The sequence below is a fragment of the Argentina anserina genome, chromosome 3, assembly GCF_933775445.1.
Source record: "Argentina anserina chromosome 3, drPotAnse1.1, whole genome shotgun sequence".
Taxonomy (NCBI): Eukaryota; Viridiplantae; Streptophyta; class Magnoliopsida; order Rosales; family Rosaceae; genus Argentina; species Argentina anserina.
The window spans coordinates 13,416,888-13,477,835 of NC_065874.1; the positions used below are offsets into that span (position 1 = coordinate 13,416,888).

Below are 60,948 nucleotides of genomic sequence, written 5' to 3' on the forward strand. Positions count from 1 at the left end.
TGGGTTAGGTGATCAAAATCGGGAGTACGTGCAACTCTATTTTAGTTGCCGAAACCTACCAGGAATTTAATTGCAGCGTACTCAGTAATCGAAGGAGAAAACCCTAAGGACGTGGCAAAATGAATATGTTGCGGCTTTGGTTTGATTTTGCTCTACTCTTTCTTCTGCAAATTGGGAGAGTATGTGGTGAGTACTGGTATAGCCATCACCTCTAAACACCTCCCACGTTGTCCCGTATCTCGTTTCAGTTTAGATATTGTCTTGCCAGTTTTTCAATCGACATGAGCGTGACTATCTTCTCCATCAAAACGTTGTCGCGGGCAGTCTTTTCTGCCCTTCACAAATGAAATTTCTAATAATAAATAGTTAATAAATAATGGGCGTTTTCGGTACTTCAAAAATTTATCACATATCTTTTCCTTTTGGTTTTATTAATATAAGATAAGATAAGATATATGATTATATTAAGAACTTGAATTGGTAAATAAAAATTACAACCTTTCAAAATTAATTCCTTAAAAATTACCCATTCAAAAAAAAAAGTCCTTAAAATTACCACTTTCCATAATAATAAGTAATTGGCTACAACTTTGAGGACAATATAACTAATTTTATAATTTTAGGATAAAGTTGATGCATCAAATGCATTAATTTATACTAAAATTTCCCAAATATTAGAGTATTTCTAATAGTAGCATCTATAACATTGCTATCATTAACTGAAATTTTGACTTAATATTTTTTTCTCCAGCAAAAGTTGCTAAAATATAAAATTGTAATTTTTGACACTTGGGAAGTGAATATTTAACTATTTTTTAGCAATATATGAGTGATTGAAAATTTAACAATTTGATTTAATAAATATCAAATTTAGCAATCCTATAATAATTTTATTGGAGCTCTAATTTACCAAATAATTTGATAAATTGTTAGATTATATCAAATTAGCAATATTGTTGGAGATGCTTGTAGAAGACGAAAAGAAGATGCATGTACCGAGGCCGACAAATAGCTGCACGCATTCCTTATCTCGCAAAATGTCAATTTTGGACTCGGAAACAACTAAGAACTAACGCATACACAACATGTCAATCAATGCATAGAAACAGTTCATACTTATCAATTATCATATCTTTCTAATTCCTGCACAAAGTTGTGTCATGTAATTAGATGATCGACTATATTTGAGTATTATTGCATGTTTACATAAAATAATAGAAATCTCTGTTAATGCTAAATATATATATATATATATATGGAAGCAAATATATGATCTTGTTTTAAAGTGGCCAAGCCCAAAAGAACAGAGAAAAAAGAAAAGATAAGGCCTTCTCCAACGTCCCAAAGGGCTATCTATAGATCATGTGCTATATAGTTAGAAAATACTAATATTCATGATTATTTATATTTTCTATAATTATATAGAAAAAAGACTATGAAAATTAAAATAATTAAAATTAAATTTATCTTATAATGAACGATTACTTTTTATCTTATTTCATAAAATTAAAATGTAATTTTAAATTTAACTTAATAGTTAAAAAATACTAGTACTCATAATTTTCAGTGTATTAGTCGATATATCCGAATAATAGTCATTTACATTTATTTTTAATTATACTTATTTCTAGAAGCAAAGTTGAAAATTATTCATTCTATTTTAAATTATTATTATTCGAGTTTAGTGTTGAATTATATTATTTCAAAAAGAAAAAGACAGTTTTTTTTCAAATAATGAAATATATATTTATTAAACAATGTTGATATGTATTTATGAAATTATTCACCAAAATAATAATAAAAAATAGTTTTGAGGCGAGGTCGACGTGTGCCTTCGGGCTACTTCTAATATTTTTTTTTTGGCTACTAGCACATTATCTCATGAATTAGAGACGGAGTGTGTCATAATGTGAGAATTGTGGCACAATAGTTCATAAGTTAGAGAAAGCCTAAATTTGCACTGCCCCACGTACCTATTCCAGAGAGAAAATGACTTTCAGAGTTGCAACCCGAACAGTACGTGAACAATTAACATGGAATAGTCGTCGGTAAGCAAGGTAGCGATCATTTCTTACGTCAAGATCGGTGTAACTATGAGTAGAATCCCTAGCTAGTCTTCGGAACATTAGTCGCATGCATTTTTTTTAAGAATGCCCGGTCGAGTCGTATAGACCTTTCCCAGTGAAGACAGTGCTGTCGGCATGCCCTAGTCAATTTTGATGATGAACTAGGGCATCCGTTTTCTACATTAGCCAGCTGCTGAGACTATTCCGCAGTAAAATCAAAGCCACGATTCCAATATCATAGTACATCCTTTTCTCTCTTTGGATACACGTGCATTGGCACCACATATGTCATATGTGTATGTGAGTACTCGTCCCAGGTTGCTACCTTTTGATTAGTCTTAAGGAACTTGGACTATTAGTGCATTGTGTACGTACCCTTTCTGTGCTTAATCACTATATATATACATCCATGCAGAAGCAATATTGCACACCCAAAATCTACAAACACTTGAAGCTTAAGTGACCTAGCTCTACATATACATCTCTTAACTCCAATGTCATCCCAATCTGCTCTTGCTCCTCCATCACAAACTACCATGTCTGAAACTGCTGGTCTAACAGTAACCAGCTGCTTCCAACCAGGCATTTGTGGAGATGGGTTCAATAAATTTGAATCTCTAGACAATGTAATTTCGTTCAATTTCTTTACAAGTAGTGTTATTTTTGCTTGTGATCGTTCATTCTGAAAAAAAAAAATTTGTGGTTATTGTTGTTATTTTATTTTTTATAATGAGTATTATTTATCAGATAAGGGAGTACAAAGACTAATCTGTATATAAAATGTCCAATTCAGATAAGGGAGTACAGAGACTAATCTGCATATATGTCCAATTCATGTGTCACAATAGTAATGAAAATCAAGTCTAATTAAACATTGATTGGTATAGCTAGATTGATCTTTTGCTCTAGCAGCACACTTCTAGTAATATAAACTAGCATTTTACCCGTGTATCTGTATGGATTCAACTTCCCACTACCCACTAAAATAGAACTAACCATAACGTTTTACTTTTTTTTCTCTTTTCTTTTTACCTCTTGTAATTTTTTATTTTACATTTTCTTTTACTATTTTACCATTCTGTATATTATTATTTATTATTTTAACTTATCATTCTCTATAGCATGGTAGCATATCCATTTTTTGGTGAAGCTTTTGACACCAAAGGAGGGCTTCTTATAGTTATAATAGTGGAGATTAAATTGATGAAAGAATTGTTGAAGCTATAGATGAATGGAGCATGCGTATGAGTATTGGATCCATGAGTATTTAGCTTTTCGTGATTTTTACTCTCTTAAGGCATTCTGCTGGAGTAGAACAACTCTAATTAAAGTCAAAATCTTAAATATTTTTAATCCATTTTGATGATAACTAGTTTAGAGAGATTTTAAATACACACCTCAAATCTCTTAATACACACCCATACTTAATACACCACCTATTTCAATTCTCATCCCAATATTTTTACTAAATACACCACATAAAAAACCTAAAATACCCTTAAATTAAAAAATCACAACATACGTCATTATTTGGATTTTCAAGACTATTTTTTACCGTGATTAGTATATTAATATATATATATATATATATATTAACATCTTATAGATGTTCATATCGATTATTGTTTGTTCTTATGAATCATTATAGATTGCAATTGTTTTTTTTTTCAAATTCTTTAACCATAAAAATGATAAACAACATGAAGAATATATATATATATATATATATATATATAAGAGAAAGGGATGAATTGATTGTTTGAAGAAGATGAACATTTTTTGTTAAGAATGTATGAAGATGAAATATAATGAAGGATGAAAAATTATAATTCATTTTCATGAATTATCTTGTTTGAGACTCTAAAAATAGAAATGATATTTTTCGGTGAAAATTAATGAAATGAATTGATTGTTTGAATCTCTCGCTTAATTTTCCATCAAAATATCTACTAATTTAAATTTTCCTGTAAATTTTCTTATTTTAATTGCTTCTAAAAATAAAAGTTCTTAGTTTTGATAATTTAATTTGTTTTTAATTTTCTGAATTATTACATGTACATATTTTGGTCATTCAACATAAATGCAAAATGTTATTTGAATTATTAAATAATATGGGTGTGTATCAAGAGTTTATGGGTGTGTATTTAAATCTTCTCACTAGTTTATTATACAATAGGTCTCTACACTTGAGTATACACCTCGATCAATAGGTCTCCACGGTTACAGTAATTAACCAATTGATTATTTTAGGATATGCTTTTGTGTTTTTGCTTGATTGATTATGGTTCCATAAATAATATAGTCATGCATTTTCGATAATGTTAGCATTACAAATTGCACAAGCAATGATGTTAGCATTTTGTAACGAGAATGTGCTTTTCTAAACCAATTCGGCCTTATTTTTCGTGCAGATAACTCGTGCCCACGTCGAAGAGCAAATCGACCAATTAAAAGTAATGGTGAGGGGACTATTGACGTTGACTGCATCTGGTTTATCCCATCAGCTGAAATTAATTGATGACATCCAGCGTTTAGGAGTGCCATACCATTTTGAAACAGAAATAGGAAAAGCACTGGAAAATATTCACGCTCAATTAATTGGGCATGATAGTGATCTGGACCTATACTATGAGTCTCTTCGTTTTCGTCTGTTAAGACAACATGGATATAACATTTCATCTGGTACGTACACTATATTATGTTTCATCATGTTGAACCTCTACCATATCGATCTCTCAAACTGTGAGTAATTACTTCTGCAATATTGAAGGATATATATTCAGCAAATTCAAAGATGCACATGGTTTCTTCAAGGAGAGCTTAAGTACCGATGTTCTGGGGTTGCTAAGCTTGTACGAAGCAACACATTTTAGGGTACATGGAGAAGAAATACTTGAAGAGGCTCTTGTTTTCACCACCAAGAACCTTGAATTGGCCATTAGCCAGGTGAGCTACCCACTAACAGCACAAATATCTGAAGCCCTAGAAAGACCTCTGCGGAAATGTCCAGAAAGAATATCTGCCAGGAAGTACATGCCAATCTACCAAGCCACGACTACGCATAATGAAGCATTACTGAAATTGGCAAAGTTAGACTTCAATCTGGTTCAATATTTACACAAAGAGGAGCTTAGTGAGGTTACCAGGTATGGTGACTATTTTTCTAATGGATTTCATGATTTTAATTTTTCATCCGTATATAATTGGCCATATATAAGTATGAGTTCCCAACTAATTGATTGCAACTGTTGGATGATTAGGTGGTGGAAGGAGCAAGAGTTTGAAAAGAAATTCCCTCTTGCAAGGCACAGGATTGTGGAGTGTTACTTTTGGATGGTGGGTATGTATTATGAACCTCAATACTCGTTTGGGAGAAAAACTGGAGCAAAATTGTGTGCTTTAGCTACAATGTTGGATGATGCCTTCGATTCATATGGTGCCACATATGAAGAACTCAAGATATTTCGTGAAGCATTTGACAGGTCAGAAATGTTGAAATTAAACTAGTCTTTTATTTAAAAAAAACATATTATGTATGTTTTTGTTGTTAATCTCTAGAAGGAACTTGGAAGACATTAATTAAACTCATCTCGGTGTCACTTATATTGAAATAGGAAGCCAGATGTATTCTTGGGTAAAATGGGTTATTAAATAGTTAACTTGACTAGATCATATTTAAACTAGTTAAAAAAAACATCAACATAAAATAATTTCATATTTAAAGTGACTAATATATCATAAGAGAACACTCAGCTACTTGTTTTATTTTTCAATTTAGACTTTGTATGTACAATAAAAATTAAAAATATTGAATATATATATATTTAATATTATTGAATATGTAATAGTTATATTAAATAATATAATACCTAATAAATTTTAGCATAAGGGTATTTTGGGTACTTTGGAGTTTGAATTAAATAACATATTAAAATAAAAAAATTTACTTGGTGTTGTATTAAGCAAGATGTGTGTATAAAGAGGTCAGTGAAGTGCATATAAACTATCATAAACCTTACTTAAACATGGATGCATTTATACTAAGTGAATACATATATATATAGTATCATTTAATCTAGTGAAATAGTTTATTTGTTGTAAACGAGAGATTAAATGTCAGCTCATTAAAAATAGTTATATTCGGTAGAATAATATATATAATATATATATCATAACTTTTAAATTTAATTATTTCAGATGGGACATCAACTTTTGCATGGATGGCTTACCAACAAACATGAAAATATATTATCATGCACTTTTGAGTACAATGAAAGAAATTGAAGAGGACCTGGAGAAACAAGGACTAGCATACCAAGCTCACTATGGAAAACAAGTTGTACGTTTTTTTTTAAAGGATAAAATGTTGTTCATCTTGTGTTAAAGAAGAAAAAATCGGTTGTTTGTTGTTGGAGTAGAAATTAGAAGATTAAAAAAGCAATGAAAGTAGGAAGTTAACTGATGTAGTGATGTTAATCAATGAGACCTTGACATATCTAATTGAATCACTTTGGTGGCCAGTTGAAGAATCAGGCCAGAGACTACCTCATCGAAGCCAAATGGGTCAGCGAAGGACGAACTCTAACCATGGAGGAATACATGCCTGTTAGAGCACGTTCTTCTGGTGCTTGTATGACTGTAGTGTTCGCTGCATTTGGAATGAGCGGTAATGTTACCAAGGAATCATTCGACTGGATTTTGCAGTGGCCTAAAAGTGTTTGGGCTACCGCTGTCCATTTCAGGCTCATGGATGACATTGGGGGGAGCAACGTATGATATCTCTCTCTCTCTCTCTCGCTCTCTCTCTTAAATTTCGAACAGGAAAATGTTCAATTAAGGACCTTATAATTTGGAACATATTCTTGACTTGCTAATCGAAAGATATATAAACTTGAACTGTAAGACTCGAGCGCAACAACCATATACCTTGTAATTGAAACCTTGATGGACTTTGCAGGTTGAGAAAGAACCGGGGGATTCTGCTTCTTGTATTGATATATATATGAAGCAATACGGGGTCTCATTGGAGGAGGCAATCGATGTGTTTAACAAGCAAATTGCGGATTGCTGGAAGGATATAAATGAGGATTTTATAAGACCAATTCCTGCGCCAGTGCCTGTGCTCATGCTCCCTCTTAATTTCTCAAGAAATGCTGATCTGATATACAAAGAAAACGACGGATTCAAACATGTCGGGAAAGTAGTAAAACATGGTATCGATGCACTTTTCGGTGATCCAGTGCCACTCGAGTAAGATTATGTGCTTCGAAAGAATCAGTATTATGCTTACCAATAATAAGTTGATCATTCATATACGTATTGTGTTGTTGTTCCTGCTATTAAGAAGCTGTGCTCTCGATCGACACCCTTTTCCTTAACTCAAGCCTCTGTGTTGTGTTGTATGCCTTGTACTGGTACTGTGGCAACCTGTTTACCTTATTATTAATAAAAATAACAAGATGTTTTTTGTGTTGATTTTTTGTATTGGTACTAGCCTCGTGACACATACTCCATGTATGTTAGTGTTACCCCAAAAATTTTCTCAAGTGTTAAATTAAAAAATTGAAGTTATGAAAAATTCTAAAACAATCTCAATAAATCGAAATCATCGTATTGTCACAGCGTATCGTAACTGAGTTCATAGTACATCTCAGTCGATTTGATTATTACAAAACCAATTTATAATTCAAGCATTATATCAAATGAAAATATAAAATTCTCTCAATCCTCACCACAAAATAGAAATAAAGAAACTTCGAAATCTTCAGAGTAGCCCTCCAATTCTTCTAATCCACACCTGCAGAACTATACATCGAATGAGTGCACTGGGATTGTAAACACAAACTCGGTAAGATTTGCAGCTCGTATGAGTAAAACAATAGTATAACACACATAGTAATACAAGAGAAAAATACTGACAACATTTAATTATAAATGCACTCATGAGTCACATGACGGCCTATCTAGATGTCTAATAATATCTGAAATATAAGTGCTCATGAGAAATTAGGTAACCCATCTGTTTACCCCAATACATCTATAATACGGGTACTCATCTGTTAGCCCTCATGCAGTACACCATCGAACATTGGGAAACCCATTGGTTACCCAATATCCCAAAAATATAGGTACTCATAAGCAGGTAACTCATATGTTACCCCTCATGCAGTACACCGGCAGACAGACTAGAGCTCTAACTGAATCGTAACTGTCATCCGGTCAAGGCTAGTTTCCTATATGCCATCACGTTCGAAGACAGGTCCGAAGACTATAAAATGTTTTAACATAACTGTAATAACCCTCGTTTTCAAACATTATTTGAATTTAATTAAATTCTATTAAGTTGTGAAGTTTGATTTAAACCGAACATGATTGCTTGCAAATGTTACGAAACGGGAACGGAAACGTTCCGAGAACGTTTAATAAGAAAACGTTACGTTTCCGAATGAATTTATCGACTTTTATTTCGTCGCTCGGTTGTGAAAACTTTCTTCACGGAAGTTGTAGAGCTCGTCGATACGAGTTCGTGGATATGTGACGCGTTCGAATCGGACGTTGGATGTAAAAGTTATTAACGTCGGAAGTTAGTTTCCGATTTGGAAACTAGTATAAATAGGTAATTATAGGATTAGGGTTTCCTTAATCAGAAACCCTCATCTCACTTCTCTCTCTCTCAACCCGCCGCACTCTCTTCTCTCTCACCCTCGAATCGCTCTCTCTCTCCCGAAACCCCATCTTCCTCTCCTTCGCAACCCGAGCTCTCTCCCATCTTCCTCTCCTTCACGATCGAACACTCTCACCTCTTCCCGAGCTCTCTCTCCCTCACCCTCGGATCGCTCTCTCCCCGAAACACTCCCACCCTCACCTCGAAGAATTGCCCGGCGATCTCCCACACAGGGCTGCCGTGACGTGCACCGCTCGGCTCAACCACGTCGCGAGGACCACAGCTGCCACCCTTCAGCTCGCCTGCTCGAGACTCGCCGCCGTGAGGACGCCCGACGTTGCCAAGCTTCTGCAAGTTTCGGCAACGATCTTCATCGCCACCATCGAGCTCCAAACGAGCTTTCCATCATCAAATTGAGGTGAGATACGTGCTAGGATGGATTGTGTGTTTGTTGTGTGATGTTTTTGGTTGATTTGGGAGGTTGTTGGTGGAGATCGGAGGGAGAGATAGAAGGGGAGGTTACCGCCGCTTTAGGCGGCGCGTGAGGTTAGTAGGAGGGGGTACGAGGCGGCGTTAGGCCGCGGGGAGGAGGAGGAAGAAGAAAAGGAGAAGAATGGGGCGGCGGTGGCATCACACGCGCCTTGGTTGGCGTCGGCGCGTGGGCCCCACGCGCGGCCGGCCGGAGGTGGCGCGTGTGCCACACGCGCCGCCGGGTGAGGCGGTGTAATTAGTTTTGACTGAAAGGGTATTTTGGTAATTTACTGTGTAACGGTAAATGTAAATGTAAATTTTATTTACTACGGTAAATGTAATTAATTTTTACCTTCAGTAAAATGTAATTATAAATTACTTTCAGTAAATGTAAAAAGTAATTTGTAAAAGGGTAATTTAGTAAATTTTATTTACTGAGTTGTATTTACATTTAAATCGTACGTATACGTACAGAAATACGTATTAATATTTATACGTACAGAAATACGTATTAATATTTATACGTACAGAAATACGTATTAATTTTTATACGTACAGAATTACGTATATGCTATTTATACGTACAGAAATACGTATAAATCATATATTTGTACAGTAACCGTGAATAGTAACAGTGAACAGTAATTTCGTAAAACCGAAAATTTCTGAACAGTAACCGATTATTACTGTTTTGGCATTTAAAGGTTTACGAAACGATTCTAAATGCTTGTCTTATCTTTTTAAGGTGATCGCTAAATCGAGGAAATGGATTATTATCGGAAATTGAGGAATTACGCTCAAGTCAACAAGGTGAGTAAAATCTCACTGAATTACGAATCTACCCTCGTGGTGATTCAACATTTTTGCAAGTGTGTTTATTTAATGAATTACAACATGTATATAACTTAGTGGACTACGTATATATAGTATAATGGTAATAAATACATATATATATATATATAGTTCATTAAATTACATACTGTTATTAATTCATTAAAAATAGTCATTTCGGTGACAGAAAAATTGTGCATGTGTGATTTTAATGGTACGATATGATGTGAGATTATCGTACGTAATTTTTCAGGGTTTATGAAATATGACATGTATATGATATAGTGGACTATGTATATATTGTATAAATGGTAAATAAATACGAATATATATAGTTTGCTATATAATATACTGTTATGATTTTTATTATGGATATATTGTGAAAGTTTTAAAACGTACAATATGATGAGTGATTATTGTACATGATTTTATCACGGAAAATGTGAAATATTGTGATTTGTCTTCGGACGTGATGTGTGGTACAATATGATGTGAGATTATTGTACATGTGAGGCAAGTCGGAACCTAGCCTTTGGCCGGGCGAAAGTTACGATACAGTTAGAGCTCTAGTCTGTCTGCCATAGTACTGCATGGGAGGTAACGGGTGGTTATCTGCTCATGGGTACTCAGCTTATTTTGGATGTTGGGTGGCGGGTGGTTACCCAACATCAGCGGTATACTAAGTGAGGGGTAACAGATGTGTACCAGCGCTCATTAGTTACCATTTTGTGAAAGTATTAGAGTAACCAGATGGGTTGCTCGTTTTCTCATGATTTTCATTATACTGTGTTGATGTGGAGTTGTGTCTTTTATGAGACGAGAGTTATTTTAATATTTTACTCATACGAGCTGTAAAGCTTACCGGGTTTGTGTTGCAATCCCGGTGCACCAATTTCAATGGTGTAGGGGATACTTCCGCAGGTGCTGAGTAGTGGTGATTGAGTGACGACTCCGAAGACTCGAAGTCGATCGCATCCAGTCGTGGTGAGGTTCCAGCGTGGATTGTGTGTGAGATTTGGTGTGATTTTATTTGTGAGGTTGTTGTGAGGATTATACAATTCCATTTGTTATATGTTCAATTATCTTTTGGGTTTGTAATAATCGGCTTGACTGAGTTATATTTTAAACTCAGATGTGATCCGCTGCGACATTAAAATGATTTCGATTTCATTGAGATTATTTTGTGTTTAACGTTTTTAAGATTTTGAGTTTTTAAGCTCGAAATTTTAGGGTCGTTACAGTTGGTATCAGAGCCTAAGTGCGTATTTGGCGATTATCAATACCATCCGGGAGCGATGATCCGACTGCAGGCGGGCTCCCATCACATGCTCCTCGGTATTGATATGTCGTTGGGTACGCGAGAGTGTTTTAGGAGCCATACCTAATGGTTTGGTCCTCCGAGAAGTATCGTGATGATACTTCGATGATTCATCTTATCCGGAAATTTCATGTTGATACCTATTGAATCTGTTTTAGTTGAATTCGAGATTTCACAAGTATTGACTAAGTGTTTCGTTGTTTGAAGGTGATGAACGCTGATAAGGGCCGAGGACAGGGCCGAGGACGGGCGAGAGGACGTGGTCGAGGTAGGACCGCGGGCCGAGTCCGCAACGTGGAGAACCTTTATGAGGAGGCTGCTCCACAGGTAGAGCAGGTAGGCCGAGGTCGAGGTAGGGCCACAGGTCGAGTCCGCAACGTGGAGAACCTCTATGAGGAGGCTGCTCCGCAGGAGGAGCAGGATGAGCCAGCTCCTGCGGTTAGAGATGACGGTCGAGTGTTGAAGCTGATCAAGGATATTAGTGCACTGTCAGCTCCGACATTTCATGGGGGACTAGATCACATGGTAGCTGACCATTGGATCGAGGGTATGGAGACTTATTTTGAGATGATGGAGTGCACAGAGATTGAGAAGAGAAAGATAGCTACATTCTTTCTCAAGGGTGATGCTCTAGATTGGTGGAAGAGCATGAGACAGACTGTGGATGTGTCTACATTCACATGGGGAGATTTCACCACCATATTCCAAGAGAAGTATTTTCCAGCCTCAGTACAGGAGGACTTAGAGTTGGAGTTTCTGGCATTGGTACAGGGAGACATGACCATTAGAGAGTATGATGCTCGATTCTCGCAACTGTATCGGTATGTCAGGCCTATGGGTGCGACTGCTTTAGCTCAGAAGTATCTACGTGGGCTGAAACAAGAGTACAAGACCATGATATCAGTCCTTTGCCTGACTTCACGGGAGCAGATATTGAGAGTGCTATGAGTTTGGAGCAAGCAGAGAAGACTCGAGCAGGTGATGTGGGGAACAGAGATGCGAAGGGGAAAGGCAAGGCGGTCTATACAGGCAGCGAGCACTCAGGGCCGAAGGATAGGTCATGGAAGAGGCCAAGACCCCACTATCAGGCCCCGACAAGGGTGCCACCCTTAGCCATCAGAGCAGCACCAGTCAGACCATTAGCAGCAGTGAGGTGTTATAGCTGCAATGAGATGGGACATTACGCCTCAGCATGTCCGAAACCGAAGAGAGCAGGCTGCCACCGGTGCGGGCAAGTGGGACACATAGCTCGAGATTGTACCCGACCATTTCCGGGTAGACAGGAACGGCCGCAGAGACAGCTACCAGCGGGCCAAGCTAGAGTGTTCGCAGTGGGTCAGCGAGACACAGGGGTGGAAGGTACATTATCACTTTTTGACTACCTTGCTAGAGTGTTGTTTGATACGGGAGCATCACATTCATTCATTGCTAGTTCAGTAGTGGAGATGCTAGGATTGATTCCTATACCTCTCGGGGACGCCTTATGTGTCACTTCACCCCTTGGAGTGTCACTTGAGTTAGAGACAATCTGCAAAGCTTGTCCTATATTGATTGGGAGTAGAGAGTTCTCTGCTTCGTTGATTGTGATTCCGGACCACACTTATGATGTGATCTTGGGGATTGATTGGTTGAGACCACAGCATGCTGTGATTGATTGTTTTGACATGGTAGTGTCCTTTCATAGACCCGGAGAGCCAGTGTTTCGTTATCGTTGCCTTAAGTCTGATAACGCCATGAGATCAGGAGTTTTGGCACATGTGGAGTCAGTGGATCAGAAAGTATCTATCGCAGACATTGTGGTAGTATCTGAGTTTGGTGAAGTATTCCAAGAGATACCGGGGCTACCACCTCGAAGAGTGGTAGATTTCTGCATTGATGTAGTACCCGGTACAGCACCTGTGTCAAAGGCACCATATAGAATGGGGCAGAATGAACTTAAGGAGTTGAAGGTGCAGATTGATGAGCTATTAGACCAAGGGTTCATTAGACCTAGTGTTTCACCTTGGGGAGCACCTGTCTTGTTCGTAAAGAAGAAAGATGGTTCTCTGCGGTTATGTGTGGACTACAGAGAGCTGAACAAGGTGACCATCAAGAATAGGTATCCCTTACCTAGGATTGACGACTTGTTCGATCAGCTCAAAGGTGCTACTGTGTTCTCTAAGATTGATTTGAGATCCGGTTATCATCAACTCAGAGTGAAGGAAGAAGATATATCGAAGACAGCCTTCAGGACCCGGTATGGACATTATGAGTTTGTCGTCATGCCATTTGGTCTAACGAATGCACCAGCTGTCTTTATGAGTTTGATGAACCAAGTATTTAGCCCGTACTTGGATGAGTTTGTTGTGGTGTTTGTGGATGACATTCTGATATACTCCAAGACACAAGAAGAACATGTGGTGCATCTGAGAACAGTGTTGCAGACCTTGAAGGAGGCGAGACTGTATGCCAAGCTAGAGAAGTGTGAGTTCTGGAAAGAAGAGGTCAAATTCCTTGGTCATGTTGTCTCAAAAGATGGAGTACTAGTGGACCCAGCAAAGGTAGAGGCAGTGAAGAATTGGAGTCGTCCAAAGAACCCTACAGAGATACGTAGTTTCCTCGGGTTGGCAGGTTACTACAGGAGGTTTATCGAGGGGTTTCTAGTATCGCATCTTCATTGACCAAGTTGACCAAGAAAGATACTCCGTTTGTGTGGACGGATGCATGTGAGGAAGCATTCAACAAACTAAAGACTAGACTGACCACAGCTCCAGTGTTGACGATTCCCTCTAGTGGTGGTGGCTATGTCATTTACAGTGATGCTTCACTCCAGGGTTTGGGTTGTGTGTTGATGCAGCATGGAGGAGTAGTTGCATATGGCTCGAGACAGTTGAAGATTCATGAGAAGAATTATCCGACACACGACCTAGAGCTTGCGGCAGTTGTTTTTGCCCTGAAGATTTGGAGACATTACTTGTATGGTGAAAAATTTCAACTCTTTTCAGATCATAAGAGTTTGAAGTACTTATTCTCACAGAAGGAGCTGAATATGAGGCAGAGGAGGTGGATGGAACTCCTCAAGGACTATGACTTCACATTAGAGTACCACCCGGGGAAGGCAAATGTGGTGGCCGATGCCTTGAGCAGAAAACCGAGAGGCGTAGTAGCTTCACTTATGGTCCAGGAATGGTTCATGCTAGAAGCTGCATCAGAGTTTGATTTGGTACCATCGGGAGGAGAACCAAGGGTCTTTCTTGGTAGTGTCACAGTGCAACCCACATTGATCACGAGGATCATACAGGGTCAGGCGCAGGATAAACACTCACGAGCTAAGTTGGCGGATCTTGTAGTTGATACGCTTGATGAGTGTCCTTCTGAGTGGAGAGTTGGACCCGATGGAGGGTTGAGGTTTGGGGCAAGATTGTGTGTCCCAGATTGTGATGATCTTCGGGAGGAGGTTCTCCGTACGGCACATCGTTCACGCTATACCGTCCATCCAGGGAACACCAAGATGTACAAGGACCTATGCAGACAATTCTGGTGGAACGGTATGAAGAAGGACGTAGCAGAGTTTGTATCGAAGTGCCTTACATGTCAGCAAGTGAAAGCAGAACATCAACGACCAGCTGGCATGTTGAAACCACTGACTATTCCTCTTTGGAAGTGGGAGCAGATATCTATGGATTTTGTGACCGGGTTGCCTAGATCGAATAAGGGTCACGATGCCATATGGGTGATTGTCGATCGATTGACGAAGTCGGCTCATTTTCTCCCAGTGTCGATGAAGTACTCAGTGGACGTGCTTGGGAAACTATATGTGGATGAGGTAGTGAGACTTCATGGTGCTCCAGTTTCTATTGTTTCCGATAGAGATGCACGTTTCACTTCGAAGTTCTGGGGTGGGTTGCAGAAGGCGATGGGCACCACCTTGGATATGAGTACAGCTTTTCACCCTCAGACCGATGGACAGACGGAAAGGGTGAATCAGGTGATGGAAGACATGTTGAGAGCATGTGTGCTGGATTTCAAGGGTAGCTGGGAAGATCATTTGAGATTGATTGAGTTTGCCTACAACAACAGCTACCATTCTAGCATTGGTATGGCACCGTATGAGGCACTTTATGGTAGACCATGTCGATCTCCTATCTGTTGGGCCGAAGTTGGTGATGAGGCACTGATGGGTCCAGAGGTGGCTCAGGAAACCACGGAGAAGATCTCGATCATTCGAGATAGAATCCGGACCGCTCAGAGTAGGCAGAAGAGCTATGCAGACTTGAAGAGGAGACATGTGGAATTTGAGGTCGGTGATCATGTGTTCTTGAAAGTTTCACCTATGAGAGGTGTAGTGAGATTCGGCAAGAAAGGAAAGTTGGCACCGAGGTATGTTGGGCCCTTTGAGATACTTGAGAAGGTGGGCGAACTAGCTTTTCGACTAGCCTTGCCTACTAGTATGTCGGGTGTTCACAATGTCTTCCACATTTCCATGTTGAGGAAGTATGTACCAGATGAGTCACATGTAATTGATCACAGCACCATTGAGGTGAAGGAAAATGCTACATTTGTGGTCGAACCGGTTCGTATCCTGGATAGATCCACAAAGAAGCTTCGGAGGAGAGAAGTTGGGCTAGTCAAAGTGTTGTGGAGTCACCATGATGAGGGTGATGCATCTTGGGAGCTAGAGTCAGACATGATGACCAGATATCCACAGTTGTTTGTTGAGTGGGCTTGAATTTCGGGACGAAATTCCTTTAAGGGGGGTAGATTGTAATAACCCTCGTTTTCAAACATTATTTGAATTTAATTAAATTCTATTAAGTTGTGAAGTTTGATTTAAACCGAACATGATTGCTTGCAAATGTTACGAAACGGGAACGGAAACGTTCCGAGAACGTTTAATAAGAAAACGTTACGTTTCCGAATGAATTTATCAACTTTTATTTCGTCGCTCGGTTGTGAAAACTTTCTTCACGGAAGTTGTAGAGCTCGTCGATACGAGTTCGTGGATATGTGACGCGTTCGAATCGGACGTTGGAGGTAAAAGTTATTAACGTCGGAAGTTAGTTTCTGATTTGGAAACTAGTATAAATAGGTAATTATAGGATTAGGGTTTCCTTAATCAGAAACCCTCATCTCACTTCTCTCTCTCTGAACCCGCCGCACTCTCTTCTCTCTCACCCTCGGATCGCTCTCTCTCTCCCGAAACCCCATCTTCCTCTCCTTCGCAACCCGAGCTCTCTCCCATCTTCCTCTCCTTCACGATCGAACACTCTCACCTCTTCCCGAGCTCTCTCTCCCTCACCCTCGGATCGCTCTCTCCCCGAAACACTCCCACCCTCACCTCGAAGAATTGCCCGGCGATCTCCCACACAGGGCTGCCGTGACGTGCACCGCTCGGCTCAACCACGTCGCGAGGACCACAGCTGCCACCCTTCAGCTCGCCTGCTCCAGACTCGCCGCCGTGAGGACGCCCGACGTTGCCAAGCTTCTGCAAGTTTCGGCAACGATCTTCATCGCCACCATCGAGCTCCAAACGAGCTTTCCATCATCAAATTGAGGTGAGATACGTGCTAGGATGGATTGTGTGTTTGTTGTGTGATGTTTTTGGTTGATTTGGGAGGTTGTTGGTGGAGATCGGAGGGAGAGATAGAAGGGGAGGTTACCGCCGCTTTAGGCGGCGCGTGAGGTTAGTAGGAGGGGGTACGAGGCGGCGTTAGGCCGCGGGGAGGAGGAGGAAGAAGAAAAGGAGAAGAATGGGGCGGCGGTGGCATCACACGCGCCTTGGTTGGCGTCGGCGCGTGGGCCCCACGCGCGGCCGGCCGGAGGTGGCGCGTGTGCCACACGCGCCGCCGGGTGAGGCGGTGTAATTAGTTTTGACTGAAAGGGTATTTTGGTAATTTACTGTGTAATGGTAAATGTAAATGTAAATTTTATTTACTACGGTAAATGTAATTAATTTTTACCTTCAGTAAAATGTAATTATAAATTACTTTCAGTAAATGTAAAAAGTAATTTGTAAAAGGGTAATTTAGTAAATTTTATTTACTGAGTTGTATTTACATTTAAATCGTACGTATACGTACAGAAATACGTATTAATATTTATACGTACAGAAATACGTATTAATATTTATACGTGCAAAAATACGTATTAATATTTATACGTACAGAAATACGTATTAATATTTATACGTACAGCAATACGTATTAATTTTTATACGTACAAAATTACGTATATGCTATTTATACGTACAGAAATACGTATAAATCATATATTTGTACAGTAACCGTGAATAGTAACAGTGAACAGTAATTTCGTAAAACCGAAAATTTCTGAACAGTAACCGATTATTACTGTTTTGGCATTTAAAGGTTTACGAAACGATTCTAAATGCTTGTCTTATCTTTTTAAGGTGATCGCTAAATCGAGGAAAGGGATTATTATCGGAAATTGAGGAATTACGCTCAAGTCAACAAGGTGAGTAAAATCTCACTGAATTACGAATCTACCCTCGTGGTGATTCAACATTTTTGCAAGTGTGTTTATTTAATGAATTACAACATGTATATAACTTAGTGGACTACGTATATATAGTATAATGGTAATAAATACATATATATATATAGTTCATTAAATTACATACTGTTATTAATTCATTAAAAATAGTCATTTCGGTGACAGAAAAATTGTGCATGTGTGATTTTAATGGTACGATATGATGTGAGATTATCGTACGTAATATTTCAGGTTTTATGAAATATGACATGTATATGATATAGTGGACTATGTATATATTGTATAAATGGTAAATAAATACGAATATATATAGTTTGCTATATAATATACTGTTATGATTTTTATTATGGATATATTGTGAAAGTTTTAAAACGTACAATATGATGAGTGATTATTGTACATGATTTTATCACGGAAAATGTGAAATATTGTGATTTGTCTTCGGACGTGATGTGTGGTACAATATGATGTGAGATTATTGTACATGTGAGGCAAGTCGGAACCTAGCCTTTGGCCGGGCGAAAGTTACGATACAGTTAGAGCTCTAGTCTGTCTGCCATAGTACTGCATGGGAGGTAACGGGTGGTTATCTGCTCATGGGTACTCAGCTTATTTTGGATGTTGGGTGGCGGGTGGTTACCCAACATCAGCGGTATACTAAGTGAGGGGTAACAGATGTGTACCAGCGCTCATTAGTTACTATTTTGTGAAAGTATTAGAGTAACCAGATGGGTTGCTCGTTTTCTCATGATTTTCATTATACTGTGTTGATGTGGAGTTGTGTCTTTTATGAGACGAGAGTTATTTTAATATTTTACTCATACGAGCTGTAAAGCTTACCGGGTTTGTGTTGCAATCCCGGTGCACCAATTTCAATGGTGTAGGGGATACTTCCGCAGGTGCTGAGTAGTGGTGATTGAGTGACGACTCCGAAGACTCGAAGTCGATCGCATCCAGTCGTGGTGAGGTTCCAGCGTGGATTGTGTGTGAGATTTGGTGTGATTTTATTTGTGAGGTTGTTGTGAGGATTATACAATTCCATTTGTTATATGTTCAATTATCTTTTGGGTTTGTAATAATCGGCTTGACTGAGTTATATTTTAAACTCAGATGTGATCCGCTGCGACATTAAAATGATTTCGATTTCATTGAGATTATTTTGTGTTTAACGTTTTTAAGATTTTGAGTTTTTAAGCTCGAAATTTTAGGGTCGTTACAATAACTCAAGTTAAAACCACGTACAATACAATCCTCACATGTTATTGTACAAAAACCAAGCGACTCATTCTCAAATAAAATAAATATTAGTGTTGTAAATAAAATCATTGGAAATAAGAATATGACAGTATATAATATAGCAACCCATATATATGTATTGTTTTTACTATTTATACACATACACAACCCACTATATCATATACACATCATTGTTCTGTCAATTAAAATATAGCGTAATTATGAATCACCGCCAATGGTAGACTCGTCATAGTGAGATTTTACTCATCTTATTTTCCTAAGCGCAATTTCTACAATACCGAAAGCAAATCCTTCACTTGTTTTTTCGATCATCTAGTTGTATAAAAAGTGGTTAGAAATGTTACGTAAAACCTCAAATACCGAATCAGTACTACTATTTACTGTTCAACAATTTACGGTTTTTACGTAAATACTGTTCATGTATTATTGTTCACGTATTATTGTTCATGTACGTACTATTTACGTATTAATGTACACCAAGGTACTGTTTCATTATATTTACTGTTCCAGTAAATACTAATCACCGATTTACTATTTCAGAAAATTACTTTTACAATTACTGTATGTAATTTACTTTTACATTTACTGCTCAGAAATCACTTTTATAATTTACCGTACAGAAATTACTACTACATTTTACTGTACAGAAATTACTTTTTTACATTTACTGTACATAAATTATTTTTTACAAAATTTAATGTTCATAAATCACTGTTCACGCACTGCCGCACGTGGCGGCGCGTGGGGTTCACGCGACACCTCCGGCAGCCGCGCGTGGCGCTTACGCGCCACCCACAGTTGCAGCGCGTTGAGCTCACGCGCCCAAAACTCTTTCTTTTCTTCCCCTCCTCCCTTCCACGGCTTAACGCCGTCTCCCTGCACCCCCACAACCACCCACGCGCCACTTCAATAACTCCGCCCAAAACTCCATAAAATCACAAACATTCAACATGAAAGAAGAAGAACAACCAAAGGTGATCACAACCATAGCTTCGTTATAACCCAGATCGCCGGGGTTTGACTGGAAAGTCGCCGGGAAGTTTCGGAAATCCCAAGTTCTTCTCCGATGTTCAAACCTTCGATTTGAGATCCAATTTCATGCTATACACAACCCAAGCTTCGATTAGCGATGATCTATGGCTCCATTCACCGGCGGTGAAGCTTGGATCGGCGGCGAGGTTGTTGCAGAAATCGCCGCTTGTCAGTGCGGCTTCATGGCAGCGAGGGAGGACGCGTCTAGCCCGGGGGAGGGAGAGGTCGAGCTTGCGAAAGCCTAGAGACCAGTGGTGAGAGCCACGCCACCCGGAGGCGCGAGATCGGCGGAGGAAATTTTTGAGAGGGACGTCGGGTCAAGAGGGAGGCGACTGAGGGGAGAGAGAGAGAGAGAGAGAAATTTCTATTTTTGGAAACTAGGGTTTCCAAATATCTTATTTTATACAATTTCCAAAATCGAAAACCAACTTCCGTCGTAGATAACTTTCACATACGACGTCTGATTAATGTGTGTGACATGTCCACGAAATTGTATCAACGAGCTCTTCAACCTCTGTGAAGGAAGTTTTCGGAAATTACCGACGGAGTAAAAGTAGACTCCCGTGTTGCGGAAAGTAATGTTTTTAACTTTTAAACTTCGGTTTCGTTTCGTTTGACATCGTCGATTAAAGCGAAAAAAATGCGATTTAATCAATTTCCAAGTTTAATAATTTCCAAGAATTCATAAAATTTGAAACCGAAAATTCGGGTTATTACAATTGTCTTTTTTTCTTTTATTAGAATTTGTAAGAAAATAAAATAAAAAAATTAATAAAAAATAAACTAATATTAAGTAGTTTACTTAGCTATCTTTATAATTATCCGTAGAAATCATCATTCTATTTTTTCTTTTCACCTTTATAATCTGTAGATTACAATCATACTCTTTACATCATTTTTAGATAGAATTTAGAGATTAATAAGTATATATTTTCAGTATTTCAAAAATTTAATCATGAGACTTCTCTTTTGATTTTATTAATAGAAAAAGATATGCATGCAGATGCCTGTAATGTTCAATGAGTTTGATAAAAAAATGGCGAAAATATATAATAAATGTGATTAAAAAAAACTAGTTGCACAACTTTTTATACAAGTCATGTACAAACAGATAGGTGAAAGACTAATCATAGCATGTGCCATCAGCAATCATCTAATAACTAGCGGAAGGACAAATACCCTTTACTTTTAATTGCCGACGATGTGTGAGAAATGAGGTTTAAGAACATAAACTACATTATTGTGATTGCCGACGGTCAAATAAGGTTGAAAACGGATGAAATTTGTATATGGTCTCTAAATATATATATCAATCACATTTATCGGTGTCGATCGATAATATTTCGAAACTAGAATTTATTTGTAACTTTAAGGATATTGATAATGTGAATGAGAAGATTTAAGGTTTCATGATCACCCACTTCCTTCTACCTCATTTGAGCATCACATACTTCCTTTCATGATCACCCACTTCCTTCTACTTCATTCAATGATCACCAACTTCCTTTCGTGATCACTCATTTCTTTCTTTATCATCCACGTATTCCATAACCAACCACTTCACTCACTACACCATTATCTCTCATTTTTCTATACTTTTTCCACCACCATTCTCCTCTATAAAAATCTCTATCACCACCATCTCCATACACACCATTTTTTCACAACCAACTAAGAGAAAGAGAGAGAGGGAAAGAAAAAATAGAGAGAAGAAGAGAATATAAATGGGAGAAGACGGACATGAAGAGCCGAAGCGAAGTCACCTTCAATCTCCTCAAGCTACAACTCACATCTCCTCAAGGTGCTAAAATCTCATCAAGGCTCCACAAGAAAAAGAAAGTTCGGTCTCTTCTCCTTTAATTCATCTCTCATTTATTCTTTGATGCTTTTATTCAAGATTATGTGTAACTAAATTCCTTGATAGTTAGGGGCTAATCAAAGCTCTAGATATGTCTTCGATTTCAAACTCCAATTGATTTATATAATTTTAGATGAGAATTTCTTCACTGATTGTTCATTGATAATTATATTGCATGTCTCATTGGGTCTATAATTTAGTGCATGTTTTAGGGTTTTATTATCTTGAATATGTATATTACCGACATATCGTTGCATATTCTGTGAGAGATAATAAGTTCTTTGCATGTACTTGTGTGAAGTGATTCCTTAGTAATCTAAGGCTACCGACATTGACCTTAGATTCTTTGTTGTTACTCAAACGTTCTTAGAGCTTCATGATTTTAATTATTTTGGTCTAGATACCGACATTTCATAGATCAATTAATTGAGAATATAGTTAAGTTGATACCGACATTTCGCTTAACTTGACAAGTAAGAGAATGTAATACGGTTAATGACCTTACGACATTGGCTTAACTGTGAGTGCATTCATATGTAATTATTGACATTATTTTGGGGTAATTGAAGCATATCTAGTGTGGAGAGAAGTTCCTAACTATTGTTTTTCTCATATTTACATCTATATTTACTTTTTAATATTCTATTTTTAGCAGTACTTCTGTTTTATTTATTTTTGTTCACCAATCAAACCAATTCCGAATACTTTCAAAATTTGTGTGGTAGTCCGTCACTGTGTCTAGTTAGCGTCTATTGAAATTCTAAATTATTGTTGAGTCTATATTAGCTAATTAATTAGGTTTCAGCTCTTAGGTCGAGTCTGCTAGATTTCTGGTTTACGCGTCTCTTTGTGTTTTAAAATCTTAGTTTCATCAATCTTCTACGTAATGACTCATATTTGTCATTTACTACATTAATATAATTGATTTGATAATAAGGTATCTTTATAGGTGCTTTTGCGCCTATCATTCTCTCACATAACAAAGAGACTGAACCCTAGAGTTGCTCAAGAGATTCAAGACACATATACTTTTAAGTCGCCTCAAGTACTCCTCGTATAGTGTCGTTGCAACCTGCTTGAAATCGTACAGAAGCTTCTTAAAGAAGTTGACTATTAAGACCTTTACCCCTCATCCGAATATCCTTGGAAAAAAATTGAAAATTAGTCGACTGAGGGACTACTACTCTTCTTTATGATATTCTTTGAGGCGATTACTTATTCAATTACTCATTTCCTAAACATCCTCGAGATGAATCTTTTTTAAATGGAGATTTAACAGATACTTCTCCAATATCGAAGATATATTGGAAATATTGTAAATATCATAGATATTTTACATTATCGAATAAACATCGCAGATACTAAAGAAATAAGATATTCACCCTTAAAATATATCAGTAATTTGAAGAATTAAAATATCGGAGGATATTAGGGATATTTTAAACCTTGGTGTGGGCACTACTAACCTTTCTCGTATTGGGAAGTTGGTGGGTTTAAATTATTAAATAAATTAAATTAGGTGTTTGGTAAACAAAATTATAACTAATTATAATTGAATCTCCCTCTATAAGATAGCTTTTTTGTGCTTTTTGATTATAGAAGATGAGATTATTTTTTATTTTTGCCTTATTACTCTCATCTTATCTTATTTATCACCCTCATACTATTTTATTTCATGTCCTCTTTAGTTTTTATCTAAACCACATTTTATGTCAATATTCACCAAATATTTTCAACACTGCTTTTGTACTCACAATTGATTATTCTCACAATACAGCTAAATTTAATTATAAAGAACTCACTTCGGGGCCAAAAGCTCTCGGCCGTTCAAGACTTCACAGAATTCTTCCTTGCACCTCATATATTTCTTGGAGTTCGAATGGCACAGTTAGCTCACGTTGTTGCAACTGAATAGAGACAATAGCCGAGTAGAGAGACGTACGTCATGTTTGGTTTGGGATTGAGCTCGAATGGCTTTAAAATGTCATCTTAGTTGATAGCCTCGTAACTTGTCCTAGTAGTATGCTGCATGCAAGTGTGTGGAGCAATTTACCCTCTACCACTTAATATCCTCATTTTATGTAAAATTTTCTTTCTTGCGAATTAACTTCGAAAAGCACTTAATTACTCATGCACTCATCGATGAACTTGCAAAAAGGCTGGATCGCATATATTGTCAACTCATGAGTGTCACTATGTTTCTAGTCTTCTAGATGTTCTTTGACTATTGAAGGGAAAAATAAAACCAAAGTAAGATAATATAACCACCCATCACATTGATCACAATCCACTAATGGAAGTAATTATTTAACCATCAAAATCATCTAGCGCATATACCTTGAAAACTGCAAATCTTTGATCGATGTTGGCATGGGCGCTTGGCACATGGCTTTGGATGTCAGGATGTGCCGATGAAGTTGGTAATATATAGGCACGTATTCATAATGTCAGAGTTTTTGTTTTATTTTGAAAGAACTTAAATATTAGAACGAGGTGGTTATATTTGTGTGGTCCGTTCCAGTGACAGCATTCCTACTTTGATTAACACTTCCGGTACTGGCAGGGGCAATTACCATGTTATTAACCGATCAAAACTTTAATACAACTTTTTCTGATCCTGCTGGAGGGGGGGGGGGGGGGGGGTGGACCCCATATTATACCAACATCCCTTTCGGTTTTTCGGTCATCCAGAGTCGAAGTCATAATTTCTGACGTATATATATGTGATATTTGTGCCGCTAGACTAAATAATATTTACTCATATTGTTAGAGGTTTTAGTCATAGTTTTTTTTTAACTCAAAACTTTGTAGTTATAACCCTCAAAATCTTTTTACTACAATATTTCTCAAGTATTAATGAAAGGAGTGAGAGTAAATAGAAAAAAAATCCTCTATAATTAAATAAAAAGAGGAAAAAGATTCACGAGTTGAACTAGGATTCACGAGTTGCATTCATAGTTTTGTAGGAAACATCGGATTTCAACGGTCAAACACAAAATCTTCAAATGCAAAATGTGGGATTTATATTCTCAACACGCCCCCGCACGTGTGGCGAATTTTTAAACCATACACGTGGACAACATTTTGGGTGACGTGGAGTCCGTGTGGCCATTTGGGCTTCACACGTGGACGTGAGTAATCCGCTCTGATACCATGATAAAGTGATCTGGGGTTCACATCCAAAACCAATTGGCAATGGATGGAGTGGCTCAAACTCTTATAAACCCACAGGCTAGGTTTCATTCCCAATGTGAGATTTATATTCTCAACACCGAAAAGTCACCTAATCAGCTATACTGGTTTTCAGCAAGGACCAACTGATGTCAATAGATCCACCCAAGTCAACTGCGTGTAGTTCATATACTTCATAAGTCTTTGTTTTATCATAAAGACACCCACCTATAGCTTTCGATCACTAAAATTGAGCTACTAAGCTCCACACACCCAGGAAGCTAGAATTCCATGTGAGAAGATGAACTGCATCCTCTGCTTCCTGCTTCTCTGCATCTGTTTCTGCAAACTTTCAACTGCAGCTGATACCCTTTCTTCATCTCAGAACATCACTGATGGCAAGTCCTTGGTTTCCCCAGGTGGAGTGTTTGAACTGGGTTTTTTCACCCCAGGCAATTCCAAATCCCGCTACTTGGGAATTTGGTACAAGAACATCCCAGTCCGAACCGTCGTTTGGGTTGCGAATCGTGGCTCCCCGATCAACGATTCCTCAGGACATTTGATGATCAACACCACCACCGGGACTCTGGTTCTTCTCAACAAGAACAAGACAGTTCTTTGGTCATCAAATTCGACGAAACAGACCCAGAATGTTAGTCCTGTGGTTCAGTTATTAGACGATGGCAATCTCATTCTCAGAGACGAGAAAGAAGGAGCCAACTCCGCAAACTATCTGTGGCAGAGCTTTGACTATCCGTCCGATACTATACTACCGGGGATGAAGCTGGGATGGGACTTGAGAACCGGGCTTAACCGGAAACTAACAGCGTGGAAGAGTCCAGATGACCCATCTCCGGGAGACTTCACATGGGTGATGCTGCTGCATAAGTATCCTGAGCCAGCTATGTTCAAAGCGGGTAAAGAGTTTTTGAGGAGCGGTCCATGGAATGGTGTTTTATTCAGTGGAAAACCGAAACAGGCGCTCCCAGCTATAAACTTTAGCTTCTTCATGGATGAGAATGAGATATACACGACACTTAGAATGGTGAATAAGTCAGCATTGGGAAGGATGATGCTGAATTTGACTGCAGATTACTACCGCCAGTTTTGGATTTGGTCCCAAGCAGACCAAAATTGGACACTCTATGCATCATTTCCTAGGGACCCTTGTGACAGTTATGCCAAGTGTGGAGGAAATGGAAACTGTGTGCTTAGTGCATCCCCGATGTGTCAATGTTTAGACAGGTTCAAGCCTAGATCAGTGGATGACTGGAGCTTAAATGATTTTTCGTTAGGATGTGAGCGAAAGACGCCGTTGAGGTGCAAGAATGATGGATTTGTGGCATATCCGGGGCTGAAGTTGCCAGATACAACGCGTACTTGGATCGACAAAACTATGAATCTCAAGGACTGCAGGGCCAAATGCTTGTCTAATTGTTCGTGTTCGGCGTACACAAACTTGGATGTCAGAGGAGGAGGTAGTGGTTGTGCAATCTGGTTCGATGATCTTGTAGACTTGAAGCAGATGCCGGGTGGTGACCAGGATATTTATATCAAGATCTCAGCTGCCGAACTAGGTATGAACTTAACAATACCTAGTGATACTTTATTTTTAAATTTCTTGGGTGCACAAGTCCATTTTCTATTTGCAAGTTTTTATTAGTCCTGTTTACTCTTGTAGACATTAGCTTATGCAGGTTTTAATTTTTAACTCTGTTTGTTAACATGAAGGGGGGAAAGATGAGAAGTGGAAGATAGGAGTAATAGTTGTATCTGCGGTTGCCGTAATTCTTGCGATTCTCTTATTTGGCTATTGTTACATTCTCAGACTTAGACACAGGAAAAGCTTTAAAGGTAAAGTCACCTATCTAGATCTGTCAATATTCGTTTTGCTTCATGTGATGGAGCCATGGAGGTCAACTAATATAAAGAAAAGCTTGCTGATTGACTTTTAGTGCTTGGTAACCATATTAAGGTACTCAAAACATCATTGAAGAGCAGAAGGAAGAAGACCTGGAACTACCATTGTTTGACTTCTCAACAATAGAGACTGCTACCAACGGATTTTCAATCAATAATAAACTTGGAGAAGGTGGTTTTGGACATGTGTACAAGGTAATATAATCTGCTACAGAAGAACCATACCTGTACTATGAAATTGGCAACTAATCTTCATGCAAATTTTGAATAATCTTCAGGGTACGCTAATAGATGGAAAAGAAATTGCAGTGAAGAGGCTTTCAAGAAGTTCTGGACAAGGAATGAAAGAGTTCAAAAATGAAGTAATATTGATTGCAAAACTCCAGCACCGGAATCTTGTAAAGCTTCTTGGTTGTTGCATTCAGGGAATTGAGAAACTGCTGATCTATGAATACATGCTAAACAAAAGTTTGGACTCCTTTATTTTCGGTATGATCACTTAAGAGTTAAAACTCTGAATATTCTAGCTGATTTATTTCTTCCCTTTATTGGTAATCTTAATGTCACTAGGCAGTAGGCACTGCATCATTTTCTTCTGACAATTCAATTATCAAAATATCTCAGATGAAGTACGAAAGAAATTGTTAAACTGGTCTAAGCGCTTCCACATCATCTGTGGAATTGCTAGGGGGCTTCTCTATCTTCATCAAGACTCAAGATTGAGGATTATACACAGAGATCTAAAAGCAAGCAATGTGTTGCTTGATCGTGAGATGAACCCCAAAATCTCAGATTTTGGTCTTGCTAGAACTTTCGGTGGTGACCAAACTGAAGGAAACACAAACAGAGTAGTTGGAACATAGTAAGTGCATCTTTCTTTTTACGTTGGCATGCTATCATATCTATTTGAATTCTTACATGCTTAATTTTTTCCCTTGACATTCCATAGTGGTTACATGGCTCCTGAATATGCTATTGAAGGGCAGTTCTCAGTAAAATCCGATGTCTTTAGCTTCGGTGTATTACTGCTGGAGATTATCAGTGGAAAGAAAAGTAAAGGGTTCTATCACTTGAATCACAACCTTAATCTCATCGGAAATGTAAGTTTGAGCGCAAGCTTCCTTTCCTAGTATTGCAATGCATAGATAGACAACGATTGACAACTATATATATATGCTCAAAAATGTTTTAGGCATGGAGGTTATGGAACGCAGGGCGGCCATTAGAACTGATAGATGAAGGGTTCGGGGAGTCCTGCAACTTATCGGAGGTGTTGCGATGCATCCATGTCAGTCTCTTGTGTGTGCAACAACAGCCTGAGGACAGACCTACAATGGCAGTAGTAGTTCAGATGTTATGTGGTGAAAGTGTCTTGCCTCAGCCTAAAGAACCAGGGTTCTTCTCGGAGAAAGATTTGGCTGAAGGAGGTTTTCCCTTTCTTAACAGCGAAATGTCTTCTAATGGACTAACCGTTACCCTACTCGAGGCTCGTTAAGGATCATTCTATTGTATCATAGATTTTATGCAGAAGTTTACTACAAACTGCGTAGTTAGCCATAGGCCATAGCATTAGGCCGGTAGTGGTGCACTGTGCTGCAAACGCAATATGTAAACTTAAAAGTCATGACCACTCATGCATGGGCGGTTTATTAGCAGTAAAAATAGCAAAAAACAGTATTAAAAGTTGTCAAGGGAATATTAAATAGTAAAATAGTCTTTGTCCCATAGTAAAAATCTTTTCATTTATTTACTCTTTTCTCTTATTAAGTAGAACTCTAGTAGTAGGCCGTTGAATCTTCAAACAAAGAAATAGCAGAAATTCTTGTATGCGTGTATAATACAATAATGTAATTTTAGTTATTGAAAATAATTTATATTCATGACCCACCGTGTATTTATATGATTTCTTCTTATTTAAACCGTTCAAACCGTATGCGAAAATACACGACGTACACCAAAAATACTCTAAAGAAAGAGTAATGGTAGACGAGTCATATTAAGGTACCATTTAAAATTTAAATTCCACCTAATCCGACCTAACAATCAAAGTTGCTGACGCCTTTGGTTGAGGAGGCCGACGTTTCTGGGTTAATCTATTATACATCAATGTATGTTATACATTTCACATCCAACGGTTGACAATGGATATTATTTTTCTGACCTCACTCACAAAACAATATCGACCGTTGGATGTGAGATGTATATCATACATTGATATATACTAGAATTTTCCGACATTTCTAGCCAATATGTACCCACTACATGGCACTCTCAATTGAGAAACAACTCAATTGGAGATTGAGATTATGATTGATATTTCGATGTTGTTGGACACGAGACCACTGTCTCTCCACTCCCATGTCATCGTGATTCCGCCATCACTTGGTCTGGAAAAGCACAGGACTCCTCATCCATGTTTCTTTTTAGAACAAAAATAAACTTACAAAGGGCGACAGATAAATAAAGTATCAAATAAAAAAGCCATATTGACTTGAGGAGGAATTCTACTGCTCCAGCGAGTAAGGGAAATAAGATAATGACCCATAGAAGTAACATCATCTGTCAAGAAGTTAGCTTCTTTGAATAAATGCCTGAAGGAGATATCAACGAATGATTCCGCGAGGGCTTTCACATCTCTCCCAAGGGATTTGAGATTCCAAGGAACTGAATGGGAACATTTGAAACAGCTAAAACCCTAGTGATGGGGAAAAAATCACCCTCCACTTCCTTGAGATGGCAATTAGAGGAAATAGCAGCAATACAACAATCTCTTAAGACAGAACATTCAACTTCTGTAACCGAGGCATTACGAGAACTAGAAACAATGGGGTTACCATTGTGAACTCTCACAACGTGCACGAAGATTTTTCATGTGCCAAAGTCGCATGTTTGTATATGTATGTTTGTATGTTTATGTAACCCCACCTCGGATTTTATGTTTGTTGGTATGATTGTATCATTTGTATGCTATCATTTTCTTGCATGTCTAGATTTCGAAGAGATAAAATACATACAAGTCTTCTTAGGCATTGACATTAGATCATTTGGTTGTGCCTATATTTCCAAGGTGTAATAATAATTTACTCTGGACACTTGACCATGTAAACTTGATATTGAAATCTAACCCATCTTTTCATACCTGTGATATTCAGCCTTGTAAATATTAATTCGAGCTGCTCAAGTCTTAAGTAGCTGATTTTTCTTGTGCTTCATAACCTGTTCAGTCAAATGATCATTGATCATACGAATGGCCACAAAGTATCGTACTTAAAGTTCTCATGACATTTCTTCTATTATCAAGTCTTAATCCTATACACCAATGACCTGTTATGAGTCTTCCAAGTCTTTCTGCCACAATAACGATGCAACCCCATCACCGACTCTCTCACAAACAAACAATCACCCCTATTGGGTCTTCTTCATCCGTGCAGTGAAATAAGAGTACCACAACCACAAGCTTTCCCTCTGTTCCCTCTCTCCTCGTTCGTTGCTTTTCTTCGAGTATTTGATGTAAATGATATTCATTTTCTCCAACTGCTTCTGTTTGCGTAGGAGATTTTCCTCCCCAGAATACCACTAGTCTTTCCCAGCATGCCCCATCCGGCCTTTAATCGATTCCTGGATGGCCAACAAGTGTGTTCATATTTAACAGTGGGCCTTTAAAGTCAACAAACGTGTAGTTTGGAGTCTATGCCCCTTCTAGATGGATGTTTACACTTTACAGTTTACAGCTCTCGTGTAGTCCTCTCCTCCCCACCTCATCTGCAACTTGTGAAACACTGTTAAACTACCCAAGTTGTAATCAGCTGGTGTTGCAGCCCAAATGGGCATTCTTTCATTCATTGTGATCGGAGTTTGCTTTTCACTCTTTCCGTTAAAGACCTCAACTTCAGCTGCTTCCATTCCCAACCATGCCGGCTATGAATTGGGTTTCTTGAGTACCCTAAAGGGTGTTCAAAGGAGGAGTCTTTTGGCTCCAACTGACTATTGTGACAACAATGGCCTTTGTGGCCCGTATTCAATCTGCAACATCAGTACTTCACCGGTTTGCAATTGTTTGGAAGGGTTTAAGCCTAAAGCACCAGATGAGTTTAAAAATGGGCAAAGTACAGGCGGTTGTGACCGCATTGAAGCTTTGAACTGCCAAAATAAAGATGATGGGTTTGTGAAATATGCTGGGGTGAAGTTGCCTGATGCTATAGATTCTCTGGTTAATAAGAGTGTGAGTCTGGAGGAATGCAGGGGTAATTGTTTGAACAACTGTTCTTGTGTGGCTTATGCAAGCTCCACTGTCAATAATTGCACTATCTGGTTTGGTGATTTGGTCAACATTAGGAAGCTTTCCGATGGTGGAGAGGATTTATATGTTCGAGTGCCTGCGTCAGAATCAAGTATGTGCAAACAGATACTCTTAATACCATATTTGCTTATTGGATCATATAGAAAATTGTTATTAACAGTCGTGTGTTACACTATCAAATGTTGATTGATGACTGCATTTTTTTTTCTTTTTGTACTTCTGCTTATCTTTTCGTTCTTCTTTTGATTCTAGCTGTAACTTTAGAGACCCTGATTTGTTTTGCCCTGTTGAAAATAATTGTGTAGAGGCAAACCACTCACCTACGGCAAAGATAGCGGGGATCGTTGCATCTGTTGTTGCGGTTGTTATTGGAATGCTGTTGGTTGCTTATTGCATTCACAGGAAGAGAACAAAGTTCAAAGGTATTGCTTCTTTTTATGATGCTCTTGATGCATGTTGCTATATCAGTATTTATTATTCAATTAGGTGTATCTGCAAAGCAGTATTCTGAGCATGATCTGTTATCACATAGAATTCAAAAGTTAACAGTCACCACTTTTCATCAATTAAAGAGAATTTGGCTCCGGTATAAGAAAAGCTGAAGAGATTTACTGCTTTTATGTGATAAATGTATATATATATATATATATATATATGTAATTACTTGACATGTATTGGCTTTTAACTTTAGTTTGATTCAGAATAATTGCTGATAAATAAATTTTTATTCTTTCATATTGGTAGAGAAAATTGGAAACAATGGAACGACAAATCAGAACTATGACAGACAGAACGAAGACATAGAGCTACCAATATTTAGTTTGTCCACAGTACTCACTGCCACCGATAACTTTTCAGTCAACAAGAAACTTGGAGAAGGTGGCTTTGGGCCTGTATACAAGGTATCAACTTTAAACATTAGTGAAACAGTTATTTGATCAATATGCTAGTCTTATGTACTGGTAAATTTCAGGGGAGTCTAGTGGATGGTCAAGAAATTGCTGTGAAGAGACTATCACTAAGTTCAGGGCAAGGAACAACTGAGTTCAAAAATGAAGTACTTCTAATAGCCAAACTTCAGCACCGAAATCTTGTAAGACTCCTAGGTTGTTGCATTGAGGGAGAAGAGCGGTTGTTGATTTATGAATATATGCCCAACAGCAGCTTGGACTTCTACCTTTTTGGTTAGCATCCTTCAAAACCAGCTATATTTTGTTACAGTTATTCAATAGGTGCTGAAACTCTTCAATTTTTCTCATATGAGAATTCATATTGGAGTAACATGAGCTTTTAACTCGCCAGATGAAAATCGAGCAAGACAATTAGCTTGGCCTCAACGCTTTCACATTATCTGCGGGATAGCTAGGGGTCTTCTTTATCTGCATCAAGATTCCAGATTGAGGATTATTCATAGAGATCTTAAAGCAAGTAATGTTTTGCTCGATAAGGAGATGAACCCAAAAATCTCGGACTTCGGTATGGCTAGAACATTTGGAGGAGATGAGACTGAAGGAGTTACAAGAAGAGTTGTTGGAACCTAGTAAGCATGCATTTTCTTTCCTGCTTGACGTCTATCAGCTTCTTAATTAACATATTTAGTTTTTTGTGAATACTACAGTGGTTATATGGCACCCGAATATGCAATTGATGGTCAGTTCTCTGTAAAATCGGACGTTTTTAGTTTTGGCGTTCTATTGTTGGAATGTTTAAGCGGGAAGAGAAGTAGAGGATTTTATGATGCTGTTGATGGCCTTAGCCTCATTGGATGTGTAAGTATCCAGTAGTGAAATTGTTTGCTTGTGTTTGATCTTGTGACTTATAAAAGTGTAATGTCTTTAGGCTTGGGAACTCTGGAAAGAAGGAAGATCTGCAGAGTTGATTGATGATTGCTTAAGGGATTCTTGCAATCTATCAGAAATCATGTGTTGCTTCCAGATTAGTCTTTTGTGTGTGCAAGAGCTTCCTGAGGACAGGCCAAATATTTCAAGTGTGATTCTCATGTTAGGGGGTGGTTCTGCCTTGCCTCAGCCAAAAAATCCAGGTTTCTTTGCTAAAAAAAGTTCATCCGAAGCAGATTCTTTTTCATGTAAGATTGGAACAACATCCTCAACTAACAATGAAACATCTTCAAGTAAGAATTATTCATATTCAACATACGAGTCTACAATGTCAGTATTGGAGGGTCGATAAGATTCACTGGACAGCAATTTTGTAGCATGTAAGTTTCTTGATATATTGTCGAAAACAGTGTTGATGGAAATATTGGAATTACATAACAAGTTAAATGATTTTTGAAATGCACCTTTAAAATCTGATGGAAGTAATGTAATGTTGTCAATGCATTTCTTGGTAATTCTGTTGCAATAACAATTCCAGGCTTTAAGTTCTGGGGATTGCTCCAAGCTTTGGGAGTACTTTTGAACTAATACTAGATTTTGGTTCTATTCTGGGCAGGAACAGATCATGTTGAAATTCTGAGACCTTAGTGGTGGATTCTGAGAGCCCCAGATCTGTTAATGGTAGGTAAAATGGGAACATATGTAGCCTGTGCTAATCTGTTTCTGCTGCTAAAAGATACTGTAAATAGCTCACAACACTAGCAGAAAGAAAATTGAGATTTCAACATGATTCAAACTCTACTGAAATTAATAACATAAGAGACAATCGTCATACATGTCAAAAGAATAAGACCCTTTTTTTCCCTTTCCTTGTCCTTCTCTCAACAGCCCTTAGGATAAATAATCTCAATATGAGCACAATTGTATCTCTAGAACCAATAGTATCATCTGTTTTTAAGAGATGATCAGCATTAGCACCAGAGATATCAGAGTCGGTTATCATGAATTCCGAAGGGCTTCCATAAGGAATTGAAACGAATGTGTTGGGTGAAAACTTCTCAGCCACCACCACACTAGATTCGGAGCTGCGCTTAATGCTGTAAGCTCCCCTTTTAATGGCCAAAGTAGCAGGTTCCCATATGTCAAGAAACCCGGTGAACTCAAACACTGGAAATGATCCATGACCCTTTTGAAGAATCTTCTGTATCTGGCTCTGCATTTCAGGGTCACAAGAGATCTTCTTGTGATCGTTTGCAAACACCTTCACAAGCTCTCCTTTTCGCTTTCTGTCATCCAGGGGCTGAACTTCAATGGCAAGGGATGTATCGACATCATCAGCGGTGAGAAGATAGTTTGGTTGCTTTGCTCCTTCAATGTAGTTTACAGATCCATCTGGAAGGTGGCGTACCCACTCAAAGTTACAACTGGTAGTTCCATTAATGGAGTATCCAGATGCTTGGAGCTCATGTCCTGGTAATGCTTTACCTGAAATTTGGAGACCCTCAATAGCTGGCAAATTATCATCCTCTACAAACAGATCTTCATGAACTGGTGATAAATACTGGGGATAAGATGAGCTGGGATAGTAAGGAGACATTCCTCCACTCTCATTGTATTCTTCTTCATGATCATCGTAATATGTGTTTGTTTGCATCTCAGGCTCACGAAACTTGACCTGTTTACTAGGTGTTGTATCGTCTCTATATCGATTCGCGTCAAGTCTAGCAATAGTAGGCTTAGAAGGAACAGCTCTGGCTATAGGGTTCCTGTTTTCAGGTTCATTCTGTTCCATACACTCTATGTCAACACCACCTAAACCGCTCCCAAGGCCAATTGATTGATCCCAATTCATAACGGCTGTCTGCGTCCGATGAGGAGCATCAGGGGCCGGAGAAGCTGCTACATTCTCATGGGGGGAGGGTGACTGCGTAACCATTTCTAGCCTATCTTTTCTTTCCAATGCTGAACCAATGGAATGAGATGGAAGTGCCTGTTGAGTATAATTAGTCCTAGACTGATTGAAATCCGACTGTAAAGGTCTTACTTGATACTGAAACTGCTTCATTTTCGACTCTGTCATAATAAGCTTCTCCTGCAAATGCCTAAACAAAATCTTTACACTGCTAGAAATAGACTGAGCATCATGAACCTGCGGCTGTAACGAATAGTCTGTCAGAATCGGCAGCAATGCCGAAACGAACGTCGTCCTCTCCTGCTGCACATCCTGCAAAGCATAAGCCAGGCGTATGTTCTCTTCAATTATATCTTGTCTATACAACATAGCCTTGGAAGCGGAATCAGCAAGATCCTGCTGCTGCTGATCAAACACCAAGCGCATATTAGTAATCCGGCTCTGCAGACCATGTTTCTCGCTCTTAATCCTCGCTTCTTGCATCGAGAAATTCGCCAGCTGCCGCCGCAGCTGCATGATTTCTTGCTCATTCTCATGAATCTTAATCACAACAACATCCTCCTCGCCGGAACATCGGTTCAGTTGCTTCATTCCTTCCCCGGATTCTTCACCCTGCGGCGGTAAATGATCATATTCCCCTTCCGTGCTGGTTTCGGAATTTGCATGCGATCCAACAGCCTTAGGTGACTCCAGAATCTGTTTACGTCTCTGGAGCTCCAGAGTCTTGTATTCGAGCTCAGACCTCAACCGGATGTTCTCTTCGACCTGTTGCTTGATGGTGGCCTCCGCAGCTTCGACAGCCTTCATCACCTGAAACAAGTCACTGTCATCGGTGGGTCCTGTGGAGCAGATCGTATCAGGGCTCGGAGTCCTCGCCAGCCCTGAGAGTTTCTCCGCCATTCTCCAGTCGACTCCGTTCTCCATGTCTTTTGTGGTCAGTTGTTTTACGTTCGAGCTAGTTGGTCTTTATTCGATTCGCCGGAGTCTCTGCGGAAATTGGTTTCGGGGTGTGAAGGGAATTGATGGGAAGTTTCAGAAAAAGGGGGCTGTTGATTAATTTGGTTTTGAATTTCGTTGTTTAAGGAGGGAGGGTGATGACCAGGTCTCGTAACTTATATTGGACGGAAGGCCAGGTCCACCAGAAGACCCAACAAAACACAATCGAACTTTCCTTAACATTGCCGTCTTGTCTTCACATTAATAATCATTGCAAAGATTTCATCTTTTCCAATGAGAGCTTCTGTACGTCAGCGGCGCCGGCCATGCGTCAGAGGTAGTGGGGGGCAGGCTTCCGATTCCGATGAAGGTTATCCCCAAGACGCCTCACTCTTGCTGTTAGTTTTTACTTGTAACTCTTAACATTGTACGTGTATGTTGAAATTATGTTTGTTCGGTCTTCACATTATGAACTCTGGACTCTGGAGAAATGTGACTAATTTGAGATTTAAAAGAATATAAGTTTAAAATTGATGGCATAATACTATATGATGATGAAATATTTATATATTAGAGTGAATTGGTCATGAGTTTCTGCAGTTTGGAATTACTAAAAGAAGCTGTAGAGCATTCGCTGAAATGGTAATACTAATGGTATCCGCAATTTTAGATTGTCATTCTCAGTTTGGATGATTCGTCATGCATGTTCTGTATATGGTCTCTGGCCTCAATCTGATTTATCTTATATCCATTTCAAGAAAATCCTGATGCTATCCCATACGAACTCACTTTAGCACTGGATGATAATATGACTTCTGATAAAGTCACTCCTGATAATAACAGGCAAAACTTGGCCCTGTGATTGATGTGAACATCATAGTATTTCCTTGTGTTATGACTTATGAATATACAGTACCATCATAATTTTCAGTGGATGCGGAAAGACAGTGTTGGTCATTCTGAGATCTTTAATCTTTGAAGGTACTCTTTCTTAGTCCGCGCAGATGAACACTACTTACAAGCTAGATGCTACTTGAGAATCTTGAGTATTATCGAGCTTCAATGGTTATTGAACATTCATTAGTACTCGAGAATGTTTGATTCTTACTTGAAGATGAATCTGCTTCAGATGATGAATATTTTCCGACATATAGACCTGGCCGTTTAGGTTGAGGCAAGGCAGTCTCACCACCTAGCATCAGAATCACCGACGCCATCATTGGCCTATCTTCAGGAAGCTCTTGAGCACATAAAAGACCAATATGTATGCAATGCAATGCTTCTGAGAGATTGCATGATTCCCTTAAGCATTCGTCAATCGCCTCTAAGGACCTTCCTTCTTTCCACATCCTCCACACCTAATCAGTACAAATATACATTTATCTCCACGAAATTTCTTTCGACAAAATTAACTAATGCTGAATTCAGAGGTTGACACTTACGTGTCCAACTAGATTAAGGTTGTCTTTCGGATTATGAAACCCTCTACTTCTCTTTCCAGTTACTGTCTCGAGCAATAAAATCCCAAAGCTGAAAACATCGGATTTCACAGAGAACTGCCCGTCAATGGCATATTCCGGTGCCATGTAACCGCTGTAGAATACCATACAAAACAAAACATAATACTTCATTAAGAGACAAGCATTTTATAGAAAGAGATCTGATAAATGTAGTACTTACTAGGTTCCAACAATTCTGTTTGTTACTCCTTCAGTCTCATCTCCTCCAAAAAGCCTAGCCATGCCAAAGTCTGAGATTTTTGGTTTCATCTCATCATCAAGTAACACATTGCTTGCTTTAAGATCTCTATGAATAATCCTCAGCCTGGAATCCTGATGCAAATAGAGAAGACCCCTTGCGACACCTTCAAAAATTTGGAATCGCTGAGACCAATCCAACAGCCTATCTTGGGTTTGATCTAGCAAGTGTATGAGATAAAATTATTTAGTGCTACATCTAATTATCTAAACCCAAATGCATAAGTAAATTTCAAGTATCCAAACCAAAAATGTAGAAGTCCAAGCTTCTGTTGGACATATATTCATAAACCAGCAATTTCTCTTCCCCCTCAATGCAACAACCAAGGAGCTTTACAAGATTTCTGTGCTGAAGTTTTGCTATGAGTATCACTTCATTTTTGAACTCCGCAGCACCTTGGCCGGAAGTTTGTGAGAGCCTCTTCACTGCAATCTCTTGGCCATCTTTTAATATACCCTGCGAAATCCCATTAGCATAAGGATTATCAGATTATGGAACTAAAAACAAACGAAGTAGTCAAGGATATTCACTGTTATTATCGTGCATGCATACATCTTCAAATATACCTTGTATACTGGTCCAAAACCACCTTCCCCGAGCTTCTTGTTTGACGAAAAGCTATCAGTGGCATTCATAATTGTGGACAAACTATATAGTGGTAGCTCTAGGTCCTCATTCTGTTCATCATTCTTCTGACCCATGATTCCCATTTCTACTGATATAAGGAGAGCAACCTAAAACATCAGCTTCTCAAGTATAATACAAAAGAAAGAAGATGGTTTTTTTTTTACTTTTAAAAAGAATGAGGCTTGATTCATTTGATCTTAATTGATATCTTCTTTTTTGAAAGGGAGAGAGGCGACCTTAAATAGGTGCCTCGCTAATTGATATCTTCTTTGGTTAAGTTCATAAATTAATGTTATGGTCTTATGGATACATTTTGACTAAGCTTTGGAGTCTTGTTCTGAATTATTCCAGAGCTTATACAACTGCTTCAGTTACCAAAGGCTATAAAAGGAACTTCTAGACCTATATTAATTAATTTAGCTCCAGATATTACAGAAGTTCCCGGGAATTATGTGTAACGCCATCATCGAGCACCAACTCTACTTTCACCATATCATCCTCAAAACTTAGACCAAATGTGCAAATAATTTGTTAGAATAGAAATAGTACCTTTCTGTTTTCTCCCCTTTCTTCTAATGCAATAGAAGGCTAAGAGCACTAAAACAAGGCAAACACCAGATGCAACTGTCGCTATAATAACCTTGAACTTAGATCGATGATCCGTGCCTTCGTTGTCTATATAAATAGAAAAGAAATTATAGTCTTGCTACAATCAGAATTATCAGCATTGAAGAACATAGTGGAGGGGACGATAAAAAAAAATCACATACTTAACTCCGAAGCAGGCATTCGAACATAAAGATTCTCCCCTCCATTTGCAAGTTTCCTAATGTTCAGAAGATCACCAAACCAGATGATGCAGACATTGACATCAGAGCTTGCATAAGCCATACAAGAACAGTTGTTAAAGCATTTCTCCTTGCATTCGTCGAGACTCATACTCCGGTTCACCCTAGAGTTTGTGCTCGCCGGTACTTTGACCCCGTCATATTTTACAAACCCATCATCCTTTTTTGGGCACATCAATGGAGTAACACGCACACAACCATCCGAGTTTTTCCCAAAGCTCCAGTTCTCTTCTTCTTTGGGCTTGTATCCCTTTAAGCAGCTGCAAACTGGCGAGTCACTAATGGCACACAGTCCATTGGGGCCACATCTACCTTCACTGTCACATATATCTCCCTGAGGAGTTGATGCTAGAAGACTCTTATGAGAAACAGTATCTTGGGAACTGAAAGAACCAATCTCAAAGCTGCCATTTTTGTAAACCAAGAAGCTACCAGCTGCTGCTGCAGTTGAACTTCTGAAGAAAGAAGAAGACAAGTGTATCAGAAGGAAGGTGAAAGAAAGACCAGGGGCCATTGTTTTCCGGACAAGCAAGTAAAATTATGCATACTATCTGAAAGGAAAATAGTACAATTAACGATTATTAGTCTCAGTAGTTGTTGCAGATAGGTTTAACATGAGATATGAAAACGGAAGATCTAGAAGGTTATTGACCAGCGTGTGCCACAGGTAAGGTGACTTTTATGGTCTTCTGTAGGCCATGGTACTTGTGAAGTTAGGTATAGTTTGAAGAGCAACATTGAAATATGATGTCTGTTGTCGAAAATATCAGAAATATTTGGATTCGCAGTCGGGAAGATAATGCTGGTGTGATTTTACTGGTCATCAGGTCATCTTAAGGTCTTCTATTTAAGATTTTAAAGGGCTAATTGTAGAATTGTATTTTCTTGATTGAAACTGATTACAATATACAAGATTTATAGGATGATTCATAGCCTATTACAGTATGGAATAAACAGCAATAAAAGCTATAATTACAAAGAATCATAACAGTATATCAATTACATATTCAATGCTATAATTTGAGAGTACAGAATGATAGGAAGTCTGACTTTGGGTCAACAGCTTCACCAAAAAATTAAACTCTCGATATTGCCCATGTAAAAATTGATTGCCAAAATAAAACATATCAAGAAAGGTTAAAACTGTTAAAAAGCAATTTTTTTAATAAAACCAGCATCTCACAAATACTTTTTGTATCAAACACAATTATATAAAATAATTATACTTTAACAAAAAAATTATAAATAATTATTTTATGCTATTAAAAAATAACTGGTGTGATGCACGGATATAATTCATAAATAACACGTAAATCGCACGGATACCATATATGTTTTATTCAGGCATGAAAAACTGGATTGGATGTCATATAGGTAGCACTAAGATTATCACAATGCATTATAATTGGAAATTGAATGCGCACACCAATTCAAGTTCCTGAAGTCATGATAGCTGGCTAGTAGAATATTTTCTTTATCCGATAAACAACATAAATACCTAGCCAAACCAAATGGTATCGGACAGTTGGCTACTAGAATTTGTCTTAGACCCCATCTACTTTTATTTATTTATCAAAAATGATATGTATATGTAAAGCATTTATTATTTAAAAAAAATATTTAAGTTTGACACTCAAAAGATATGGCATATGAGGAAGTAAAATGACTCTTTTTCTTTGAGTGGATCTTACTATTTGTAACATAACAAAGTATATATTGTGGAAAATTACCACAGTATAGTTTATTTAATTGACAATTTTATATCATTTGGATTATGAGTTCAAATCTCACTGGCTTTGAAATAGAATGAGGACCATTGCAGAAAATGAGAAAGGTATATTTTGCACCCCATAAGGTAGGGCTCGTCAACGGGCCAAACTCGGCCCGTTACTCATGGCCGGGCTTTAGTATATTTAGATAAGTAACATATGGGTCAAGTATTTTCACAAATATGAAAATCCAAGCGCGCCCACCTAAAGCAGGCATTGCGGGCTTTTACGGGCTGTGCCTTGCGGGCTTGTATTAGAAAAAAAACACAATAATCTTATTTAAGGGCTTGGAATAATAAAAGAATTCTTGGAAAACATTATTAAAAAAAGTCACAAATAAAATTCTAGTTTCGAAATATTGTTGATCGACACCAATAGATGTGATCGTTTTATATATTTAGGGACCCTATAAAAATTTCGTCCGTTTTGGACATGGTTTAACCGTCCATACCTACGGTCAACCAAAAAAGAGGTATTTTGACATATTAAAACCTCATTGATCGGGGTTTTGCCAAATGGGTTTCCTCGTTGCGACCGTGTACGATTGGTGACAAAAATTATGTGATTTCAAATATGTAACAGCTTTCGGCATTCGCATCTTGGTAATAGGTCCTCATTTAGGGCATATTAGTGGTGTTTTTTGTTTACCGGAAATTCCGACGGTCAAATGAGGTCCAAATTTGATGAAATTTTATAGGGTTACTAAATATATATACCGATCACATCGGCTGGTATCGATCGATCCTGAAAAGTTTTCTTCATATATAGGGATGGCAATGCGGAGGGTAGGGTCAGGGGATTGAAAAACCATACACATGCCCAAGTCTATTTGCATCTTTGTACTCGCCCCGATCTCTGTAATAAGATATTGGGTATTCCTCGTACCCATACCCTTAAGGATTCAAGTTTCCATACCCGCCTCAATACCCATTATTAGTAATTTATTTTAATATAAAAAATTCTAATAAAGTACACAAAATATTTTAAAAAAACAAAATAAAAATCAATATCATGATAAAATTATCTCATTCTGTCAAAAATTATTGTACATGCAAATAATCACAAAATATATTTTGATATTTTTTTATTTAATTTGTCTATTAATTTATTTGAGTGAATATATATATTAATTCATTATATTAAATATATAATACATTATTGGGTGGGTAAGGGGATGGGGATCGAAATACTATCCCCGCCCCTTACTCGTTTCTGATATCCGAATAGCAGGGATCCTCGTACTCATTATCCGATTATACCTGAAACACTTCCCCATTAGGGTCGAATACCCTTGGGTACCCTGCCCGCTGGGTATTTTTGTCATCCATATTCATATAGTCGTTTCATGATGCGATAATTTTATTATAAACCTAATATAAAGGTTATGATACATTAGTGGACACTTCAGTGATTGACAACTCTAGTTCGAAATATGGTCGATCGACACCAGCAGATGTGATCGGTATATATATTTAGGGAACCCGTAAAAGTTTTGTCCATTTTGGACATGGTTTGACCGTCCGTACCTACGGTCAACAAAAAATGTGTTTTGACATATTAAAACCCCTATTGACCGGGACTTTGCCAAATGGGTTTCCTCAATGCAACTGCACACGTTCGGTGAAAAAAAATAGTTGATTTCGATATGCGAACGGCTTTTGGTGTTCGCATCTTGGTAATGGGTCTTCTCTTATGGCATATTAGTGGTGTTTTTTTTGTTTATCGGAAATTCCAATGGTAACACGATGTCCGAATCGGATGAAATTTTTACAGGGTCACTAAATATATATATATTGATCACATCGACTGGTGTCGATCGATCCCGATAAATTTCCTTCATATAGTTGTTTCATAATGCGATAGTTGTATTCTAAATCTAATATAAAAGGTTATGATACATTAGTGGACACTTCGGAGATCGACAACTCCAGTTTGAAATATGATTGATCGACACTAGCAGATGTAATCGGTATATATATTTAAGGATCTCGTAAAAATTTCATCTGTTTTAGATATGGTTTGACCGTCCATACCTACGGTCAACTAAAAAAAAGGCGTTTTGATATATTAAAACTCACTAACTGGGGTTTTGCCAAATGAGTTTCTTCATTGGGACCTCGCATGATTGGTGATAAAAATTAGTTGATTTTAGATATAGAAATGGCTTTCGGTGTTCACATCTTAGTAATGGGTCTTCCCTTACGGCATATTAATGGTGTTTTTGGTTTACCGGAAATTCCGACGGTCAAACGAGGTCCGAATTTGATGAAATTTTTACAGGGTCATTAAATATATATATATATATATATCAATCACATTGGCTGTGTTGATCGATCCCGAGAAGTTTCCTTCATATAGTTGTTTCATAATGCGATAGTTTTATTATATACCTAATAGAATATGTATGTATAATATTTTATTACTTGGCTGGATTTTAACGACCGGGCCAGGTTTCACACCTCTAAACTAAGCCCTACTCTCTACTCTTTCTGGCTTTCTTACGGGTTGGGCCGGGTAAAAGCCCATCGAGCTTGCGGGCCTCCATGGGGTTATCGAATCCCCGAGCTAAACCATAAGGTGCCTGGAGAGAATATACAAGGCCCGGACGCACTACCAAAAACCAACCCGACACAAAGGGCACTAACTATAGGGAGGTGAGAACAACCTACCTCGGCCCAAGAATCGATCCCATATAAGATGAGTGTTCCAGAGCCTCAAGAAGCATGTGGGAACTTTCGATTAATTCTTCTGCAAGAATCAGCCTTGCACGAGTTGCATAACAGTAGACCAGATCTTATTGCCATTTAATCGATCACCTATTAAATTATGGCACGATGTAGATTACTAATCGGTTATTTGTTTGCTCTTTTAATATAATTTTGGAAAAATTGCTAAAATACACACTAAAATTTGGCTGAAATTGTCAATTTACACCCCGAACTTGTATTTGACTAATTTGAGTCAATTTACCTCATAAACTTGGTAAAAATTGCTGATTTGCACTCCATCCGTTAAATTTAACTGTTTCTATCTAATTTTGCGTCACATATCATGCACATGAGGGGTAATGTTGTTATGTTATATTTATATTTTTCTTAAAAACAAATAAAAATATTCTTTAAAAGGAGGATTATTTTTTTAATCAAATTATTTATTTACATTTTTTTTACATACTTAACCCTCAAGTAATTTTATTAATTTATCCGTTAAATTATTTATTTCATTCAAATAGTGTATTCTGTATATATATATTTTTATATATACACATTTATTTTTAATTTTATAATATCTTTTAACATAGCATATCACGTAAAATAATAAATATATAAATTAATAACATGTTTCGAAAAAAATAAAATAACATAATAGCAAGTGTTACTCTCAAGTAATTTTATTAATTTATTTTATTATTAAATATGAATAAATATATAATGACAATACTGTCCCTCGGTAATTTTTATGTGACTTAAAATTGGATGTAAAACATTAAATTTAACGAATTGGGTGCAAATCGGTAATTTTTATTAAGTTTAGGAGTTAAATTGACAAGAATGCATGTTCAGAATGTGGTGCAAACTAACAATTTTGACTAAGTTTAGGGTGCAAATTACCTATAATTTTACATGTAAGTCTTTGAATTGCATTATATGGATCGATCGAGGACTATAGATCGAATATTGATATGGATGTCTGATCAAAACTGGTGTATTATAAACTGACGATCCCTATTGATGTAGTTTTTCACAATTAAATACCAAATTACGCTGCTTATAAACTGACGATCCCTAGGGACTGGTCGAGAAAGAGAGCAGTGTGAGGACTTAACTGGGTTTGGAAGGGATGTCATTGGCGGACAAGATTTTCATGTGCATACATATCACATATGCGATCTCTGTCTTTGTTCCAGAAAGCTTATCAAAATCAACTTGAAGCTACTTACACATTCATTTGGTCATAGATTCTGTGTAGACGTGTAGTTCATACTTTAATTAACTATGGAGGCTAGGCCTGAACCAAATCATTATCATCAAGCATTGATCAAAAAAGAACTAACTTTCAGGACAAGCAAGTTGGGGTTCAACTTTTATAGGCAAGACAATGTTCAAAATTCTTCAAGCATAAGCCTAATGAATTCCTGTTCAAGGTGGACCTCTTCAAACTATGATGAAGAGCAATGAAAGAGATAGGGGATAAGAAGAGAAGACCGCGGAAAGTTGAGATCAGATATTTCTTGCATGATCATAATTACAAGTTGGTGCTTAATTATTGACATCATCAACGATATTATCACTGTTTAGTTTACCGATATGACAGTTCGCGGATTTGATAAGAATCGAGGATTATTGAATTGAAATGCAGAAAATTTAAAGAAAAACGCAGACAACTCATTAGACTACATTGTGGCTATCTTAATTAATTAGAGAATGAGACTACAATAATTACATATCAGACTTAACATATGACGTAAATACCCTTACAACATAATGGTTATAATCCTAACATATTCTTAACAGGATTAACATGCAAATAAAAGGCTATCTTTGTTGCACAATTACATCTAGTTATGTCGTTATATCAAAGTTTCGATGCAGATTTTCCATCGATCATTTACATCACCATTTTGATCATGTTTGAATACCTACTGTTGTACCTTTTGAACTAAACAAAAACAAAGATTGAGAAATTATATCGGGGTCGACTAAATGTACTAGACTGACATGCAGTCTGACACTAATTTTACGCATCAATTCTAATTAATCAATTAGCGTTCGATCAGATTCAGATCCAAACAGAATAAATTAATTTACATGAAATTGTTCCACTTCTCGCCTTCTCGGTCACTTGCTTGGCTTTCATTAATCTAAGGTTTCTATTCGTCATGTTGGAATTTAAATATACGTTATCATACACTTCGATTGTTATTTCGCCACTTGCTTCCAGATTTATGGCCGGATTATAAGATATGGTCTTGAAGATGCATGAAACAACAAAATAAGTAAACACAGAAATTAGCTGCCGGCTTCCTACGCTTCCTATAAGATCAGTTTCATCGCTATCGCCAGTGGCTTATATTGACTTCGACTAATTAATTTACAACTGGAGGAAAAATTATACTCTAATCGATCCATTTTCTCTAAGAGCAGCCATACATCATCGTGACATTTTGCTTGGTCATAATAAAGGAGAGAACTATCAAAAACGGGGAAGCTACTTGAATACCCGCAATTGATCTTCTCATTTTCTGTTTTAGCTAGTGAACTGCATGTACGTTATCAATGACGAGGAAGCTACTTGAATACCTGCAATTGATCGATCGATCTTCTCATTTTACGTATTAGCTAGTGAACGGTGATCATTAATCCTTCATTCCTTCTATAAATTAGGTCTTATACATCGATCATCTGATACCCCACACTAACATGAACGCTGTAAAGTAGTGTCTTTCATGAAAGTATGCACTAATACATGCATGGATATTTATCTCCATTAATTAAGAGCAGCCATATATACAGGATACATCATCATGCCGTTTTACTTGGTCATAATTCACAAGTGAGAAGTGAGAACTATATATACATGTAGAAGAAAGTTTATCGTTTGATCGAACCTTTTCTCTAGTTTTTATCGTTTGATCTGATTCATTAATAAACAACATGCCAAGCCTAGCCTTCTGCAAGTCAGCCACACCATATTAGGGTTTAAGGCACATGCTGGCATGCTGCCATCAAATTGGAACTGGGGTTTGCTTTACAGCAGCTGCAACATCAATTTTTCCATCTTTCAGAACTAAATAATTTTTTCGATGATGACTAAATTAAGGAGTTTTGTTTATGCAAGATTGACAAACCTTAATGTAGAATTTAACTAGCAGACGTGCCAGCTTGGTATGGCCTGGAAAGTTTGATTAGATTAATGGGTTCAATTATTCTAAAAAAAAGATTAATGGGTTCAACAGTTTATCACTTTTATAATTATTTATTAGAGTTGGTAGTTAGGCAGGCGTAGCGCGCGTAATTTTAAGAGTTATTTGGGTCAGAAGCTGATGCGTCATGTCTTTAATTTTCTCATCATGTAGCCTTTATTTTGTTAACGAGTCATGTGTCATTATCATGTTTCATCTATGTTAAGAAAACGGATTGTATCCACCATGGAGTGCAGACACCGTCAAATATTGTATTGATATCTAGACAATCATAGTCTTTGATTTTAAAAAACAAACCCAATGACTCTCATCCGTCAGATTCTTTTTGTTATTTATGGAAGCCATTAGTTTTTTCTAACGATCACATTAAGTCGTTAACAAACCCACAAGGTAAAAGAGTTGACGAAAACCCTAAATACCCAAAGAGGTGGCGGCGGTTATGTGTGTTGGACGGGTGGTAATATAAACCCAGTCGGAATAAAGTCTGTGGTGGTTGGGGATTCATAAATAATGGATGAGATTGTATTGCAGATTCCTCCTATTTGAACAATTGCTAGGCATCAATCACATCATGGAAGCATATTGGTACTGACTGGATATATACTACTATTTAATCTATTCTACACAATGGCTTTGCAATATTTGGATTGTGAGTATCATATCAGATCGGATATATTTGGAATGTTTTGAAGATATCTTGTTGAGGGAAATGAATTAAAAGGAGATGCGGGGATTACAGGTCTGATGGAAAGATGGAGCGCGGCCTGGGTGCGCCGTTCTGCAATTAGATAGCCCTGGAATTGCGGCGGAGCTAGGTTTGGATTGGAGTGAAGATTCTGGGTTTGATTTGGCTCTCGGGTCTGAGTTTGGAACTTTTCGGGTGGACTTTCGGGTCTGGTTTTGAACTACACTCTCCTCCCAAAGCTTACCTTCCACGTGGTGATGTTAAATCTTCAATTACTGTTTCTTTCTTATTTTTGGACAGACTGAATCAAACAATTCACTGACGGAGAGTAACAAAGGCATTTCAAAAAGTCACGTGCTGAGGCATGTGGTGTTGGTGTCCGCACACCGCTGAAGCACCAAATACACTCTCTTATGTTAATTATCAAACTCAAACATACAGGAAGGGAGGTGGCTTCTGTTAATAGAGACTTCGAACTCGATCGATTTGATCAGGTAAGAGTTAAAGTCACACCATGTGACATGTTGGTTTATTTAGTGGTCTCATATGTTTAAACTTTGATTAGTTTGTTTGATAATAAAATTACTTAATTCAACAAACGGCTTGAAAAAAGTTCTACCCAAATTAGAAAAAAAAAATTATACATATTAAACCCTTATTAAGCCAAAACTAATATCGTTTAACACTCTACATCATTGAACACTTGGAATTGGATTGCTCCTTGACCGCACCTCTCATACGAACACAAATTATAAACGAGCTGGCATGATTAAGAATGCTGACGTCTTCTTCTAGAGCTTTTCTTTCAAAACCACACCAAGATGATGATGAACGTGACTCCACCCTAGCATCATTATTCCTTTATCCTATTCATATCAAGTTATCAACTACAATATTAAAAAAAAAAAAAAAGGAAGTTATCAACTACAAAAATTGAAATTGAAAATACACGTCCACATGGCAACGACGTCGTATTGTAGGCCACCCCTCCCCAAGAGATTAAAAAATTGTTAAACTACTCCCACAACTCGGCTATAAAATGGGGCTCCGCCACTAGTTTTTGCAAATCGTCAACGACCCAAAGTTTTGGCTCCAAAGAGAAACAAGATCACAGCAAACTCGACAAGATCCCAGAAATGGCTACCAAAGTGTATATTGTGTAAGTCTTACTATGAACTGCGTGTTCTGTTCTTCTTTGGTTCTTTTTCGTTTGTTGGTGAAATGATCATTGGAGCTTCAAAGATGTTCACTTTTTATGCAATTGTTGCTGCATCTGTATCGGGTAGTCAAATTTTTCCTCTTTGCACTGATTTCTGAATTGGGTCTTTTCTGGATTGCTGACATATGTTCTTGAAGGTTTGACCTTTAAAAGTTGTTCTCAAGAATTTGATTTTAGGAAGATTGAGTTGTTAAATAGTGTCTGTATTGATGTAGTGTGAGAAAGTGAGAGTTATTAGAATTCGGAAAGTTTTTTCATCTGAAAAATGGATCAGATAATAACTCGTTGGCTCCTGTTGAGAACTCCTAGATTGAATAGTTTGTATTGCATAGATAAATTATAAATACAATGGCAGTAATGACTTAGTTGTCTACATACGTTCAATTACAGTCTCTTGAGTAGTAGCATTATGCCTAAGATCTAAACATAAATGCAGTAGAATGTCTGATGATTGGCTTTTTGTTAATGATGTTGTTGAGTGTTATTAAGGGAGAGTCTATGGCCTATAATGTGCTACTGTTGAAGTGGATATGTAGCAAACTAATTGCTTTGATTTTTTTTTCTTTGAAGCTTGTTTTGTGAAAATCTAGAACTTTGACTAATTTGGAGTCGGTGGAAGTAGTGGATTTACTTAGTTAAGGCAGTTATATTAACACTGATGAGTGTAACAGGGAATTTCTAATCCGAGTCAGCTGTTGTTTGGAGTGTGGCCTTCCCATAAAATGTGCCTAATGGCTTGTAGATATAAAATATACTAGTTTGAGTTTGGTAAATTTATCAATCTGTAATCTATAAATAATTATAAGGTAATTAAAGAGTTACGGATTGGTATTTATAGATCATACATGTGTTTTTGACCCTATTATCTGTGGATATTCTCAAGGTGTTGTTGTGAGCCTCACGGACAATAGCGCACCCTGTTGGAATAGGACTATTACTTTGCACTTCGGTATATTTGGTATTGGAGATATCCATTCCATTTGTTAAAGAAGGGACAAATATACTAAATTGACTTACTACTTAGTCAAAGACACCGTAACGGTGTCCCTTTTTTAGCTGTTTGTTCCATTGAGTTGCACTTGATTTGAATTTTTCTGATTAAATTAAAGTTATAAACATGGGTAGAGACAGTTAGAGGTGGGATCCTTGAACACTAGTTAAGTAAGTTACAAACAGCATCCTGAATATTTTTATTGAAGTTCTTCAGTTGGTGCTGAACTTTTGATAACAAAAGAAGTCCCTTGTTGTAACTTATAAGAAACACCTCTTTCATTTTGGTGTTTGTGGATGGATGTGGCTATACTGACTTTTATGCCATGCTAAGAATCTTCTGGCTATCCAAAAAAAAATATTCCTTCTGGACTACATCTAGGTAGATAAGAGCAATGAAATTCTGCTCTATGCCAGGAGCATAAAGCATCTCCTGTTTGATGTATCATAATCTTTGTTCTACACGTATACTTTGTTTGATTTGCAACATGGGTTTGATGAATATGCATGTGGCATTGGTACTTACTACATATGAGAGAGTTGACCTTGATTCTTTGGGTTAGTGGTATCATAATTTGGTTAGTAAGAGTTTGACTAGTAGGCAAAATTTAGAGATGGTACTTTGATGCTAAGCTGATATTATATAGGCAATTCCAAGTTTAGTGACTTCTTCACTAAAAAGTTCATTCCAATTTGAATGTTGAGGATTATAAATTATGAATAATGACATCATGTACTGTGGTTCCCTCATTTCCAGTAATTTAATGCCGAGTATGATAATTGAACCTGATTCTTTGCTTAAGTACAGTTGCACAAAGAATTTGTTAAAGAATAAACTTCGCATCCCATTGATTCTGAATATGATCTTCAGTTTTGTTACATAAGTGTAACCTCTTTACTGAATTATTTATTGATTTTTCAGGTACTATTCCATGTACGGACATGTAGAAAAGCTAGCAGAAGAAATTAAAAAAGGAGCGGCATCTGTGGAAGGAGTAGAAGCCACACTATGGCAGGTGAGCATGCCCTTCATTCATTCATTCATTCATTCATTTTGACCTGTAAACCATAAGTTTGAGGATCAATAATATCGAAATAAAATAAAATAAAAGTTTAGACTATATACATAGCATGATTTAAATCATAAATTTCAGTAAGCTCTTACCAAGAATCAATTGTTGGCACCTTGCTTGATGGGTAGTCTGAACTTGATAATTTACAATTTTATGAATTAATATATGAGGCCTTATATATAACATTAAAACTGACCATGGTTAAATCCCACAGAACATCAATGCTTGGCCTTTCATAATTCTTAAACATTCTTAATTTCTGTTCAATACAACCCCCATTACAAATGGTTGCATAGCAAAACATGGGTTCTCAGTATCTGGGTTACTTGTCTTCATCTGATCGACCTATACATTATTTTTCATCATTACTTTGCATCTCTTCTGCGGCTATGTTTGTCTTTTAGATCTCTGTCTCAGTAGCCTCGCGTCTTGTATGCTGATTACTATATATAACTAATAACTTTGGTATTTGCCAAATTTTTTGTGTGCATGCATGTTGTACCTTAACAAAATGGACTTCCCTTCACTCAATCACAAACTTCACATCCATCTTACTATGTGTTGGAAAGATCTTGTTAAGAAAAATTGGATATTTTGACAAATTGGAAAGATCTGTACTGTATCGTTGTAAAAATTGCTCAAACTTGGTTGAATTAAAGTGGATAATTTGTCATTTAAGCATGGTGAACTTGACTGAAGAATGAGATTAACCATATTGGATTTATCTAACAGGTCCCTGAGACACTACAAGATGAGGTGCTTGGGAAAATGAGTGCTCCACCAAAGAGTGATGCACCAATCATCACGCCAAATGAACTTGCTGATGCAGATGGATTTGTTTTTGGCTTTCCAACAAGATTTGGTATGATGGCTGCTCAATTCAAAGCATTTTTGGACGCAACTGGAGGTCTATGGAGAACACAACAGCTTGCTGGGAAACCTGCTGGGATCTTTTACAGCACTGGATCTCAAGGTGGTGGACAAGAGACAACTGCGTAAGTTCTCGTAATTAAACAACCATACAGACATTGATTGTTTCATAGATGGAGATGGTATTAATATTGTGGTTTTATAGATTGACTGCCATCACTCAGCTGGTTCACCATGGGATGATATTTGTACCCATTGGGTATACATTTGGAGCTGGCATGTTTGAAATGGAGAATATCAAGGGAGGCAGTCCATATGGTGCAGGAACTTTTGCCGGGGATGGTTCAAGACAGCCAACTACGCTTGAGCTCGAGCAGGCATTTCATCAAGGCAAATACATTGCCACCATCACAAAGAAGCTCAAGGGAGCTGCTGCTTAAGATATATCAAGCGCATAAAAGTCAACTGGAAGGCCTTAATCAATTCTTTCTCCTTATATTTTAGTTTCCCATTTGCACGTATAGCATATTTCAGTTTCCTCATTTCTACTTGCCTGCAAGTAGAGTTCTTGCTTCTTCTGGTATAATTGGTGTGTTATACTCAACACAGTTATTATTCATAATGATAAAAGGCTTTGTTTGCTCATCAATATTACCTTAAATCTCTGATATGATTGCCATTAAATGTTTGCCTTCTGGCTTTTGCTTTACTTTACTCTTGATGAATCAATAATTAACAGTGAATATGCAAAAGGAATATGCAAGTCTATATTAATCTATAACTGCTAAACAAAACTGATGTGCATGCAGGATCTGCATAAATGAAGTAATATCAACATCTTCCAGGTTGGTGGCGCTTGTGTGCGCTATTATGCAACCACGATTTCATTGTTGTTTTATTACCTTCGACTTGGACATCTGATTATGATGGCCAATACTGAACTATACTGGGGTTTTGGCCCCTCGATAACTTATCTGCTGGTACGGAAAAGTATACTATAGATTCTTTATAGAATGTGATAACCAATGAAAGACACAAAAGAAAAGCTAAACACAAGAGCCAAAAGAGGTCTGAACTCTAAAGAAACAAAGGAAACAAGGCCAAAGAAAAAGGCTCAACCAGACAAAACCAGAAGAACAAACTGCAAGCATATACAACCAAAAAAGACACCAAGCCCACATAACAAGAACTAAGAAAATGGGCAGCACAGAGCCAGTGAGCCGCAGAAATTAAAAATTGGAGTAGTACAATCTGCACCGATCCCTCTCATTGCTGATGCAGTGCTGACGTTTCCTGAAGAAATTGTTTAAGTGCTAATAAACAATGACTAATGGAGAATAATTTTTATGGGCGAAAAGATAAAAGTGCTTACCAAGAAACTCACAGGGAAGAAGTACGGCACTAGTAAGGAACTTAAAAACAAAATAGTAAACTTGTTCCCAGAGAAGACAAAAGCAGATGGTTTAGTAAGGCAGAAGATGTTATAAAATCTTCTACTTGATATCTATCAGCACAATGATGATCAATGCTCATTATGCTTCCTTGATGCATTTTTGTATGTTTCTAACTAAAGTTGATGCTTTAGGAGTTTTAGAGGACATATATAAATTAATTTCAAATTTCATGAGAAATTTTACCATATATACAACATAGTGCGTGATATTGATCGGTTGTTATTCACCTTATCGAATTAATAATGAAGAAACCTAGAGTCCCATGCAAACATGACTTGTAAGGTACTCGATAATATTGCATCCTGGACCCTGGCTAGCTCAACCTTTGTGATCAATTGTTGCGCCAAAAGTCATCCAAAGTCATCAGAGGTAAAGTAGATGCTAAGATTAATTATAACAATGGACTGAATGGAGTAGGTTTTCAAATGAAAGAAATCAACCTGTATCTTTTCTGTTCTGAGATTGTGATTGTTACTAATTCTTTTCTTTCTTTTTCATGCCAAATATATAATCTAATCAAGTTGATCATAATTAGATTGATGTGTTAAAGATCATCATTCAAGATCGAGTTAATGATATAACCTCATTTTCCTAGGATAGCTAGGTCTGGGTATCGATCCGTTCAAATATGTTCCATTGTAATTATACCTGTCGTTTGGATTTGTGTTAGACTCTATAATGCCTAGTTGGGGTCACAATTAACATGGTAGAGCCGTAGAGGAAATGGACGAGCCTCCAAAGAAGTTGAGGACTACTGTTAGATCGCTTCATCTCCACAGTTGCTGTTGTATAGGATGTGTTACAACAAACCTTAGTTTGCCCGGTGTGACAATAAGCATGGTGGCCAGAGATGTAGCATGTAGCCAAGAGGACTGCTGCTGGCCTGCTGTTTATGCAGAAGCATGAATAGAACGCGTACTCAAAATGTGTACTCGGCTCAACTTTAAAGGACTGCGGCACGTGTGTAGTACTATTCTTTATATTTCCGATATTAATCTGTCTTTAATTAGTTTCCATCTAGCTACACAATTTCAACAACTCATGGCAAAAGCTCTTATGGAGGTCATCACTTGTGGCTACATCTTTAGTCTGCATCTACCCTTAACAATTTGTAGTCGCGCTTCCTAGCAACATAGATAAATTGTATGATCTCATTAAATTTTTCCTATTCTAGCTAGGAAGCATGAAACTATATTGCAAGTAAGTTTCACTTCTTCAGTTCTTCCATATATAAGTGAGTTAGAATGTCCTTGCAGTGCCATTGCTAAAATGAAACAATAACCTGAATTCATTCTGAGCGTCACTGTGATGCTAATAGAACAAACCACCTATGCAATCTTATTCTGAGAAGTCACTAATAGTTAATGTATTTTCTGAATTTGATGGAATCCAAATTCTAATGACTACTCCTATCTTTCTGTTTCACTGAAAAGAAACAGAGAAATACATGTACGGGGGACCATTCGTATTTTTTCCAGAAGTCTGATATATAGAAATAGTATATCTGTGGATGGAGAAAGAAAGAACGTTTGAATTGGTTTTTTCTTTTACCTTCCAATCCAATGGATGCCCCTCAATGTGACCATTCGATAAAAAGCACAAAGCATAACTTATAGTCTGATCACTCTGATAGCATCTCCGAAATACAACTTAATTCTAAACAACAAAATAGAATTCCAAAGTAAATTGTAAAAAAAACCTGAAAAAGAGGAGCTGTGGGTCATCTTCTGACTTCCACTAACATATATTCCAAGCATATAAACAAATTAAAAGTGAGATCTCCAATCAAATGCCATCCCCACACTTGCACACTCCTATTCTAAATATCAATTATTCCTTCCAAATTTTCTCCATCTTCCTTTCTCTCTTAAACTAAAGGTTGTGCCAGCTCTATTCACAATATAGCAACAAGGATTAATAAAAGCTCCTTTTCCTGATCTTTGTATTAAACTCAGCTGCTATGGCATCAAATCAATTTTTTTTTCCTCTCTAAACTAATCAGAAAGTACTACTTTCCCTAAATTCAGCATCTGTTCGTATTCTTAATCCACCTCTCTAATCATATAATCCTTCAATTATTACAACAATTAATATGCTCCCATTGGTCCCATAATTGGCCAAACCTGCATCATATTGCCTGTAGCTTCCCCAACAACAATGGCACAAAGCCTTTGGAGGGCCGTCGATCATTGCCTTTTCTTTCCATCCCGGACCAGAACAGACATATAAGCATTTCTGTAATTTCCTGCTGATCCTATCATCCCCAACTTGGCTAGGGTTTTCATAAGAGACCTTAACATGTGATTAGTACTAGTTGCAGAGAATAAGGTCATCCCCAGATGTACAGTTTCTACCGTTTATCTGAACGTCCCTCCAAAAGTAGGCGTCCAAAAATCAACTGTTGTCTCATGTGCGGCCGGGAAGGTGCTCGAAACCGGAACTAAACATAGTCCACGGCCTCTGAGGTCATGTTTGGGACCTTCTGCAGGGTCCTTCGATTTATCAGATTTCTGCATTGACCAAAGCAACACTATGTTAATATGTTACTGTTTCCAAACCTATAATTGTAATTAAGTTTGTATTATTATTACTCAAATATATAAGCTTCTACATGGTTATATACTAATTCTGAAATGTAAAGAAAAAGCTCAAACTGAACATAGCAGCTACCAAAAATGAATTTTAACAAAACTGAGTACAGCATTCAGAATCAAAGAATCAGTATATGGTATTATTTTTGGAATAGTAACAGGAGAATATCACGCACCTGCTGGTGTTGTATGGCAGCTCCACTTTTCATGTATGGGTTGCTTAAAACCTGATATTATAAGATAAACATGTATACATCAGCATATGTTTCTTTTCTCCAATTGGAATGGATTACATTGCCATTTATTTTGTCAATATAGCCAGAGATCCTTATGGGACTTACAGAAACTTGTTCATGGAGAAATTTGATATATTCAATGGCTTCAGAGAGCACTGAGGCTGTATCAGTCTGACACAAATAAAACATGATTTAGATCCATCATGTACAGAAGTACATTCCAAAAAAAAAAAGGAAAAAAAAAAAAGGAAGCTTTTTCAAATTCAGAAAGTGAATGATCCATCAATCTACTCTTTGTGAAAGTAAAGGAGATAGATAGCGTTTAAGAGCAAATTGAAGCTAAATTTACCTTTCCGAAAGGCGAAACCAATTGTTGGAGTGCAGTGATTCTGTCCCCCATCTTCTCTTTCCTCACCTAAGATCAAAGCTAGAAATTCTCATCTATGGATATATATATATGTAGGATGATAAAAGGAAAAGCTTAACTGAACTGATCCCTCTTGTCAATGGAAAAAAAAAAGTGTCGATTGCTGTATTTGTACCTTAAAAGCTGGCAAAGTTGATGACGTTTCATTTCGAGGCCTTTTAGATGCTGCTTCATTCCCACTTTTCTTCACCACCGCACCAGAATCCTGATGAACTTCAGATATATTCTGTTCAATAATGAACCAGTTAAATAACTTCAATCACGACAATAAAAACCTTAATCACGAAAGAAAAGGTTACAGCATGCGCTCGCTTTTCTTTCTGTACATATTGCCATATTGGCATCTAGATAATGAAACTCGTGAGTAGTGGCCTATTAATCAGAGACATACCTTTGGTTTCTCATCGAAGCGTGCCGAGGGAAATTGTTGTTGCAATGACGGGAAAAAGGTCGGCCGGACATCTTTCATTGCGGCCTCGTGAGGTGCATTCCAAAAGGCAGCGTTATTTGAAAATTGTAAATGGCTATGTGGACTGTTAGAAGGGTGTTTCGGAGGTGATGTTCTTAGAAACTGAGGGACTTTGTTAGACCAAGAAGGCAACAGCTCAGTCGAGTTAATGCCATAACTTGCTTGATATGGAAAAATGATAGAGGGTGAAGGCGGTGGTGGCTGGTTATTATCATGAGGTGACCCCAGTAGTCCTTGTAATATGGTTGATGGACTGGTCCCGTATAAAGCTGCTGAATCCATTTGAAAACTAGTGGGCAAGCCTTGACATGTCACTGCGCTTTCGCCGGAGCTATATTGGGGACTAAACTGCGTTTGGTCTAAAGAAAAACCCCTGTTCATTTCTCTGGAGGTGCCAGTAAACAACTTATCTCTCCACTGAAGTTGTTGTTGATCGTGTGTTTCTTGCTGAAAGTTTGCGTTGGAGTTCATATTGTCTTGTAATATAGAACGAAAACTGGTGTCGGCCTTCTCACCACCACGACTGTGTACATCAAATTAATTCAATTTGCACAGTTGAATTTCATGAAATAATAGAAAAACTAAAATAAGGCTAGCTATAATTGATCATAAAGTTGCAGATATCAATTCCTCTAGAAATCGAAATTTTATGTACAGAATTTCTTCACTTACAACATGGCTTGGTTCCAATCTGTCGCCTGAGAGTTAAGCCCTAAACCCATCATGTGCAAGCTAGGATCGCCACCACTCGAAGAATCTGACACTTGCAGCTTCTGGGGATCATGGAAGGCCATTGAAGAATTACCGGAGACCGACCCGGAATCCATAGAAGACCTCCCTTTGATTTCAATCATGTCTGGTTGCCACACAAAGCTTCCCATGCTATTGAGGCTTGAAGAAGGTGGCGATGCGCCGGTATCAAATCTATTTCTTGATGATGAGTCCCACCAGTTCCCAGTATTCTGATATTCATCTGCCATGGCTTCAATAAAATTACCTAGCTCGCTCTTGAGTGCTACTATATGCTTTGTGGTGAGTATACTTCAACCTCTTGAGGTTTCTACTCTTTGGAATCTGCAAGCTGCTGTGGTTTGATAATATGATTGAAAGCGGTTCGCTACATCTCAATATTTATATGTATTTATATTAGGTGAAGCTCAACGGTTTGGCCGTTTGGGTGAGGAGTGAAAGATGAAAGACGAGTAGTCAGAATATGGTTGACATTTCAGGGCTGATTAGACAGGGGAAAGGTCCTATTATTCAAATTTCAAAATAAATATCTATTCATTCTTTTCTTTTGTCTTGTAATGCTCTTTTACTTTTCATTTTCTTTTTTCAATATAAATTGTTTTTGGGCAGTATATACATAATTACATAGGAACTAATGATGGAAATCCTTATTTTCAATACAGTGAGCACTGGGAGACATATACTGATATACATGGCCTCTGAATTAAAAGGTGATGAGTCGATGACCCTGCAAACTTTAACATGCATGAAGACCCACGGGTTACGAATTTGCTTAACCAGCCGCTCATGTAGCAGCTTGTCAATAGTGGCTGATATATAGAAATCACGTTTTATTGAAAGTAAAGTGCAGAGCATGTAAAGGAAAGGCAGAAGAGTGTGATTGAGGCTACATTGTGGCTATTTTGATTGCAATGGCCAATGGGTAGATAATGCGATTACATCAATTACACACACTCAAGAGTCAGGACGAAGAAAAGACATAAATATCCTTACGGCTTAACTGCATATTCTAAACATATATTAACACCCGGAGTCCCGAACTAAGTTCGAATTCTTTTGTGAACATATATATGCTAGATGATCTTGAGAACATTCAAATTGATGAAGTCGCAGAGAATCGAAGCATATACCTTAAATGCACATCGACCTCAATATGTTTCTACTTGGAATGATGGATTGGATTGTTAGCAAATGCATGCAATAGCTTAGATGTTTTCACGTACAATGAAGTGTAGTAATTGACAGATGTAAGATCGAAATGTAAATAAGTTTAGAGGTAGGGGCGGAACTAGGATTCTAGTATTGGACCGGTCGTCCGAGCTAGTTTTTATTCTCCTCCACAATAATTAAACTTTCATTCTCTTTGAAGTTACACAAATCGTGATACATGAAGAAAAAGATAAAATATATTATGAGATAAAACCTATTATGCATACTAAGGTATACAAAGAGATAAAACTAAAATATAAACATTTCAAACTTAATATGAAATTACAAATTTAATTTTCGAGCCTACTCTTATAAATAAATAAATAAATAAGACAAGACTCCGAGAAACTCTAGGCATTGAGAGAGAAAAAAAACTCCCCCTTCTAACTTGTCCTGCGGTGAGCCCTTCGTTGTTTTGAGACATGCATTGTCGACCTTTATGGGTCTGATGTCAGGTTGGGCTCCTCGATCTTTGGATCGTGTGAGCACGGTGGTGTTTTCGTTGGTTAGAAAGAGAGAAATTGCAGCGGCAGTAGGGCTCTACTTAGATGTTTTTTGGTGATCAAATTTGGTATTTGCTAGGAGATGTTGTGGCGCATGGACACAGGTTCTAAGTTCGACCACGTAATTGTTTTAATCCAATTGAACATTTTTTTCTAATTAATGCATGTTTGAAGATAGTATTTTAGATCTTTGTAATATGGAGTTTATGCTCAATATTCCCGTTTTCGTTAATGGAAACTTGAGAGATTGTTGTGCCAACAACACGTGGGTTGATAAGATTTAGAGGTGCCAATAACAATGATACAACTTAAATTATCAATTTTAAACAAAGTCAGACTTCTACGAAATGAGACAAATTTCAATGATAGACTTTTATTATTGTGCAAAAAACACTGAGGAAAACATGTTAATTGGTGAATAATATCACAAGATTGACATATTCCAACAATCTGATCGTATTCAAACTAAATTTTTGAAGAGGAAATTTTTTGACTAAACCAGGAGGATGAATAGAGACGGTAGGGTGATTATTAAGAACTTGATACTATTATGACTATTTGTAATAAGAGTCAACGAGTGGGTCCAGGAAGCGTGCAAGCGTGCAGAGACATGTGGGACCCGAATATTTTTCAATATATCCAGCCACCCTAGGAGTCAGAGCCCCGATAGTGTCCTGATCTGCACATTCGTCTCCTATCCTAATCATTTGGCCTACCCGAACCCTAACACAGACGCAGACATCACCCACCATCAATCCCTCCACCGTCTTCATCAAAATATCCGATTTCCCGTAATCATCTCAGGTCTGAGAATTGAACTCTCACTTTACATGGTGCTGGAGTTTGCCTGTGTGTGAAAGAGAGACCAAAACTATATTGTCAACCTGGTGGAAGAATTAGTAGGACTGGTTTAGGGTTTGGGAATGGTTGCTGCTATGGTGACGAGTGGAGTTGACAAGGTAAAGTGGGTCAAAACAAGAGTACAATTTCACTATAAGCTCTCTTTGGAAATGGTATTCAGAAATTTGAGGGACCAGCTAGCTAGGGTAGTTAAACCATTGGATCATGGATCGATGATGAAGAAATCATATGTTTAACGAATCGGGGTGTGCTCGAATGGCGCTTTCTAGTGATCGACATCTTATGTGTGAAAGTTTGTTGAAAAATAGTGCGCACACCATGTTTTAATCAGACAAAGGAAAAATTAGATAGATCATCCTAGAAGTATCATCACTTAATTAGCAGATAAATATACAGAATATGAATATTGTGTTTTTTTTTTTGCTAAGCATCATCAACTGAAAAGTATGTCTTAAATGGTCTGAATTTTATATAATAAAGTGAACAAGTATTGGAACTCGATCATATAATCATATTCTGAAATTTGTATTCTACAGAGGCCATACAAGGTAAAACTTGCAAGATCATTCACTTGAGATTGTTGTTAAAAAACAAAAAAGATAATCTAGCTACTCGGAAGG

General features: G+C 37.6%; 7 protein-coding genes across 10 annotated transcripts in view; 4 read left to right on the forward strand and 3 right to left on the reverse strand.

The window, feature by feature from the left end:
* The window catches only part of LOC126788334 ((-)-alpha-pinene synthase-like), a 17,212-nt gene extending 9,710 nt beyond the window's left edge, over positions 1-7,502 (forward strand). The window contains exon 7 of the mRNA XM_050514310.1: positions 7,024-7,502. Coding sequence (XP_050370267.1) covers positions 7,024-7,320 — 297 coding nt within the window. The 3' untranslated portion in view covers positions 7,321-7,502. The remainder of the gene's footprint in view (positions 1-7,023) is intronic.
* A 17,882-nt stretch (positions 7,503-25,384) lies between these two features.
* On the forward strand, positions 25,385-28,861 carry LOC126788330 (G-type lectin S-receptor-like serine/threonine-protein kinase At4g27290). Its single transcript, XM_050514305.1, has 7 exons — positions 25,385-26,737; positions 26,892-27,014; positions 27,136-27,275; positions 27,359-27,569; positions 27,705-27,942; positions 28,030-28,180; positions 28,273-28,861. Exons 1-7 carry the CDS (start codon positions 25,462-25,464, stop codon positions 28,573-28,575), a joined length of 2,442 nt encoding a protein of 813 aa, XP_050370262.1. The 5' UTR covers positions 25,385-25,461; the 3' UTR covers positions 28,576-28,861.
* A 1,593-nt stretch (positions 28,862-30,454) lies between these two features.
* LOC126788333 (G-type lectin S-receptor-like serine/threonine-protein kinase SD1-1) lies at positions 30,455-33,973 on the forward strand. Of its 2 annotated transcripts, none has more exons than XM_050514308.1 (8): positions 30,455-31,471; positions 31,686-31,802; positions 32,125-32,282; positions 32,354-32,564; positions 32,683-32,920; positions 32,999-33,149; positions 33,220-33,598; positions 33,841-33,973. In XM_050514308.1, the coding sequence occupies exons 1-7, from the start codon at positions 30,904-30,906 to the stop codon at positions 33,568-33,570; spliced, it is 1,794 nt and encodes a 597-aa protein (XP_050370265.1). In that variant the 5' UTR covers positions 30,455-30,903; the 3' UTR covers positions 33,571-33,598; positions 33,841-33,973. The 2 variants fall into 2 exon arrangements, with proteins under 2 accessions (XP_050370265.1, XP_050370264.1); XM_050514307.1 differs by having other exon boundaries at positions 30,456-31,471; positions 33,835-33,972.
* A 74-nt stretch (positions 33,974-34,047) lies between these two features.
* On the reverse strand, positions 34,048-36,382 carry LOC126788332 (uncharacterized). The gene has a single exon (XM_050514306.1). The coding sequence runs from the start codon at positions 36,052-36,054 to the stop codon at positions 34,057-34,059; it is 1,998 nt and encodes a 665-aa protein (XP_050370263.1). The 5' UTR covers positions 36,055-36,382; the 3' UTR covers positions 34,048-34,056.
* A 493-nt stretch (positions 36,383-36,875) lies between these two features.
* On the reverse strand, positions 36,876-39,856 carry LOC126785891 (cysteine-rich receptor-like protein kinase 44). 3 transcript variants are annotated; one of them, XM_050511563.1, is made up of 7 exons: positions 39,222-39,856; positions 39,001-39,126; positions 38,391-38,536; positions 38,070-38,280; positions 37,747-37,984; positions 37,509-37,659; positions 36,876-37,424 (listed from the first exon to the last, which is right to left on the reverse strand). In XM_050511563.1, exons 1-7 carry the CDS (start codon positions 39,811-39,813, stop codon positions 37,116-37,118), a joined length of 1,773 nt encoding a protein of 590 aa, XP_050367520.1. In that variant the 5' UTR covers positions 39,814-39,856; the 3' UTR covers positions 36,876-37,115. The 3 variants fall into 3 exon arrangements, with proteins under 3 accessions (XP_050367520.1, XP_050367522.1, XP_050367519.1); XM_050511565.1 differs by having other exon boundaries at positions 37,747-37,930; positions 38,391-38,539; XM_050511562.1 differs by having other exon boundaries at positions 36,877-37,424; positions 38,391-38,539.
* An 8,887-nt stretch (positions 39,857-48,743) lies between these two features.
* LOC126787902 (probable NAD(P)H dehydrogenase (quinone) FQR1-like 1) lies at positions 48,744-52,498 on the forward strand. The gene is made up of 4 exons (XM_050513818.1): positions 48,744-48,835; positions 50,808-50,901; positions 51,691-51,953; positions 52,034-52,498. The coding sequence occupies exons 1-4, from the start codon at positions 48,813-48,815 to the stop codon at positions 52,266-52,268; spliced, it is 615 nt and encodes a 204-aa protein (XP_050369775.1). The 5' UTR covers positions 48,744-48,812; the 3' UTR covers positions 52,269-52,498.
* A 2,390-nt stretch (positions 52,499-54,888) lies between these two features.
* LOC126786590 (transcription factor bHLH123-like) lies at positions 54,889-58,189 on the reverse strand. Its single transcript, XM_050512446.1, has 7 exons — positions 57,678-58,189; positions 56,928-57,528; positions 56,652-56,762; positions 56,459-56,524; positions 56,215-56,280; positions 56,050-56,100; positions 54,889-55,792 (listed from the first exon to the last, which is right to left on the reverse strand). The coding sequence occupies exons 1-7, from the start codon at positions 57,983-57,985 to the stop codon at positions 55,640-55,642; spliced, it is 1,356 nt and encodes a 451-aa protein (XP_050368403.1). The 5' UTR covers positions 57,986-58,189; the 3' UTR covers positions 54,889-55,639.
* Between the last annotated feature and the right edge of the window lie 2,759 nt (positions 58,190-60,948).

What these genes read in the sequence shown, in the direction of transcription:
- LOC126785891 (XM_050511562.1), bottom strand. Translation starts at nt 39,813, where the DNA reads ATGGCCCCTGGTCTTTCTTTCACCTTCCTTCTGATACACTTGTCTTCT. An exon ending in GTTTTGGACCAGTATACAAG is followed by an intron (nt 38,281 to 38,390) that starts GTATATTTGAAG and finishes GGGATTTCGCAG; the next exon opens with GGTATATTAAAAGATGGCCA. An exon ending in ACCTTAATCTAGTTGGACAC is followed by an intron (nt 37,425 to 37,508) that starts GTAAGTGTCAAC and finishes TGTACTGATTAG; the next exon opens with GTGTGGAGGATGTGGAAAGA.
- LOC126788332 (XM_050514306.1), bottom strand. Translation starts at nt 36,054, where the DNA reads ATGGAGAACGGAGTCGACTGGAGAATGGCGGAGAAACTCTCAGGGCTG.
- LOC126788330 (XM_050514305.1), top strand. Translation starts at nt 25,462, where the DNA reads ATGAACTGCATCCTCTGCTTCCTGCTTCTCTGCATCTGTTTCTGCAAA. An exon ending in GTTTTGGACATGTGTACAAG is followed by an intron (nt 27,276 to 27,358) that starts GTAATATAATCT and finishes AATAATCTTCAG; the next exon opens with GGTACGCTAATAGATGGAAA. An exon ending in ACCTTAATCTCATCGGAAAT is followed by an intron (nt 28,181 to 28,272) that starts GTAAGTTTGAGC and finishes AAAATGTTTTAG; the next exon opens with GCATGGAGGTTATGGAACGC.
- LOC126786590 (XM_050512446.1), bottom strand. Translation starts at nt 57,985, where the DNA reads ATGGCAGATGAATATCAGAATACTGGGAACTGGTGGGACTCATCATCA. An exon ending in CAACTTTGCCAGCTTTTAAG is followed by an intron (nt 56,525 to 56,651) that starts GTACAAATACAG and finishes CTTTGATCTTAG; the next exon opens with GTGAGGAAAGAGAAGATGGG. An exon ending in CTGCCATACAACACCAGCAG is followed by an intron (nt 55,793 to 56,049) that starts GTGCGTGATATT and finishes TGGTCAATGCAG; the next exon opens with AAATCTGATAAATCGAAGGA.
- LOC126788333 (XM_050514308.1), top strand. Translation starts at nt 30,904, where the DNA reads ATGGGCATTCTTTCATTCATTGTGATCGGAGTTTGCTTTTCACTCTTT. An exon ending in GAAGAGAACAAAGTTCAAAG is followed by an intron (nt 31,803 to 32,124) that starts GTATTGCTTCTT and finishes TCATATTGGTAG; the next exon opens with AGAAAATTGGAAACAATGGA. An exon ending in CTTGGACTTCTACCTTTTTG is followed by an intron (nt 32,565 to 32,682) that starts GTTAGCATCCTT and finishes TTAACTCGCCAG; the next exon opens with ATGAAAATCGAGCAAGACAA.
- LOC126787902 (XM_050513818.1), top strand. Translation starts at nt 48,813, where the DNA reads ATGGCTACCAAAGTGTATATTGT. An exon ending in GCTACCAAAGTGTATATTGT is followed by an intron (nt 48,836 to 50,807) that starts GTAAGTCTTACT and finishes TTGATTTTTCAG; the next exon opens with GTACTATTCCATGTACGGAC. An exon ending in TAGAAGCCACACTATGGCAG is followed by an intron (nt 50,902 to 51,690) that starts GTGAGCATGCCC and finishes TTTATCTAACAG; the next exon opens with GTCCCTGAGACACTACAAGA.